Source organism: Hemiscyllium ocellatum, chromosome 29 (genome assembly GCF_020745735.1).
Source record: "Hemiscyllium ocellatum isolate sHemOce1 chromosome 29, sHemOce1.pat.X.cur, whole genome shotgun sequence".
In the NCBI taxonomy this organism is placed as follows: Eukaryota; Metazoa; Chordata; class Chondrichthyes; order Orectolobiformes; family Hemiscylliidae; genus Hemiscyllium; species Hemiscyllium ocellatum.
Genome location: NC_083429.1, coordinates 40,654,835 through 40,726,923, shown reverse-complemented (window position 1 = coordinate 40,726,923; position 72,089 = coordinate 40,654,835). Strand labels below are relative to the sequence as shown.

Sequence of the window (72,089 nt, the reverse complement as noted above, 5' to 3'; positions counted from 1 at the left end):
AACTGTACCTGCATCCTCTGAAGGCTCATACGAACCATGCTCTATATAAAAATACCGCCTCTCATGTCCTTTTTAAAACTTTCTCCTCTCATCTTAAAATAGGCCCCCTAGTTTTGAACTCGCCCACCCTTGGGAAAAGGCCCTTACTATAGACTTTATCTATGTCCCTTATGATCTTATAAATCTCTAAATCTTACCCACATCTAGTGGTTTTATTAAGGCAGCTGACATAAACATTGTTGCATCTGATACAAATACTCTAATAGAGACAAAGTCTATTACACAGTGACAGTTCACTTAAGGAAAACTTAGGATCATACTGTCTGAAACTCACCCACCTTTATTTGTTCAATAGTGACTGCTCCTTTCAGGTCAGTGATGTTCCAAATTTGACCAAACCCATTTGCCAGCTGCATGCCCTATCCATTTTGGCCAGGAAGTTGCACATCAATGAGGCTTACAACTTTATTAAACTGGAGTTCCCTCTGCCAAGCTGAGTAGGTTTGCCTGTTATCTGGTCTCTGCAGTAACCCCCACACCTCACTTTCAGGATTTCCCACATAGTTCCCACTCCTGATTAAAACTGGCCCTGAAGACTTCTACCATGCTGAAGCTTTATGATAAATAGTCAAAGTACAGCTGAACTGCTTCAGGCCACCATCAGCACTTACCAGGAGAAAGAAAAACCTGAGATTATAGGCCTAACATTTTGGATTGATTTCAACTTGAGATTATCCTTATCAAACCATGAACTGGAATGAAAGAAGCACTTACTTTTTTTGAAGAAAGAATTTTAACTTCTTCCATCAGGGGAGTTAAACTATCCCCTTCATTAAGTATTACCTGAAATTTAAGCATTTCATTCAGACATACAGGGCGCTGCAGTGATTGGAATGAGGTCAGCCAGATGGACCTCATAGAGTATACACTCCCTGATTGGGGCTGTTAACCTAATCCAATCAGGGAGTCTTGGCTCACAGATATAAACAGGAGTGTCAAGGGTTCTGATCCCTCTAAGAACTGGCTCTGTGCTAACTGGGTCAGTGTCATGTACTATGCATATGTAAATAAAGGGTGACTTGATGACAGCACATCAGCTTTTATGGAGTTATTTCAGATGCCAGGCAAATGCCATGGTGTTGAGGAAAAGTGGGTTCTTATCAGGAAGTCACATACTCCTCTGAGAACGATACATCATTATGTGGAATCACAGAGTATTGGAAAAGATAGTACAGGAAAAATCCATTTGGTTAATTGGTCCAATGAAGATGCTTCCTCTTCCATTATCATTGAATCTGAGAATGGGCAGAATATAAAAGGAAGCCATTCAGCCCTTTAGGTCAATGCTGATTCTCTGCAAGAGTAACCCCACAAATCTAATCACCCACTTCTTCTTAATTCTAAACATATTTTCAAACACTTTCCTTATTCATTTTACACCCTTTGCAAATGTATATATTTACTTATGTTTTAAATTATGTTATAGTTTATGTCCTAAGAGCTAGTTGGGATGAAGTATTCTATGGCCCAACAACTCAGAAAATATCCAATTACCTCCTTTGTATTTTTGATGATGATACTAGACTGATGCTGCTTGTTATTGATTTGTCCCAGTGGAAGCAATCTTTCATTATTTGTCTTTTCATAACTTTGAAACCTCTATAAAATCTTTATCAAAAGTTTGTAAATTTGACAGAAAGTTCCAACAAACTTTAGTTTTTGTTCATGCATAAAGTCTCTAATTGTATGATTACAATTTCTCACAAGTAGAGCCTTTGTGAATTAATACTCTCCAGCTTTCGGAGAGCAGTGTAATTAATTGGCTCTATTTCGACACTCTTCTTAAAAAAATTTCTTCCGCAGCGGTAAACATCAAAATAATTAACACTCAAGTCCAGGATACGTTTCTAACTCGACAGTTATCTACAAGGTAATGAAATCAGCTAAATCACTTTTAATTGTTACACATCTACATATTTCTCTTTAGCTACAAGTTAGTATCTACACTTCCCTTTTCCGTGTTTCTAGTTGAATTTCACATCACAAGGCTCAATATTTCCCCAAAGCATACACCCAAGTCAAACAAAGTTTTCTGAACAGATTTCCCAGAACTGTACTGAGTTCTCCCAAGTTTATAATAGGCTGGAATTTTTTTGATTTTCAAGGGCTGAGAGAGACCGAATGAAAACTGAGGGCTGAATTTTCCCATCTTCGATTATAAGATATCGGAGAAGAATTAGGTCATTCAATCTACAGGTCTCCTTCCCCATTCAATCATGGCTGTAATACTTCTCAACCCCATTCTCCTGCCTTCTCCCTGTAACCTTAGTTCCCCTTCCTAAACAAGAACCTATTTATCTCTGTCCTCAATACACCCAGTGACCTGGCCTCCACAGCCTTCTGTGGCAATGAATTCCACTTGAGTTTTGTTGAGTGAGATTGATAGAATCCAGTCCACCAGGCACGGAGCAAATTTTCTCAAATAATCGCCCATTCTTCCCCATGTTAGTGATGCATCCATGCTGTGTGATAGCCTTCGCATGGAATCACATGGCAGTACTGATGGTAGGGTTTGCCATTTCCAACTCATTCCAGCATTCATGCTGCTTCTTCCATATTGATGGCTCCACTTCACTTCAGACGCAGCAGGCCAGGACCCAGTCTTTGAAGCAGAATGATCAACAATTCCAATTGAGAGCGTGGCCCAGAAAGGGAAGCTGGAACCCCTCTTCAGCTGGAGGTGCTGTGGATGGGGTGGTGTGGATGGAGTGGTGGAGAGGAGAACAGTGCTTTTTTCCTGCTGACCACCAAAGGGGGCTATGCTAAGAGACACATCCAGACCGGACCAAGATAACAACACAGGGTGATACTGTGTTGTGGGTGATTGGAGAAACTACAAGCAAAATATCTTCTGTGCTCTGCAGAGGAAAATGTCTCTTCTCTCTGCTACCTCACACTCACAGTACAACCACTCATTAACTCTGCCAGTGCACACCCTTGTCACTAAGGCTACTGGGTAACAACTCAACTCTCATTCTTCATGCATCATATCGACTGATTAGTTTTCAACAAACTTCCCAAGCCATTGGTGCAGTCTGCCCTCTGTAAGTCCTAGTCATTTACTGGGTACACTTCACCACTCCCCTGCACCTGTATCAGAACTAACAGTTCTCCCTACCACTTCCATTGAATTCATTCCCTCCCTTCGTCACATTACTGGAAAAATCTGACTACGATTGGGCTAAGAGTGAAAGGGAAGAAGGGAGATTAAGGGGTGGGGGGATTAAACAAAAGGTCCCTCGCTCCATATGAAAAGAAAATTCTCGAGTTGGCTGGAGTAGAGCACAACTGCTTATGTGGAGATTGGGGAGTCTCAATGTCCAACCACTCCAGGTATCTTCATTGTGCTGTGTAATCTCCCATTCACAATGTACTGTCTCAATCTTAATCTGCGCAAGATTTTATTCAATTTACACAATTAATTCCTCTTCTTGTCAGATGTAGAGATTAGCAGCTACTGAATGAATAAACAAAAATTCCTTCAATTGTGAAATGGATAACTGCATCAAAGGCATTGTGCTTTAATGTGGACAACATGGAGGCCACACACATTGTGCAGAGCGTAGCCTGCATGTATTTTTCACACTTACACCTACCTTGTGAGTAAGGGTACAGAATCACTGATTCCCCACTTCATTATAGAGCAGATTTTCAAAGGGATGCCAGGCTGGAAGATTTTCAATTCTCCCTCATTGAGTCTGGCTTGCTGCGAAACCCTGCACAAAGAGTTGCCTTTCATACATTCAAAACTGTCCTGGAGTACAAAGAAGAAATTCAGGACAGTTCAAAGTTTGGGAGAAGATTTGTAGCTCGGGTGCTCGTTGTTGTAGTTCTGTTCACCGAGCTGGGAATTTGTGTTACAGACGTTTCGTCCCCTGTCTCGGTGACATCCTCAGTGCTTGGGAGCTTCCTGTGATCACAATGATCATAGAAGCATTTCACAGGAGGCTCCCAAGCACTGAGAATGTCACCTAGACAGGGGACGAAACGTCTGCAACACAAATTCTCAGGGCAGTTTAGTAGCTTTTGCATGTTCTGAAACATTGAAGACTAACCAATGATAGAAGAGTCAAAAGGAGATGCCCCTGAATTCCCAATAACATGTTGCTTATCATGAGAGACTTTACTGCAAATTATTTGGATATTATATACTGTCTAATGTCTTATCAGCTGCCTAACCTCATAATGTGCAGTGTTAATGCACCGTTTCATTGATTGCTGTTCTTCCCTGACAGTCAGTAGAACTCGTAATGTGTAGATGCTTGAAAGTGGGATCACCTAAAGAAATAGCGTGTCCAATCAGATCTGAAAGGAAACATTTTTTTCTGCAGCAGAAAGGTAATGGACTGCAACAATAACCAGGTCCATGTGTGCTTTGCACTAAGAGGGATTGCTTACCATACTATCAACAGAATGTTAAACAATTATAGGAAGTCAATTATAGGAACTCAGTTCATTCTTTGTGGAAGTAGGCTGTGATGAGCTTTTCTCTGGCAATATTCTATTTCCCTGTTCTCGTCTTCAATCTCAGAAGATTGCTGTTGATCTCCCTTTCTTCTGTGACAAGAACCAACCGCCCCACCCCAAAAATCCCTCAACTTTGTTGGCCCCAGTAATGATGGAGGATGCCTTGTCTGGGCTAAACTGCATGGCCCCACTGCAGAGGTCCAGGCTTGGCCTGTAACAAAACACTTTTACTTTTACTGATAAAGGAATTTTAACTTCTCCCACCAGGTAAAAACTGGAATGAGGGCAATTTAAAATGAAAGAACCTCTTCATTAATTCTGCAGTTTAAACATTTTATTCAGACTAACAGGGCTGTGGGTAAGAGCAGCATTGTATCATCATTTGACTTACTCCTGCGGTTAATCCTTATGGTTTTATGGCTTTAGTCTGAGAATTTCATAGGTCTTCAGCTATGTTTGGAAGAACAGCCCTTGGCTCCCTGTAATTATGAATGGAGCCGAGAACGTTGGAAGGAGGTAGGAATCTGTGAATTCTCCAGTCTGTGCACATCATGCCATTTCCCCGGATATCTAACACAAACCTCCAAAACCTGGCATTGATGGCTACATGCAATTTGAATATGTTTGTAGCAGAAGCCTTTCTGTTGACAAACCCTGAAGGTTTGCTCTCAATAGAACATAGTGGCAGCCTAGAGCACCCTGCACCTAGGGGAAGCCCGTGATAGTGTAGAACCCTACTGCCCAAGCAGTTTGACTCTCTTCGTCACAGGGTTGGACATGAAGAGCTGTGAACTGGCAAAAATGTCTGGCAAAAATGGCATCAGCGGCATCCCAGATATAATTGTAGGTAAGGTTTGGGAGATTCCTGAAGAAGGGCTTATGCCCGAAACATGAATCTCCTGTTCCTTGGATGCTGCCTGACCTGCTGCGCTTTTCCAGCAACACATTTTCAGCTCTGATCTCCAGCATCTGCAGACCTCACTTTCTCCTCGAAGGTTTGGGAGATACCACACAAGGTTTCCAGTTGTTCATTGAAACAAGCAGATGGCTTGAAAATTCATTGCAGCTGAGATGTTAGCAGCCACCAGGATGAAATAGCCACTCAGTCTGCCTCCAGTAGATGACACAGTTCAATGATGATGTCCCTAAATCTGTGTCTGCACTGGCATGCTGAGAATTATAGAAAATGGTAATGAAGCCTTTATAATTAGTCATTCACTTTTATAGTCAAAGTTGTAATTGTTATCTTCTTTTATATTTTCTTTAAATTTAAAGCAATTCAGCAAATGTCCACATGTGAGAGTGGATAATCTGCAGGGAATGTCAGAAAGAGAATACCATTTCATCACGGATTCTGAGGTCCCTCACATTTAACGCAAAGAAGCCTCGCATTACGCCCTGACACTGCGGCACCAAAGTTTCCCAGCTGGTCAATATCATTCCTCCATAATGAGCTCTGAGAGATGTAAACTTATTTTTTTTAAAAGTTGCATTACTGAAGCTTTCATACTACCTCACAGGTATAGAATTCTGGCAGTAAGCCACAGAGACAGCCTTCCCCAGTACCAACCCCACTGCCAAAGAAAAGGTACCTTTGCACATCACAGACTGTGTCATTGCACACTTTTATAGGGTCACAGAGCAGAAACATGGCACAGAAATAGGCCCTTCAGCCCAACTCATCCATACCATGCAGGTTTCCTAAACTAAACTAGTCCCACTGGCCAGCATTTAGCACATGTCTAAACCTTTTCTGTCCATGTACCAGTCCAAATGTGTTTTAATTGTACTTGCTTCTATCACTTCCTCTGGCAGCTCATTCCATATATGTACTTCCATCTGTACGAAAAAGTTGCCCGTCAGGTTCTTTTAAATTTTTCCCCTCTCATCTTAAAGCTATGCCCTCTAGTTTTGGACTCCCCTACCCTAGGAAAAGACCTTGATAATTCACTTTAGCTATGCCTCTCATTATTTTATAAACCTCTATAAGTTTAAAAGACCCAGCCTTTTCAGCTTCTCCTTATAACTCAAACCTTCCAGTTTCAGTAGCATCCTTTTTTTTAATATCCTTTCAAGTTTAATAATATCTTTCTATAGCAGGGCGACTGGAATTGGAACAGTATCCCAAATGTGGCCTTACCAATATCTTATACAGCTGTAACATGACATCTCAACTCTTGTAATCAGTGCTCCAATTGATGAAGGCAAGCATGCCAAATGCCTTCTTCACCACCCAGACCACTTATAATACCACTTTCAAGGAGCTATGTATCTGAACCCATAGGTTTTAAACTCCATCTGCCATTCCTTGGTCTACTCATTGTATCCTCCGTTAAGCTTTCTTCATTGCCCACAGTACCACCAATTTTGGTGTCATCAGCAAACGTACTAACCTCCTATATTCGCATCCAAATTGTTAATATAAATTATGAACAACCGTAGACCTAGCAACAACCTTGTGGCACACTGCTGGACATAGGCCTCCAGACTAAACAAAACCGTCTACCACCACACTCTGTCTTCATCCATCAAGTCAATTTTGTATCCAATTGGCTAGCTTTCTCTGGATCCTATGTGATCTAACCTTACTAATCTGTGTACCATTTTAAACCTTACCGAAGGTCCATATAGACAATGTCTATCACTCTGCTTTCATCTATCTTCTTCGTCACTTCTTCATAAACTCAATCAAATGTGTGAGGCATGATTTCCCAAACATGAAGTCAGGCTGCCTATTGCCAATCAGTCCTTAACTTTCCAAATTCATGTAGATCCTGTTTCTCAGAGTCCATCCAACAACATACCCACCACTGACATTGATTTAGCATGCAAACGTGGGACCTGCAAAGTGCCAAGGATAACTACAAAATTCATTTCAGAAATGCTAAGCCTAGTTGACATTTTTAAGGTTCACCAGATTTCTGACCTTAACAAGAAAAATGTGATCTCACTAATGCTTTGTGCAGTTGTAGCAAAGGTTTTCTATTTTTATATTTTTATACTCTATACCTTTGCAATAAATGCCAAAATTCCATTTGCCTTGATTCTTAGCTGCTGTACCTTCACATGCCATTCCACCAGGGCAGCACACTAGCTGGGACGGCACAATGGCTGGGGTGGCACAGTGGCTCAGTGGTTAGCACTACTGCCTCACAGCGCCAGGGTCCCGGTTTCAATTCCTGCCGCTGGTGACTATATGTGTGGAGTTTACACATTCTCCCCAAGTCTGTATGGATTTCCTTCGGGTGCTCCAGTTTCCTCCCACAATCCAAAGATGTGCAGGTCAGGTGAATGCTAAATTTCCCATAGTGTTAGGTGCATTAATCAGGGGTAAATATGGGGTAAGGGAATGTATTAGTATGGACCTTTTTAGGGCTAAAGAGCCTGTTTCCATACTGTAGGGAATGCAATCTGATTACAACATAAAGATCACAACTGTACACTGTACACCAGATGTGGCCTTGCCCAGACCCTGTAGAACTTCAATTAAATTGTTCCTGACCTTACACCTTGCAGGAGACCACAATTACATCTTCTGCACTAATATTGTTTGGTTATACACTGTTAATATCCCTCTGATATCGTGAGCTTTAAGTTTGCCAGGAAAGGTTTTGCTGTGAAAGTGCATGAGATTAAAGTTCACATTGAAGACAGACCCACTTAATTCTTAATGTCAAAATACTATAAAGACATAACTATGATTTAGAATTAAAGTGATTTATTCAAGATTGGAATTTCATATTATTATTCATAATTCTACATTTTGACAATAGGATCTCACTCATTTTAAGAGCAAAGGTGGATGCAACCTGGGTCAATCTCAGAGATAAAAGCTTAATGTCCAAGTGCATCAGCCCCAATAATGGGATAGTCCATTTTCCAAGCCTCGAAGATATCCACTGAAATTATGTGTTGGACCTTACAAATGCCATTGAGGACATCAAAATTTGTTTTAGGATCCCATACACAAATTGAACATCTCTGTAAAAGAAACATAAAACCTTCTCTCCTCAGATTTTCTGGGGATGAAAGCCAAAGACTTGGGATCTGTTATGGACCAGGCCAGACCCCTTAAAACTTTTCAAGAAAGTAGCCCAGACCTTAACTTTACGAATTGTTTTAAGCAGGTGTAAGTTGGATATTCCAGGAGAGATGCAACTAGTCAAGTCACTTAGTTTTAAATAAAACAGAATTTATTTACAAGATTACAGAATGAAACACAAACGGAACAGAACACAATACTCAATAACATAACCTATATGAAAACCCAACAGATTATCCGAATTTTTTGATGCTGTTCCAAATACTTTGAACAATCCCCATAAACACCCTTTGGCACAGAAGGTAAAATCAAACACAGGGTCTAACAGGAGAGAAGTCAGAGAGAGAGGATCAGCTTAGACCTGTTTCTTTGGGTCCAGCAGCTTCAAAACACTCCTGCTAAAAACCTAACCAAACCAGAGAAAGCTGAGCTGGGAGAACTAGCCACTCCCATTTCATTGTATAAGCATTTTTCTTTCAAAAACTTGAAAGCCTGTTGCTTGTGGCAGTATCCATTAGTTATAATTAAATTAGCCCTAAAACCTTTCAACATAGACTTTTCGGGGTCTGTGTCTTTTACAATCTCTTAAAAAAAACAAGGACACCATAACCTTGTTAAAGTAACAGCTTTTGCCAAAAAAGAATGTTTTGTGGGTTTCATATGGAGCCAGAGGAATCTGGAATACTCTTCCAGCTCAACAGCATTCCCAATGTTTGCTTCTGATCAATCTCTCAACCAGTCAAATTCCTTTTACATCCCCCCACAACTCCTGGCCAGGTCTACCTTTGGGCTATTACAAGCAAGGTAAGTGGTTTAAACTGATCTGTCGAAGTGAAGTGTGGCAGGTGTTGGTGACTCCATCAGACCATGTCAATATTGCCCAAGGACTAATTTCAGGCTGACTTCTTATTGGAGCTCGTGCTTTTCGGTCTGAAAACAGACCGAAGAAAATTTACACATCTGTCTCCCACCTTCTCAACCTTCCGCTCTTCTTGAACTTTTCATACCACATGTGGAGTAATTTTCTTTCTTTTTTTATCAACAATTGTCATAATTCAGATAAATGCGAGGTGCTGCATTTTGGGAAAGCAAATCGTAGCAGGACGTATACACTTAATAGTAAGGTCCTAGGGAGTGTTGCTGAACAAAGACACCTTGGAGTGCAGGTTCATAGCTCCTTGAAAGTGGAGTCGCAGGTAGATAGGATAGTGAAGAAGGCGTTTGGTATGCTTTCCTTTATTGGTCTGAGTATTGAGTACAGGAGTTGGGAGGTCATGTTGCGGCTGTACAGGACATTGGTTAGGACACTGTTGAAATATTGCGTGCAATTCTGGTCCCCTTCCTATTGGAAAGATGTTGTGAAACTTGAAAGGGTTCAGAAAAGATTTACAAGAATGTTGCCAGGGTTGGAGAATTTGAGCTACAGAGGGAGGCTGAACAGGCTGGGGGGCTGAGGGATGACCTTATAGAGGTTTGCAAAATTATGAGGAGCATGGATAGGATAAATAGACAAAGTCTTTTCCCTGGGGTCGGTGAGTTCAGAATTAGAGGGCATAGGTTTAGAATGAGAGGGGAAAGATATAAAAGAGACCTAAGGGGCAACTTTTTCACGCAGAGGGTGGTGCGTGTATGGAATGAACTGCCAGAGGATGTGGTGGAGGCTGGTACAATTGCAATGTTTAAGAGGCATTTGGATGGGTATATGAATAGGAAGGGTTTGGAGGAATATGGGCCGGGTGCTGGCAGGTGGGATGAGATTGGGTTGGGATATCTGGTCGGCATGGACAGGTTGGACCGAAGGGTCTATTTCCATGCTGTACATCTCTATGACTCTATGACTCTATTTGTTAAAATGTTTTAGTGAAGCAAATCTACCATCTGGCCTATTCTACAGCCACAACTTCATTGCCCTCTGACATGACCTCGTAAGCCACTCAACTTGAGAGGAAGTTTGGGATGGGCAGCAAATGTTGGCCTGATCAACAATGTCCATAAAGAAGAAGTCGTATTTCCCATTGATTTCTGTTCCTAAATAGCATTCAGAATTCTGTGAAAAAGTGATGATGTTGTCTTGCCCTGCCAGTTCATTTACAACCAAAACTCTGAGGTGTAAAAGTAAAGTTTCAAGTCGATAGGGTAGTGAAGAAGGCATTTGGTGAGTGATGAATGCCTTTATTGGTCAATGCTTTGAGTATAGAAATTGGGACATCATGTTTTGGCTGTATAAGACACTGGTTAGTCTACTTATGGAACATTGCTTTCAATTCTGTTCTCCCTGCTATAGGAAGGATATTGTGAGACTTGAAAAGTTCAGAAAAGATTTACAGGGATGTTGCCAGGTTTGGAGGGATAGAGCTATAGGGAGAGCTGAATAACATGGGACTATTTTCCTCAGAGCATTGGAGGCTGGTAGTTGACCTTACCGAAGTTTATAAAATCATGAGGGACATAGATAGGGTGAATAGCCAAGGTCTTTTCCCCAGGGTAGCAGAGTCCAAAACTAGAGGACATAAGTTTAAGGTGAAAGGGAAACATTTAAAAGGGACCTGAATGGCAACTTTTCCATGCAGAGGGTGGTGCATGTATGGAATGAACAGCCAGAGGAAGTGGTGGAGGCTGGTACAATAACAACATCTAAAAGGCATCTAGATGGGTATATGAGTAGGAAGGGTTTATAGGGATATGGCCCAAATGCTGGCAAATGGGGAAAGACTAGGTTAGACTGGATCAGCATGGACGAGTTAGACAGAAGAAACTTTCCATTCTCTACAGTTCTATGACTCTATGACTCGATGGTGAAAGACAAATGTTCCAATCATGGTCTATAAAAATGATTAAAGACTCAGATAAAAGAAACCAGTCGAATTTATACTCAAGCATTACCTATCAACTAAATTCAAGCGTTCAATAATCAAATTAAGTTTTGTTTGGAAAGTGCTTTTTTTTTTAAAACCATAGGTACATTCAATGCATTACAATCAAATGGTAGAAAAGAAAATACTCTGCTATGGAGAGGTTTCCCCCCACTTATGAGTAACCCTGTGGCTATTTGACTGCATCTTTTTTCCCTTGTGGGTTAGCAGATCTGACAGTGAGAATCAGTGGGGGAGTGTGAAGGTTTATTCCATTCTTGATTATGAACTGCAACAGCTCAACTCTGAACCGCTTGCTTGTGGGCACAAATTAAGGTCTTCAATGGACAGTGGTTCTCACCACCAACATGTAGGGTAGTTTCAAAATCATTCTGCATGGGCTGTCATTATTTCTGGTGTTTCCAGACCACAGGTACACTATAAGTAACAGTGTGGGAGGTTACTTTGGTCCAGTTTCCATATGTGGGTAATTCAGAAACAGGAGAAAGTGAGGACTGCAGATGCTGGAGATCAGAGCTGAAAATGTGTTGCTGGAAAAGCGCAGGAGGTCAGGCAGCATCCAAGGAGCAGGAGAATAGACGTTTCGGGCATGAGCCCTTCTTCAGGAATGAAGAAGGGCTCATGCCCGAAACGTCAATTCTCCTGCTCCTTGGATGCTGCCTGACCTGCTGCGCTTTTCCAGCAACACATTTTCAGCTCCAAATTCAGCAAACAGTCAACACCCATATTGAGTAACTTCCGATTTTACTTCCTCTGAAAAATGATTTTGCTGCCTACTTTTTTTAAAATAATGAATGTAATGGCCATACATTTAGTGGAGCCCACTGCTCCACCAGCAAGTCAAGGATGAAGCACTGAAATAATATTCTCAGCAAAGAGTCCACAAAGGAAGCAGTTTACTAATTGTGGTCAAAGCAAAATCCTGGCTTTCCTTTCAGCCAAAATTGAAGCAGAACAAACACTCTCTGACGTGACATAGCATAATAGAGTCATACAGCATAGAAACAGACCCTTCGATCCAACTAGTCCATGCCAACCATGTTTCCAAACTAAACTCGTCCCACCTGCCTACATTTTGCCCATATTCCCTCAAATCTTTCCTATTCATGCACTTATCCAAGTATCTTTTAAATATAGTAACTGTACTTGCATCTGACACTTCCACTGGCAGTTCATTCCACATACGAAATGCTGTGAAAAAAAAAGCCCCTCATGTCTTTATTAAAACTTTCTCCTCTGACCTTAAAAATATGCCTCTTAATTTTGAACTCTCCCATTTTAGGGAAAAGGCCTTTGCTATTCACCTTACCTCCGTCTAATAAAATCATCCCTCAACCTCCTACACTCCAATGAAAAACATCCCAGCCTATCCAGTCTCTCCTGATAACTCAAACCTTCCATTCATGGCCACATCCTTGTATATCTTTTCTGAACCCTCTCCAATTTAATAACATCCTTCCTGTAACAGGATGACAAGAACTGCACATCATACTCCAGAAGAGGCCGCACCAATAGCCTGTACAACGTCAACATGATGTCCCAATTCCTATACTCCAAGGTGTGTACAATGAAGGCAAATGTGCTAACCACCTTCTTAAACACCATGTCTGCCTGCAATGCAAATTTCAAAGAATTATGTACCTGAACCCCTCAGTCTCACTGTTCTACAATACTGCCCAGCACCCTAGCATTAATTGTATAAGTCTTGCATTTAAAATAAAGTGAGAACTGCAAATGCTGGAGATCAGAGTTGAAAAGTATGGCTCTGGAAAAGCACAAAAGATCAGGCAGCATCTGAGAAGCAGGAGGATCGATTTTTCAGGCATAAGCCCTTCATCCTGTCTTTGTCTGTTTTACCAAATTGCAATACCTCACATTTACCCAAATTAACTCTATCTGCCACACCTCAGCACACTTACCCATGAAGGAACTAGCAGTAGATCTGATTTTTTTTTCTCTGAGGCCAGAAGAAATATTATTTTTCCAGCATCTTCAGTACTGTGGCTTAAGCTGTTCTATGCCAAAAAACATATTGGGATGAATGATGATGGCATACACTCCATCCATCGGGACCTGAAAATAGTGCTGACATTCCCTGATGTTGATAATCATGCCACTGACTGTCCAGGGGTGATGGTTTGATTCTCTCTTGTTGGAAATGGCCATGAGGAGAATGTAAGGACTGCAGATGCTGGAGATCACAGCCAAAACATGTGGCACTGCAAAAGCACAGCAGGTCAGGCAGCATTTGAGAAGCAGGAGAATCAACTTTTCAGGCATAAGCGCTTCATCAGGAATGGCTATTGCCTGACACTCGTGTGTTTTGAATGTTTCTTGCCACTTGTCAACCCAAGTCTGAATATTGTCCAGGTCTTGTTGCATTTGGGTATGAACTGCTTCAATACCTGAGGAGTCATGAATGGTGGTGAACATTGTGCAATTGTCAGTGAACATCCCACATCTGACCTGATAATGGAGGGAAGGTCAATGGTGAAGCAGCTGAAGATGATTGAGACAAAGACACTATCCTAATGAACTCCTGCAGAAATGTCCTGGTGCTGAGATGGCTCATTTCCAATCACATCCATCTTCCTTTCTGCCGGGTATGACTCCAGCCAGAGGAGAGTTCTCCTCCTGCACTCTAGTCACTGCAGTTTTTATTGCAGCTCCTTGAATAAGTGCAACCTTGACGTCACTTTTACTTCACCTATGGATTTCAGCTCTTTTGTCCATGTTTGAACAAACATGAGGTAAGAAGCTGAGTGACCCTGACGGAATCCAAATTGAAAATCAATGAGTGGGTTCTGGTTGAGTAAGTGCAACTTCATAGCACTTTTGATGAGTCCTTCCATCATTTTATTGATAATCGAAAGTTGACTGATGTGGTTGTAATTGGCCAGGCTTGATTTGTCCTGTTTTTGTTTACAGGACTCACCTGGGCAACTTTTCACATTGTCAAGTAGATACCAGTGCTGTCGCTGTACAGGAGCAGCTTGGTTGGAGCACATTAAGTTTTGCAGCACTTGTCTTCAGTAAAATTGTAAATATATTGACAAGAGAGATGGAGAATCAACTGCTGTCAACCATTTCTTGATATCATGAAGAATGAATCACATTGGCTAAAAATGGATATTGGTGCTTCTGAGAACCTGGGGGGAAAGACTTGCCTTAAGGGCATTACAGAAAATTGTAAAGAGACAATCATAATATTGTGAGCATGAGACCATGTCAGACCATGTTTCTTTACCTAAAGGATGTTTGTGAACAAGATGGGTCTTTACAACAATTGACAATTATTGTTATGGTTATCAAATGCTTTTAATTTCAAATTTTTAAAAATAAAATTCAAATTCCATCGTCTGCTGTGGTAGGATTCAAACCCTGATCCCCAGAATGTGATCGAGGTCTCTGGATTACTAAACGAGTGACAATGGCGTAGAACCATAGAAATGATAAAGCACAGTAGGGGACAATTCAGCCCATCTTATCCATACTGACCCAAAGACCCCCAGATGCCCTTTCTAATCCCATCTTCCTCCAAATGGCCCATATCCCTGTAGATTACAGTACATAAGGTAAAGATCCAGGTTCTTGTTAAAAGTGTTTAGCGCATCTGCCTCCACTACCAACTTCAGCAGCAAATTTCAGACACTCACCGCCCTCTGTGTAAAAATAAATTTCTTCACGTCCCCTCTAATCTGTCTGCCACTTCATTTGAACCAATGACCCCTGGTTTTTGAACCCACTGCTCAGAAAAACAGGTTCCTCCTGTCTACTCTATCTCTACCTCTCATAATATTGTATACAGCAATCATGCCACCACTCAGCTTTCTCAGTTCCAAGGAAAACAACCGCATACTCTCCAATGTCTCTCACAGCTACAATTCTCCAGCCCTGGCAACACTCTCGGAAATCTTCTGTGCACTCTCTCCAGAGCAATTATATCCTTCCCATAATGTGGTGACCAGAGCTGCACACAATACTCCAGTTGCAGCTTCACCAGTGTCCTTTACATTATATCCCTACTTTTATGTTCTCTATCTTTGCCAATGAAGGGAAGCATTCCATATGTTTTCTTTACGACCTTATCCACCTGTATTAGGAACCTGTGCACCTGCATGCCGAAATCTCATATTTCAACTGCCCCTCTCAATATATTCCTATTTATTATTTATTCACATTTACTGTTTGATCTCCAAAAATGCCTTACCTCACACATATCAAAGTTGAACTCCATTTGCCATTTTCATGCCCATTCCATCAACCCATCTATATGACAGACAAGTTATGTGTCATCTGCAAATTTCCCAATTGTACCCCTCCATGTTCAACTCCAAATCATTAATGTATAAAACAAACAGCTGGGGTTGCAACGTTGAGCCCTGTGGAAGACCACTTGAAACAGCTTTCCATTTCAAGGATAGCCATCAACCATTATTCTTTGTTTCCTGTCACGAAGCCAACTTTGGATCGCATTCAACACATTCCCATGTGGAGTTTTTACTCACGTGTAGATTTTGGCATCAGTGGCTAGGTCCAGCATTTATTGCCCATCCTTAGTTGACTCTTTGAGAAGGTGTTGGTGATCTGCCTTCTGAGCTTTTACATTTTGACGAGTCTGTCATTGGGACCTGGTCAAATGCCTTACTAAAATTCATTTGGACAACATCCACTGCACTACCCTCACCAACAGGCGATCACTTCCCATTCAATCCCTCTTTATGAATGAAAAACAAAATATCAAGGCAATTGCATGAACTAGGCATGTTTTCTTTTTAAGAGAACATCTGAAAGCTTTTCCAGTTGTTAATGTAATTCATTCTGAAATCGAATTTAGGTTAGATATTAGATTACCTAAAGTGTGGAAACAGACCCTTCAGCCCAACAAGTCCACACCGACCTGCCGAAGAGCAACCCACCCAGACCAATTCCCCTACATTCACCCCTGACTAATGCACCTAACAGTATGGGCAATTTAGCATGACCTAACCTGAACATCTTTGGACTGTGGGAGGAAACCGGAGCAGACATGGGGAGAATGCACAAACTCCACACAGACAGTTGCCCGAGGTGGGAATTGAGCCCGGGTCCCTGGCCATGGGAAGCAGCAGTGCTAACCACTGAGCCATCATGCCACCCCAAACAGAATTTCACAAACAGAAATATGGCAAGTGTCAGGTTCACTGAGACAAAATTTAAAGTCCTTTAGAAAGATCATCTTAAAACATTAAAAACATGATTTAGACTGCACCTATAATTTTAGCTATACATTTAAATCCTAATCAAAACAAGTACAGGTCAAAGAAAATTTATTCTCTGCTCTATTGCCTTGGGGCATACCTGTGGCAGTAAGAGCAGAGAGAGGTGCATTCAAGGTTTTAGCAAAGATGGAGGTAGCTGATGTATCATGTAAGAAGGGATTTAAATTACATACACCCAAATTTCCTGGATGTTTGAACTGGTTTACTTTGCTGAGCTTGCTCCATGAAAAATTTAAGGAAGTTTAAAAGCTTTTTCTATCAGATTTGGGTAATGAAAAATGCCACATTCTTTTCAAATAAACAATTGCTTTCAAATCTCAATGTTTATTCAGACAGATCTCTGCACTATACATGCACTTGACCCTGGGTGGAAAGTCCATGACCACATATGGTTTTGTGATGTCACGGGAACCCACGTCGTGTTTTGTACGGGGCGGAGGTATTTTACTAGATACAGTAGCAGAGGACGAGACCAGTCAGTGTACACTTGGTGAAAGGTTACCATGGACGTTCCTTCAGTGTTATATTTACTAGCCTTCTTAGGTCTGCAAGGTAAGTCAAAAGATTTATTTTACTTCTCAAAAGTAAAACGAAAATAGTTTTATTTTTAGCTATGCTGGAAAACCACAACATAACACGTATAACGAAGCTTAGGAGTGAATGCTATTAACCAGCATCCTGTTTGTAGAGCTTATGCTTTTTTGCAATAAAAACAATATTTCATTTTAGTCTTAAAAGAAGGTTACATTCAGTGCTAGATGGCTAATATTAACAATTTATGTGTTGCATACTTATATCTATGGTAGTTACTGATAATTGAAAGTCGTGTTTCACTCTTATTAACAATGGGCTAAGTGTTCACATAATCTTGTGTCAAAAAAATTCTCCAGAGAAGTAAAAATATAAACTACTTACCTATATTCTCAGAGAGTATGGTAAGCTTGCAGTGACTGACCCTTTTGTACAAGCAAGTTCAGTATTTAGTCTGTGCTGAGTTGGTTAGTATCAGCTGGAGCAGCATTAATGGTGTTGCAATTGTTGGTGATGCGCAAGTTGGGGCTGAGAAAAATCAGCAAACGATGATTGCTAGTCCCAATTACTAGTCCATGAAATAAAAAAAAACAAAAGAACTGTGGATTCTGTAAATCCCAGAAACAAAAACAGAAATTACTGGAAAGCTCAGCAGGCCTGAGGAAGGGTCACTCGACCCGAAGATGCTAATTCTGATTTCTCTCCACAGATACTGCCAGACCTGCTGAGCTTTTCCAGAAATTCTTGTTTTGTTGCTAGTCTATGAAAAACTATTGCACATATGCACACCAAGTGAGCACAGAATCAAACTCAGGTTCAGATATGGCCCTCCCATGAAAAGAAATTCTACCGTCCCTCAGGATCAGGGATCACCTTGCAATATCGATTTCTTGAGTGAGGTTTCCAAACTAGCCAACTATCCATGGAATAGCATCTCAGGAAGAATGGACATCTTTGGGAAAAGACCAGAAAAAATAATTGAGTTTAAAATCTTATTTCTACTCATCACATAGCATTTGATAGGGCCTTAATTTGTGGGCATTTTTACTAACTACAGAAACATTCTTTCCAACTAGTATTTTCATAAAACAAATTTTTAATGATGGATAGAAATCTGAAATGTACCCTGTGTGTACTGTGAAAACATTGTTATTATTGTTATTATTGCCAACCAGTTCAGAAAACTGAGAGGATGAGGGAGAATCATTCAGTTTACTACAACTTTGTCTCAATTGCGGTAATAATTCATGGTCCACCTCAATTATTTTAAATGCTGTACTTTTAAAGATAATGTAAGAGAAATCCACATTAAACACCGAGTATATTTTACAATTCCTGCTCATACCATAGCATCTTTCTCATATTTTCCCCAACATATTCTTCCAACTGAGTTTCGGTGAGAGATCGACAGTACATTGAAAACATTAATGCACCTATCTCTCATAAGTTTTTCCTGTGTATACTTGGGTCCTACTAGAGAATTTGTCTTTAAAAAAACAATCTGTTTAGAATTATAATGACACACTTCATTGGTAATTGGGACTTGGACTTGAACCCTGACTTTCTGACCTGAAGGTAGGAACATGCAATGCAAATGTGTTCTCTTGTCTGTGTTAAATTAGCTTAATTGGTAGATATACTATAATTGTGCTAAAAAATTTTGAATCCTGTTGAAAACAACCAAATAGAATTTTTATGCATAATTAATATTCTGCAATGGCTAAGGAAATGTGTGAATTGTGGGTGAACTGTCAGGCCTCCTCACATTTAACCAGCCTATTGCACTCATTGTCAAAGCTCATGCAAGAGAAAGATCCTAATATCTGAATGGAAGCAGTGGTTGTGAAGCTGTGACTCAATAAAACATCTCAAAACATTTTATATCCAATAAAGTACTTGTTGTCACTGTTGTACTGCTAACCAATTTGAAAACAGCAAGATTCCAGAAACAGTAGATTAGATTACTTACAGTGTGGAAATAATGAGATAAATAACTGGGTAATCTGTTTTGGTGAATGTAGACTGAAGGATAAATATTTACCAGAACAGCAGAGAGAATTCCACTGCTCTTCTTCAAATTGTGGCTTCAGATCTTATAAGTACACCTGAGAATATTCAGTACAGCATTGAAGTCACAGATTAGGTACCCGTTATCTCTGAAGTTTTTGAATCCAGATTCTACACACCACCACTGTTGATCCAGAGGGTCAAGAAATACAACAAAGGAATAAAGTCTTCTCTCTCCAAAGCAGAAATGGATTCCACAACTAGGTTTACTAGCAGATTAAAACACTTAACAGGTGAAATCCAACTTCGGGGGATAGCAAAATGGAAGGTAGCAAATTGAGAAAATAAACAATCAGTCAGATTGTATAACAGATGTTCAATTTGCTTTCTCCTGTTAATGCACAGTTGAAGGTGAATTTCACTTACAAAGGCCTCTACATAAGGAACTAATATTAATCTGCTGAACTATTGCTATAAATATAAGGACTTAAAGTGCATAAATAATAAAGAAGTAACAGTGCAGTGTGTTTATATACACAATTGAGGCAATTTTTATAAACAGTACAATTTACATGAATTTAATTATAATTACGAAAAATATTAACTGATGAATCTACTTGAATCAACAATGATTTATTTAATTAAACATGTTCGTCAGGACAAAGTATATAAATAAATCATGTCTGGTTTCCATGAAGTAACAACGTGTACCACCACTCTCTGGACATTCAATTGAGTGTCCAAAGTGAAATGCATAGATAGGTCGTACTGAACTCCTAGCTTTAATTTCCGTCACTGAATTAACTAAACACATTTGGATGTGAAGCGTCCCAGGTCAGAAAAGCCTTTTAACACTCATTTTCCCTTGCTATTTTACTTTGCAAATGGTAAACTTAAAATTAAATTTGAAGATTTTGTGGAAATGACTGATGGTTATAAATCATTTAAAATGCATTATTCATAATTTATGCACTAGCATATAGCAATCTAAAGAACTCTTTAATATGTCCCATGTATTCTTATAAACATAAGTATTTACAATGCCATTGATACTGTGCTAAATGCTATAGTTTTAATGTAAGAACAGCATAAAATGTGAACATATTTATGACAGTACATCATTTCTCTGCTGATTTATGATAGTTATAGTGGCCATAAAGTTTTTAAAATGATTAAACAGTCTAGATGCTGAAATGAATTGCAATAATTTACTAAAGTAATTTAAATCTTAGACATTTACTGCAATTTTGAACCAAACTGTGACAAACTAGATATTATCTATTGCAGGAAAAATAGTCAATTCAAGTTTTCATACTGTAGAATTTCTCCTATCTAGATTTTGATCCTTATCTTGTCTCAATTCATGTTTTTCTACGTCTATTCACATTAATGCAGCAAAGCATGACAGGAAGAGAGGACACAGCATGCGTTTTTACTTCCCTTCCTGTAACAGAAAGTAATCTCACCACACCTGTTAAATTGCTGCCTCTCACCTATTCAATTATCAATCTTGATAGAGCCTTCCTTACAAAAACAACACATCTCCAAATATTTCGAACAGCCCCACCTTAAGGTTAATATATCATACTCAAGCGCATTCTAATGCAACAATCTATTAATGTGTGTAGGAATAAAATACTTGCCTCACAGGAAGTTAGTGTTGAATTTGAAAGTGAATCAGTCAATTTTTGGAAAAAAAAATGATCAGTTTTGTGATGATCACACTTACATCCAGCTCTCTACATTCTCTCATGCATTTCCCAAGTGCAATTTCTGTTCAGGCAACCAAATTGCACACACGTTCCTACAGCAAAAATAGATGATATTGCTGGTTAATGTGTATCTGATGGTGTTAGTTTTAAATCTAGTTCAAAAATGCAGTTATAATTTGCACAGTGTTAAAATCAAATGAGTTTAAGTCTGCCTTCCAGTAGACCAAAATGGAAAAATAATTATACCCTAAAAATTCCGTAAACAATTGATAGAAACATTCTACAGCAGCAATTTCATTTGCATTAATGGACCTCAGCTGTAATCCACAAACACCAAATATGTACTCCAAACAGTTGTATCATGTAGATTAATAAAACTGAACTGAAAGGTAGGAGGCAACGTTGGTGGCAGTCCTCAGTTCGTTAGCAGAAAAGGCTTCAGATTTCCATCCAAAACCATCTATATTTTCTTCACAATGTCAAGATTTTGATGTGAAGTTTTAGCACCTGGTCCAACTTCAAGTATGAGCCTTGATTCTATTTCCCTACAGTTGAATTCGTTCAGAAAATTTGGACAAACTCAACAACTCAAATCCCCCAGCATGCAACTGGGTATTGCATTTTAGTAAAATAAACAAAGGTAGGACTTGTACAATTAAAAGTAGGGCCCTGGGTAATATTGTAGAACGGAGACACCTGGGAGTTCAAATACATAATTCTTTGAAGTATGCATCACATGTAGACATGGTGGTTAAGAAAGCATTTAACACTCTTGCCTTCATTGGTCAGACCTTGGAGCATAGAATTGATACATTATGTTGAGGTTGTAGAGAACATGTGTGACACCTCTTCTGGAGTATTGTGTTCAGTTCTGGTCACCCTGTTATAGGAAGGATATTATTAAGCTGGAGAGGGTTCAGAAAAGATTTACCAAGATGTTGCTAGGAATGGAGGGTTTGACTTATAAGGAGAGGCTGGATAGGCTGGGACTTTTTTCACTGGAGTGTACGAGGTTGAGGGGTGACCTTACAGAGGTTTATAAAATTATAAGAGGTATAGATATGGTGAATGACAGGTGTCCTTTCCTTGAGGTGGGGGATTTCAACATTAGGGAGTATAGTTTTCTGGTGGGATAACATGTGGTTAACTGATATAACCACTAATGCATTTAGAGTAATAAATATTGCTTCAGTGAAATTGGGAATTTGTAACTTGAGTTTTGCATACCAGTTGTTCACTACATGAAGTTACAGTATGGCTTGTGGTTAAACCTGCATAATTGACACAGTTGTGTGTAGAATGAACTTCCAGAGGAAGTGATGGATGCTGGTACAGTTACAATGTTTAAAAGCCATTTGGAAAAGAACATGAATAAGAAATGTTTGGATGGATATGGGTCAAGTGCAGGCAAGTTGGACTATTTAGTTTAGGACTATGGTCAGCATGGACTGGTTAGATCGAAGGGTCTGTTTCCATGCTGTATGACTCTATATTCTGTGACTCTAAGTAATTTCCTCCCATTTCTCAATTCATGAAATTGTTCTTGGGATAATTTTCATGTGATTACATTCAGGGCTATGAGCTGGCGCTCTGTGGATTCAAAGGTTATGTCTCCTCCTGTGATATTAGCAATCATGGCTAATGTCATGTTCTGTCTCTAAGTGACTGGTAAATGTTTCCAAAATTCTACAAAGAACAGTAACATGATTCTATAGGGTCTTATTTTTCTATTTCCCAACATTTGAGGAAGTCAATAGGAAGTTTTTATTTGACCATGTATTGGGGATACAGCTCCTGCCAGTAAAACCACCATTTGGGATAACGTGAGGTTAGCTGATATAACCACTAATACGTTTAGAGTAATAAATATTGCTTCAGTGAAATTGGGAATTTGTAACTTGAGCTTTGCATATCAGTTGTTCACTACATGAAGTTACAGTATGGCTTGTGGTTAAACCTACATAATTGACACAGTTGTCTTTAACTCAGCATGAATCATTACAAAATGAAAATAGTTTGCCTCCTGATGTGTTTAAAATAGAAAAGTGAATAACCGAAGTGTTGCAGATGACATAGCTTTACAAGCTCAAAGAGTAACATCTAAATAACTTTCCAGAGGGGGCTTTTTAAGTGTTAGCGATGACTCACATCTTGTTGTAGTCGCCTTTACACGAGAAAGGCCACTGTGGTCAGCGGCGCAGGATGGTAAGGTCGGGTTGGGGGAGGGAACATTATACTAATTTCATTTTAGAAAGTACCAAAGTTTAGATGTCGGAATCTTCAAATTATTTAACATTTCTTCTTCTTTCCATGTTTTGTCATATTGATTCATACTTTACAAGCCAAAGTTCTTCTTAATTGTCATTTTACAAACTTTCCACACATGTGACCTCTGCTGTACTTGCATTACCATAACAGGCAACTTTTGCTCTCACTTCCTTTCATTATGCTCCACAGTTTGTATTTCAGTTGTGAAATTGTAAGTTCTGTGCTCTTCTGCTTTCACAGAATTTTAATGCTTCACATAAACCCGGGACAATTTGAGATCTTCAAAATATCCAATAAGAGTCTTTGACTTAATTGTTTCTCACATGGAAACAGATTGCATAGGTTTACCAAAAATATTGATTTTTCAAGCAAATTGCGCAACTCCTTTCTTGTCTGATAACAATGCAACTAATCGCAGATATAATAGTTGTGTTATTTTCCCAATGGTTTAGTTGTATAGGTAAGGAAGATTCTGAAGTTCAATTCCCTGTGTAGCTGTTTAGGTAGGAATGGGCTCTAGATTCAATTACCTGTGTCAAGGGGATTAATTCATTTTTCCTTCACTCTTTCATGGGACAAAGGCATCTTTTCTTTTTGTCCTTGACTCAGTGGGTTGTTCAATCACATCAGAGGGCAGTGGGTCTGGAGTTACACATAGGGAGAATCAGGAAAGTCAATAGATAGGGTTTTTACAACAATTATGGCAGCTATCAAGGTTAGCATTACTGAAAGTAACTTCTGATCCTACATTTTATTAAAATAAATTGGAGTTGATGCCCCCATTATGTCAGTCTAAATTTCTTGATTATAAGCCCAGTAACATTACCATTATACAACCATCTCGCTATGGTGAGCTTTATTTGTCAAATTAATCAATGTCACTCATGTAGAATGGCCACTTGGGAAACATGTGGCACTGTGGGTTCAAGAGGGGACAGAAAAACATTGATTGAAAGTTGAAAAACCATAGTCATGTAAATGTGGCGTGTATCTGGATGTTACCCTGCAACTCCACATAGCATAAGGTTATTGAATAGGCTGCCTTGAAATTTTTGCCCAGTCCCAACCATCATTCCCTGATGGCAATGGTGTTCCCATGTTTCATTTCCAGTTAAAGAATAGTAAAGTATGTCTATCATAATCTCCTTGGAACATGGAAAGTGATCAAACATGATTTTCATCAATGTTTGGAACTACCTCAAGTACTTCAGGGAAAAAAAATATTGAGCACATTTTGCAATCCTTCATAATATGAAGATTTGCTGACTCTTCATGGAAGTTTCATGGTTAGAATGCACAGGGGAAAATAGAGCTATTATGTTCAGTACATATGGTAAAATCAAAAACCACTTGGGACTATTGTTAAAGGGATATTACCGACTGTGATATATGGTTGTAACCAGAAGTTCTTGAAATCACGATTAATTCGAAATAGTTTAGTGAGTCAACGACTTATACAGAGATGGAATTTCATGTTTTGGCAGAATTTATTATACAGGAATGTTATCTTTTCGCAATGTACATTAAACTATTTAAAATGCACAACACCATATTAAATCAATTGTTCATTAAAAAACCTCACTTGATTTGCATTTCTATTGAACTCAATATTTTTGAAGAATCTTCAAAGAACAGATAAATACAATATTTTGATTAGTTCTCTGGCTCACAAGTCAGATAAAGGATGTTGGAATAGTAAGTTGGGATGTTAAGATATTACACTTCTAGTGAAATGCATGGATCTCAAGTGCTTGTTTGAAATATAATGTATTACTCTTTCAGCAAGCTCAGCCACCCTGAAAAGAGAGAACATCACAGTACTGGAGGGGGAGTCCGTAGTTCTCAATTGTACGATGGATAGAATTGAAAATTCATCTATTGAGTGGACAAATCCAAAGCGGCACGTTCTATACTTCAACAATATCCGAGGTAAGTTGAAATGTAATTATTCAGAAAGGCATGAGTAGACTATTCAGCCCCTTGAGCTATTCCACTACTTATCAGCATCTATACCTATCCTTTGATATCCTTGCCTTTCAAAAGTACATCGACTTTTGTCTTGAAAATTTCAATAGACCAAACAATTGCAGCCTTTTGGGAATAATTTTCACAAGGCTCTATACTGTAGAGCAATCTGTTATGAAACATCTTATCAAAGGCTTTCTCAAAGTCCAGGTAGACAATGACTGTTCTGGGCTTTCATTACCTGTTCATTCTCAACATGCCATCAAACATATGTGATAAATCTTTACTTTCCAAGAAGCATGTTGGTTATCCAGCTGATTACTTCTCTGACTAGTTTGTCATCAATAACATGTCTAGTGATCTGTCTGAGCATTTTACTCTTTATTACAATCAAATTAATAGTTCTGTGTTTCCCTGAGAGATTTACAAAGACTCTTCACTAAAGAAGAGAAATTGGAAAACTGGAAGCTCCTTTCAACAGAGCAGAGGTAGAAGTGTTAAAGATTGTAAAGGATTTTGATTAAGCAATGGGGAAAAATTCCTTCGTTCGTAAATAAAAGTTAGAGGCAAAACAATGAAGGAAGCTATTTGGAGTTTGATCTTAACACAGAAGATTATTAGAACATGAAACTACTGAACAGAAACAGTCTTGGGAATGAAATATACAGAAAGTGAGAAATTTCTGGGTTCAGTCCTTGGTCTGTGTTGAATTTATTAATCAAATTACCCAACAGTAAATATCAGCATTTAAATTGTATCTTCAGCACAGCCAAGCGTCACAAGATAGAAGCATTAACAGATACAAGTCAACACCAAACCACATTTGGGATATATTACGACTGGTGGCCACTTATTTGAGTAAAAAGTGAGATCTGCAGATGCTGGAGATCAGAGCTGAAAATGTGTTGCTGGTTAAAGCGCAGCAGGTCAGGCAGCATCCAAGGAACAGGAAATTCGACGTTTCAAGCAGAAGCCCTTCATCATTTGACAAAAGATGTAGGGTTTTAGGTCAAGATTACTTGGAAATGTTTCTCAAGTTACATTAGATTGCTTTTTTTGGTGCAACCAAGATCTTACTTTGCATAGATACAGTGAATGCAATGGTTTGGTTAAGCTATTTCTGTCCGACAGTCTGTGAAACAAATGTCTGAACTGTACAGACACGGTTGTGGTCTGGCACAATCTAGTTTTTCTCAACATAGTTAAATGAGCATCTACTTAACCCGTTACACTCAAATCACCATTTCCCCTTTAACTATCGCACGTGTCTTCTCCTTTATATTACAGACTAATGGCAAGGAAATTTTAGCTACAAAGTTTGTGTTTAACAAGAGGCATGAATATAAACCTGATATTGAGTTCTTTTTATTTTTAAAACTTACAAACATTTAAATTGATAATTTTATGAATCAACACTAAATCGTTGAGATCGACATGGGCTTTACCTGATTTCTGAATTATTCTTCTCTCAATGTTTATTTATGTTATACATTTCTAGTTTTGATCCAGTAAAATAAAGTGGCAGCTTGAAATCACATTGCTACAATAAAAAAACTGACCAAGTCAGATGATTTAGAAGTCACTTACTTATTAATGTTACATAGAGTGCACAGTCAGTAATAAATGCTTTTTTGTCTTTAAAGCATCATTGTAGAAATGTATAACATAATTAATTACATTACTTTGATTTGATTTTTTTATGAAATATAATTCATAATGTTCAAAATATTGATAAGATGTGCTAAACTCTTTTCTAGAATAAATATACTATGGAAAAAACAGACAATGCTAGAAATAACTGAACAGGTCATCCAATACTTTTCAAGGAAATGGACAAAGTTAATTTCAGCTGTTGACCCTTCATTGTTCAGAAAAAGGCTGTTGATCTGAAATGTCACAACTTGACTTTTCCGTCTACTGATGCTGACTAAGCTGCTGAGTGTTTTCAGCATGTATGATTTTCTTCAGACTTCCAGATTTGTTTTATTATTTCAACAACAATTGTTCTTCAATTGTTGCAAAAATAATAGTTGCTGGTTTTGACAAATCAAAAATACATGATTTAAATCTTTCTGTTGTTATGTCTCATAATGTTGCAGACAAACCTAAATCTAGCACCATTTCTAAGTTATCAGGCAGCTAGCTGGTAGCCATAGAACGATGAAGAAGGTGGCAGCGAGACGAGATCACAATTCAAGAGGCCCAGATGAATTCTCTGGACATAAGTTCAAATCCTGACAATGCCTTTGGTAGATTTTAAACTTCAATTAAGAATTCTGATGACTATGACAACAATCAACATTTATGGTAAAATAAAACGTCCAGTGCATTTATTCTTTCTGAGAAAAGAATTTTGCTGACCTACCTGGTTTGGCCGACATGTGACTGTGGACCCACCTCAATATGATTGAATCTTAACTGACTTCTGAAGTGGTTGAGCAGTCACCCACTTTAAGGAGCATTTAGGATTGCCTTGCTGGTAATGCCTAATGAAAATATCAATAATAAAACTTATACGAGTTGATGTTGAAGTAAGAGTAGACTACAACTAAGAGTGTTTATCAATATGGTACAAAGTTACACTTAAAGAAAACTAGATTACCACCAGTTATTTAAATCTGGATTTTTTTTATTTATATATTGGATGTGGGCATCACTGGCTGGGTCTGGATTTATTGTCCAGTCCTTATTGTCCTTGAACCAAGTGGCTTACTGCAGCATGTTATTACTGGGACAGTTAGGAGTCAACTAATTGCTGAGAGTCTAGATTCAGATATAGGCCAGATCACATGGCAAGATAGTAAGTTCCTGTGGATAAGGAGAAAGATGAATAAATTTCACACAAAAGCAATAAAATGTTTAACAGAAATACATTTCTTCCTCTTTACAATCTTGAAGTTTCAACTTTCAATGAGGGCAGGTTGTTCTCATTTTTGGATATATGTATGATTGTTTGAATGTTAATAACAATAATTATGATGAAGAAATTATTTTTCCAACAGGCATAAGGGACAGAAGATATAATTTAGTGCATTACTCAAAAGCAAAATTATTTATCACACTGGTGAATACAACAGTGGAAGATGATGGAGTGTATACCTGTTTATATTATAACCATCCGGTGATATCCAAAGAAGTGTATCTCACTGTTTTAGGTATGTATATTTTAGCAATAAGACTTTGATAGTATTGGTTAATTATTTGATTGAAAGAAATAAAAGCCAGTGTTGAGGAAGCTAATTAGTTTTTCACTTTGCATGACGTCTAGTTTATATGAAAACATTTCACAATTAATTGTACATGCTATTTCCCTCCCCAGCACCCCCATCTCCGCCTGTACTGAACATTACTACACGTTTACTGAAGGGAAAAGAGGAGAAGGTGGTTAGCTGCATTACCACAGGAAGCAAGCCAAAACCTCAAATAACCTGGCTCTTAAACAACAGACTGGAGTTGCGTGGTAAGGAAGTTTTTAGTTTCCTTTCAGTATATATTTGCTTTTATTTCCTGATTTCCCTTTCCTTCAATCCCAACATTCTTACAGAAAGACCATCTTGTCATCAGCAGTTGTAGTAATGTGGCAGCCTCCATCACAGCTATACATTCTCTGTCTTAATCTTAACGACACTGTTTACGTAGCAATTCAACTTATTTGAATTGAGTCAATTTTGTTTCAGAACTGCATGTACAGGAAATCTGAACTGAAAATAGAAAATAAAGAGTTAAAATATGGTCAGCATATGTAAGAAGATACATTCACAGGTTCCAGCAGACTTTTCACTTCCATACCCTAACCCCCACACCACACACCAAATTTCACAATTTGAAAGACTCTAACCCAATTTCTTCTTATTCTTTTATTATCCATACAAGAGGACCCTGGAGTGCTCCATATTCCCTGACAGTTCCTTCTGACTCAGAGAATTGAATGCCATCACTGATCCCAGTGATCTCAAACTCAGTTGTTAGAGTAATTCAAAAAGCATGTTTTCAAATAGTTTCAGAGATATCATTTTTGTTTGGCCATGTTTTGACTGCTCACAAATGTGCTATGCGCTTTAAAAGCAGCTGCTATTTTATATCCCTGCCTGCAACTTTCTTTTTCCAACTGATGCAAACCACAAATTCTTGTTCATAACACTAACAAACATATAAAAAATATAACACTAGGTGGTGCTGGAGGTCTGGCATAAATGCTACAAAAGAATCTTAAAATGCAGTATTGAAATTTCTCAGAATTCACTAAACCTTTTTTTTAAATATGCAGGACACACGGAATATAATCCAGAAAATAAAGGGACAAAGTTTACAACAATCAGTATGTTGAATATAAAAGCACATGATCAAGAATCCAGAGTTGACTGTTTGGTTCGGCATGAAAGCCTGATGAACAAGGTTCTTCGGGTGACCTACAGATTTGACAATCACTGTGAGCAGAATCTTCACACTCATTATCTTAACAGTGCTTAGTTTTGTATTTATTAACACATAAAAATAGATTATCTTACCAACTGATGCAAGTAAATGGAGCAATTCGTGAGGGAGCAGATTCACTCTTTGTACTGTTGTAGCCCATGTTTAAACCTTATCTCTGACAGCAACATATACCAATATCCTGAAGTGGGAGCAATTTGCAGAAGTATTGTGAGACTCAAGAAACTGTTTTCAATAGTTAAATAAACCAACACCAAAGAAAACATCAGCTCCATGTCGTGACTTAAATATTCACTAAATACATAATTCAAAAGGTCATCGAGCCTTTGGATCTCCATCACCAATATATAATCAATATTTTGTTTTATAACAGATAATTCTCTTGGGCTAACTGAAATATACAGTCAAACTACAAACGGTGAGTTCTTGCTTCAAGTTCTATAGCACAAAGACTTTCTCCACCACCATCCCCCACTCATGTCAATGTGAGCAATTTACACATCTCCTCCTCCACCACCTGTGGTAATGTGGGTGCAGATTGAAGATACATGTCTGCACACTGTCTGACTGCATCCAGCCTACTCTGAACTCATTTGCTTAGTGGCACAGGTTGCAAGGGTGACGCATGGGAAATGTTGATTGAGACAATTGCAATCCTTCCAAAACCCACATCAGCTTCAAAACAAGTTCAAACATTTGCTGAAGACTGAAGTTTTTTTTTCAAATACTAGGTAATCTCTTGATAAAGACCAAGTGCATTTCAGGACAAACCAAAGTTATCTGGACCCAGACATGATGGGAGGGGTAAATGAAAGAGATTTGGAGAAAGTTTGAGGGGCAGGAGAATGGAGATGTGGACAGGACAGGAGACAGAGAAAAACATAAGAGGAAAAAAGGGGAAATAATCAGAGAAGGAAGGAGATCTTCAATAAGAGCAAAAAATATGTCAGGATGGTGGATGTGGAGACAAAGAGAAAAGGGTTTTCGAAAGTTTAATGAGGAAAACTATTTTTGCTGGTTTGTGAATGAATAAGTGAAAAGTGTAAATTTAAGATTATGACCGTAAAAAGAAAAATTTGAGAATTTCTACAGCTGTGTTGTTAAATATAAAATGGCCCATTAGTCCTCAAACCAGAATCCATAACACATTTTTAAAAATAATTTGAATAACCATTTTTGGAAAAGCCAAGATTGAAATCAGAATAAGGAAAGAATTTCAATGAAACAAGCTTCATCAGAGTCATAGAGATGTCACGTCATAGAGTCATTTGGCATGGAAGCAGAATCTTCAATCCAATTTGTCCATACTGACCAAATTTCCCAAACCAAAACTACTGCCATGTACTACCTACATTTGGCCCATATACCTCCAAACCTTTCTTATTCATGTATCTATCCAAATGTCTTTTAAATGCTGTAACTGTAACCTGCATCTAACACTTCCTCTGGCAGATCATTTCCATAAACTCACCACCCTCTTGTGAAAAGTTGTCCCTCATGTCTTTCTCCTCTCACATTAAACCTATGCCCCATAGTTTTGAACTCCCCACCCTCAGGAAAAGACCCTTGATATTTACTTTATCTATGATCCATTCATGATTTTATAAATGTTTATAAGGTCACACCTCAATCTCCTACCCTCCAGTGAAAAAAATGCCCTAGCCTATCCAAACTCTCCTGATAACTCAACCCTCTATTCCTGGCAATATTCCAATAATTCTTTTCTGAACCCTTCCCATAGCAGGGCAACTAGAACGACACACAATGCACCAAAAGTCATGTCACCAATGTCCTGTACAACCTCAATATGACATCCCAACTCTACACCCAATGGTCTGAGCAATGAAGGCAAGCATGCTAAATACCTTCTTAACCACCCTGTCTACCTGTGATATGACTTCAAAGATCTATGTTCCTGAACCCCTACATCTCTCTGTTCAACAACACTACTCATGGCCCTATTATTAACTATATAAGTCCTACCCTTGTTTACCAAAATACAATGATCCAAATTAAACTTCATCTGCTATTTCTCAGCCCATTGGCCCAATTGATCAAGATTCCTTTATAATCTTAGATAACCTTCCTCACTGGCAATCATACCAACAATTTTGGTGTCAGCTGCACATTTATGAACCATTTCTCCGAAATTCTCATTCAAATAATTTATATCAATGACAAACAACAGTGGACCCTGCACTGATTCTTGCAGAATACTTCTGGTCACAGGCCTTCAGCTTGAAAAAAACCCTCCATCATTATCCTCTGACTCCTAACATCAAACCAATTTTGATTCCAGTTGACAACCTCTCTCTGAATCCCATGGAATCTAACTTAAGTAATCAGTCTGCCATGCAGAACATTGTCAAAGGCTGAACTAAAGTCTACATAGACAACGTCTACTGCTCTCCCCACATCAATCATTTTGGTTACATCCTCAGAAAACGCAATCAAATTTGTCAGACATGATGACCCGCATACATAATCATGCTGACTATCCCTAATCCTTGCTTCTACAAATGCATGTAAATCCCATCCCTCAGAATACACTCCAACAATTTACACACCACTTATGCCAGACACACTGAGGGGTAGTTCCAGGTTTATCCTTGCAGCCTTTCCTAAATAAAGGCACAACATTAGCCATGCTCCAGTCCTCTGGCACTTCACCCATGGCTACAGATGATACAAATATCTCTGGTAGGGAATGTACAATTTCACCCCTAACTTCCCACAACGTCCTGGGATGCACTTGATCAGGTCCTGGAGATTAATCCACCTTTATGTTTTTTAAGACCGACAGCACATCATCTTTTGTAATGTTTGCCTTATTTCCTGAGAGAATGTCAAATTTTGCTCCTCTCTAGTAGGTATATATACATATTGATAAAGAAAATTTTCTTGAACACATTTAAGAAGTTCCTCATCATCTAAGCCCTTAATACTATGGCAGGCCCAGTCTATGTTTGGAAAGTTAAAATCTCCTATTATTAACAACCCTATTATTCTTACATGTATCTGAGATTTCTCTATATATTTTCTCCTCAGTTTCCTGCTGATTACTGGGGGGGAAGGGGGTGTGGGGCCACATGATAATCCTGTCAAGGTGATCATCCACTTCTTATCTCTGAGTTTCACCCATATAGCTTCACTGGACAATCCCTCAACAATACCTTTTCTAAGTACAGCAATAAGGCTTTCGTAATCAAAAATGCCACTGTCCGTCCTCTTTTGCCTCCCTTTCTATCGTTCCTTTAGCATCTGAACCCCAGAATATTGAGCTGCCAGATGTGTCCCTCCCTCAGCCAAGTTTCTGTAATCGCTATCTGTCCCAGTCCCATGTTTTCATACATGCCCTGAGTTCATTCACCTTACCTGTAAGACCCCTTGCAATGAAATAAATGCAGTTTAATTCTTCAGCTGCTTCATTCTCTGACTTGCTCCTGCCTGCCTTTTCTAATTAAGTTGCTCTCTTTAACTTCGGGACCATTCTTATCTGTCGCTCTATTCCCACTATTACATAGGTACATCTGTTTGAGAGAGGAATAGCCACAAGAGACTTAGGTGAATTTTTGTGTTGTTTCTGTATTGTTAAATTTTGATTGTGTCAGCATGAAGCATATGAATATAATTCTTGGAACAGAAAACCTGATAGCAGGGAAAACTGAGACACAATTTGTAATATAACCTGAATTCTCCAGATCTTCTGGATTTAATTTGCACTGAAGAACATCTAAGCACTTAAACCTACTCAATGACATTGCACGTACTTCAGTTTCTGTTGTGTTCCAAGTATCTTAGTTACTTCACTCAGCTTGTTCTACTGGCACCAGTTTTCCCCCAATTTGTTCCTTGGTTGTGGGCAGCACTGACCTATTGCCAATCCCTAGTCACCCTTCGGGGACTGAATAAACCAGATGGTGGAAGAATGTGTAATTCACAGCATTCCACTTCAGGAGGTTATGACTTCAAAACTATTCCCAAAAGGGAAGTCAATAAAAATGAAGGGTTTGATCTTTGAAAACTGTGCTGATATTCAACAGTATAAAGGCATAGAATGGGACTGGCATGGTGGTGATTCACCTCACCCCACATCCCCTATAGCGAGGTTTCTTGGTTGATAAGAGTCAAGCTAATGTGTTTAAAGCAACAGAAGAAATGTGTTATCTCCCTAGGCATGGAAGAGACAAATGATAAGACAATGTAGTACAGGAGTAAAGTCAAACTTGTTCATCAAAAGTGTGGCACTGGAAAAGCACAGCTGGTCAGGCAGCATCCGAGGAGCAGGAGAGTCGACGTTTCAGGCATAAGCCCTTCATCAGGGCTGACAGATAAATGGGAGCGGGGTGGGGCTGGGACAAAGGTATCGAGGAATGTGACACGTAGATGAAGTTGGGTGTGATGTTGATAGGTTGGAGTGTAGGTGGAGCAGATAGGTAGGGAGGAGGATGGACAGGTAGACAGTTCAAGAGGGTGGTGTCAAGTTGGAGGGTTGGATCTGGGATAAGATGGAGGGAGGAGAGAGAAGGTAAATGGTGAAATCAACATTGATTCCGCATGGTTGGAGGGACTCAAGGTGGAAGATAAGGTGTTCTTCCTCCAGTTGTTGGGTGGCTAGGATTTGGCAGTGGAGGCGGCCACCCACTTTATCCCAGATCCAACTCAGCAACAAGCATGGAGAGAGAAATAAAGTTAGCTTTTCAAGTCCAATATGATGATTCCAAACGTCTGTTCGATTTCTCTCTGCACAGATGTTGCAGGGCCTGCTGAATTTCTCCAACATTTTCTGTTTTTATTTCACATTTTCAGCATTCACTCTATTTTCCTTCTATCAAAGTGCAAATATGCTGCCTTTCTGTTGTGTATTCAAAGGCCGGTGGAGTATGTAGATCCATGTCCTTTTAAGCTATAGTATTGACAAAAGAAATCATCATGAGCTACTGAACACAGTGAATGATTTTGAACTCATCACTGTGGTAGTAGAGGAAGGAGAAATTTAGGATAACTACTTAACACTAACACTTAAGATGCATCTAAGTGATTTAATGTTAATGAGTATGAAATCGTAACAATGTGCTATATTTTATTCAGCTCAAAACAAACTATGCCAGACCTGACAGGAATCAAGAAATACTAAATCTAAGCATAATATATCTTCAGCATAAATTTAAAAAGTGTGGTCGTGTAGTTTACACTTATTTTGTTTACTCTTTTGCAGTAAAGATGGCAAAATGCTTCATAAAATATATAATTCCAACAGTTTAGCTATTATGTTCATCAGTTAAGTTAAAGGAATAGAATATTATGTTGGTGTATTTTGTTCCTCCAGGTTTTACTTTCTGGTTACAGTTAACTTTCGTGATGGAAATCTTTACATTAATTTCTTCTCTTTCCATTTTGTTTTTGTGATCAGAAATTAACCCAACCTCCACAACAGAATCAGCAACCACCAGTGAATTGTTTGAATCAGTCACTCTGGAAAACAGCACAGAAAATATTTCTACAGTTAACTGTGAGTTCCCAGTTTTGTAAAAGCAAATTTAGAGTGGATAGTTTGACTTGAGTTCCCAATGGACATGGCACCAGGAGAAACTTCTTCAGTCAGAGAGTGGTAAATCTATGGAATTCAGTGCCACAGAAGGGTGTGGAGGCCAGGTCATTGAGCATATCTAAGACAGAGATGGATAGTTCTTGATTGTAAAGGCGATCAAGAGTTACAGGGAGAAAGTAGGAGAATGGGGTTTAGAAACTTATCAGCCATGATAGAATGGCAGAGCAGACTCGATGGGTTGAATGGCCTAATTTCTGCTCCTGTGTCTTATGGTCTTATATCTTACTTGGCATCAATGGCAACCTCGCTCAGAGACATTTACTGCCATCTGACCTTTCTGCATATGGTGTACAAGTTTATGAGGGCCATGGGCAGGATGGATAGGAATAGCTATTCCCCTTAGCTGAAGGAACAACAAAGCAGGGACATCATTTTAAACTGAATGGCAGGAGGTTTAGAGAGGATTTAAGGGGGAAAAAAAATCACCCAGAGATGATGGAAATAATTGGCATGCACTGCCTGGAAGGTTAGTAGAGGTGGGAAACCTTGTAACAGTTTAAAAAGGGAGGAGATGAAGTATCATAAAATTCAAGACTATGGCCAAGAGCAGGAAAGTTTGATTTGTGTAGATAGGTCAGCCCTTCTATGCTGTATGACTCTATGACATGCTTAAAACTGATGCATGATAACAAAGTGGAAATTGTCCCAGTTTACTGGTGTCACTTCGAATATAAAATTCACAAAAAGTAGTAAAAGGGACAGGCATTCTTCTTTTTAAAAATGTTGATGCAAGTATTACTGTCTTGCTTTTGATTTTACAATAGCCATATTATTTCATTGTCTCATTTGAAACTTGTTAATGAACATGGACTGACAGCTTTTCTGCATAGTGTTTCAAAATAGAAAGAGAACTAATCTGTAAATCCAGCTATCTAGCAATACAATTTAATCCATTGCTACCAAAGCCAGTGTCAGAAATAGTGCAGAAAACAATACTGTATCTCATCTTTGCAAAAATATTCTATCATGGCAGCAACCTAGTGATTATCGTCCTTTCTGCTCAGAAAATGAGAGAATGGCAGAGCCTGCTCCCAGTCTCAGCGTAAATAAACGCACAGTTGCTTAGCTACCGTTGCCACATTTTTGAGTTGAGACATTTGCCTCACATATTCCATCTCATGGCTGAGGAATGAGAAATTTGATACCAGCTGATGCTTGCTAAAAGCAATGGGAGATCAGATTCAATCTGTTTCGATGTGCAATTTGATACCATCACCTTTTCCTTCAGACATTTGTATTTCTTTATAAACGAGCAGGTGGTTGAAAACGTCACTAGTTTAGTTGTGAATATAGTTACATGATTATCATTAAACTAAATTATGACACTTCAGCTGCAAAGTATTTCCTTGGACTGACTGAATGACTAATATCACTTTTTTTAAAAAAGCACATATTTTCCATTGTGTCAAATGTGGCTACATTGCAAGTCGCCCTGGCCATTCCTTGGGTAGAGAGTTAATGGGTCTTGTATTCTCATTTCTATAGCACACATCCCACTCTGGACTTCTTAGTGTTTGCATGAGTGACGTAGGTAAAACAAGATGTCCTATACTAACAGGAAATGAAGTTTCGTTCTCACCCTCCTAAACTACATTTACCTGAACTGAAGTCAATGCTGCTCCTAAGGTGCTCCACCTAGTGGCCAAACTGATTTAAGCACCATCATGACAGTTATGACAAGAAAGAACCATCAACTTCCTGCCCATTCATTGCCAAGCCGTTGTCTAAGAATCGGCAGACTGTGTTTCAGGCAACTGGGTGCTGCAGCATGTTGAACAATCAGTCAATGAAGAACTGCAGACCAGCGCCTACAGGAAAGCAACAACACACAGACGAGATACTCAACTACAGGAGTAATCATCCCAACACCCAAAAATGGAGCTACATCAAAACATTATTTAAACAGGCCACAACACACTGCAGCACCCAGGAACTATGAGCAGCAGAAGATAAGTACATATACAGCGTATTCAAGAACAACAGGTACCTGATAAAAACAGTCCACTGATTCTAAAATAACAAACCCAAACAAGAGATGCAACACATCCAGACACTCCAGCCACCCTGCCATATATCAAAAACATCTCAGAGATGATTACCAGACAACTCCAACCCCTTGGCATCATGGTAACCTATAAACCTACCAACACACTGAAACAGCTACTGATGAACATAAAGGACCCTGAACCAAAAACCAGCAAAATGAATGTAATTTACAAATACCATGCAAGAACTGTAACAAGCACTATATCAGACAGACAGGCAGAAAACTAACCGCCAGGATACATGAGCACCAAGTAGTCACCAAAAGACATGACTAGCTATCCCTAGTATCCTTACATTTAGACGAAGAAGGACATCACTTTGATTGGGACAACACATCCATCCTAGGATAGGCTAAACAGAGACATGCACAGGAATTCCTAAAGGCCTGGCATTCAAACCAGAACTCCATCAATAAATACATTGATTTGGACCACCATTACCAACCTCTGAGAAAAAGAACCAGAAATGATATCACCTATCTTAACAGACCAAGACACATAAATGGACAGCAGGACAGAATACCAGCGTTTCAATGGAGACTCACCTAGCACAGTGACAAAACATCTGAGAACAAACCTACCAGCTCAGCGAGCAAAGTTACAAGCTAAGGATGCTTTCTATGGTGCGTCTATAAAAATTGCTAAAAGTCTTTTTGGACATGCCACGTAGAGGCATTGGTATGCTTTCTTCACCATAGCGTCGACATGGATAAACAATGTGTGACCACATGAAAATGCTTTTAACAGGTGTGAGATTGCTACATGAAGCAGAAGTATGACTTGCTGATGAGTTGAGAAAGAATGCAATATAGGAAGGTTGTGAGGAGCGTTTTCATGGACCCAATGGACAAATGACAGTTCCAGACAATTTGATGTAATTTTATGTATTGAGCACATTAAATTATTTGGACCAATTGAAAAAATACTTACTTATATTTAACAATTTAAAAAGCTCTGCTAATTTCAGGTTTAATAAGCCTCTGACCAGTATTAGCTATTTGCACCTCTTTATATTATGACTATCTTGGACATGAGATTGTAACTACTAACAACTTGGAAAGGCAGTTACTAAATGGAAATCACTTAGCAACTGGTTTACCTGTATATAGAAAAAAGTGGACAAATCTGCTAACACCCGTTTTAAGCAGTGTGCCACTGTATGTACATGTAAATAATTTTATGAATATGTTGTTTGAGTGTCGACAAGTTCAAGAATTCTGTTCTTGAGTCTTGAACATAATTCACAAAAGCAGATTTGATTCACTGTAAATGTTTCCTTTTGTCACACAAGTGCGTTTAACATTTATGTACTTTGACAAGTCAAATTATTTGAAATCAGTTCGTTGATGTCGGGACCATGGTCAGGGCAAGAATAACAACAATTATACAATCCGGAAAGGAATACACACATGAATAAATGTGAAATATATAAGTTTCACGACTTGCTTGTAAAAGGAAGCATAAAGTGCATGTCTAGTATGTAATACAAAATTTAAGCAGAAATAGACATTTGTTGAAAAACTATGTGAGCTTATTAATTTATTTTCTTTAATTTAACAGATGATTTCCTCACATCAACAGAAGATTCAATGCTGTTTACAAATGGTAATTTTTTTTAAGTTTAAGCAGTTAGTAGTCATTGTGTATGGAACATTTTAAAAAGTATTTCCAGTTAAGAATGTTTCTTTCATTCATAGAATATAAGCATCACCAGCAAGATTTAGCTCACCCCTTACTGCCCTTCAGAAGGTGCTGATGAACTGCCTTCTTGAACCATTGCTGCTCTTGTACTGTATGTACACCACTATTAAATTAGGAGTTTTGAGATTTTGACCCAGCAATAATTAAGTAACAGTGATACATTTCTGCGTGGGATAGTTTTGTTTGTGACTTGGATGGAAACATACAGTGTCATTCCCTTGTGTCTTCGGGCTTCTTCAAGGTGGTAGAGGCCAAGGGTTTGGAGACTTTTGTCAAAGAAGCCTGGGAAAGTTACTTCAGTGCCTGTATTTATCTTGATTATTTATTCTTTCCACACTAAAGAGGGATTAGCTTGTATCTTTCCTGATGAAGGGCTTATGCTCGAAACGTCGAATTCTCTATTCCTGAGATGCTGCCTGGCCTGCTGTGCTTTGACCAGCAACACATTTTCAGCTGGCCTCAGATCCAACCCAGCAATGCAAAATGTTGCCTGGTGGAGTGAGGTCACAGATCATCCTTGATCTCATTGAATGGTAGCCCACAACTTAGCAGCTAATTGTTCATGGTGTCAGAAACTATTTTTATTCAACAAGCCTTCTAAAATCATTAGAAACATCTTTCAATTTTTAGTAGCCTTATTTTTGTCTGAACTTATTCTAAATTACACAATAATAAATTTGACTTAGAAGTGAATGTTAAGTCCAAAAGATGCTTTATAACTAACATAATTAAGGAAAAACCATTTCTACCAAAACATTCATTTAATTATTTCTTACTCACCTGTGGGATGTGGGTTTGCTGGCTGTCCAGCATTTATTACCCATCCTTAGCTGTCATTGAAAAGGCAGTGGTGAGCTGCCTCCTTGAACAGCTGCAGTCTACATGCTGTAGGTTGACCCACAATGCATTTGGGGAGAGAATTCCAGCATTTTGACCCAGCGACAGTGAGGGTTGGCAATATGTTTCCAAATCAGGATGGTGAGTGGCCTGAAGGGGAACCTACACGTAGTTGTGTCTCTACTTATCTGCTGCCCTTGTGCTTTTAAGTTGAAGTAGTCATGAGTTTGGAAGGTTTGTCTAATGAGCTTTGGAGAATTTCTGCATCTCATAGATAGTACACACTACTGCTACTGAACGTCAGTGGTGGAAGGAGTAGGTATTGTGGATTGATGCCACTCAAGGGGGCTGCTTTGGCCTGGATAGTCATACTATTTGAGTGTTGAGGAAAATGGGGAGTATTCAATCACACTCCTGACTTGTACCTTGTAGATTGTGGACATGTTCTGGGGAGCCAGGAGGTGAGTTACTTGCTCCAGTATTCTTAGAACTGACCTGATCTTGTAGCCGTTGTGTTTATGTGCCAATTCTAGTTAATGGTAATCCCAAAGATGTTGATAGTGTGGGATAGTGATGGTAACACTACTGAATGTTAAGGAGCAGTAGTTAGGTTGACTGCTTTTAGAGTTGGTCATTACCTGGCATTTGTGTGGCACAAATGTTACTCATCACTTGTCAGCCAAAGTCTGGATATTGTCCAGATCTTGTTGCATTTGAACATGGACAACTTCAGAATTTTCACGACATTTACATCATTCTAAATATTCTGTGAAAATAACCTCTCTGTTCTAATATTATAATATAGTATTTTCTCTCTAATATCTCCAAGGGATGTGAGCATCACTGAAATTGTCCATTATCCAACCCTAATTGCCTTTGAGAAAGTGCTGGTATGCCATCTTCCTGAAATGCTGAAATTCAGTATAAATTATATTAATTTGCTTTTGGTCTGAACTTAATATTCAATCTGAAGTATGGTGTATATTTAAGTTAAATGCAAAAACGTATCACTTATAAAAATTGTTTTATCCCATGAGTTCTACAAATATAATTTTACAAACCTATTATCATAAAATAGAATTATTGTAAAATGGAATTTAAATTGATCTTAATGTTTCTTTGTTTATCTAAACCTTATTTGATCAAAGGGATTTTTTGAAAATCAGTTTATCTTGCAAATTATTAACTATTTTCTATTCTGTTTGATTTTGGACAGTTGGCCAGATTTTCCTGTGGCCAAGTGATTATTATTCCAGCATAGACAGGAATTGCACTGGGGAGATTGCAGAATCCCCATTGTTGCAGGCTTGGAGGGAGTTGCACGGCAAATTAAAGATTCCATTGGACAATTCCTCCATATCATTGGAATGCTCCAAAAGTATTCATTTAAATTGGAGAATGCAGAGGAATTTTTTTAATTAATTAATTGTTCAGGAAGAGTTATACTATTAAATGCAAGTTCTCACTCCTAAGTAACTATTCAACTGACGCAATCCACAATTCACATATACTCCCAACTCCAACTGATTCAGACCACCACACGGTCCCCATAAACTGACAGCCAAGGGACTTGATACCCTTTTCTCCTGTCACTGGACTCCGCATTTGCACTACTCCAGACCCAACACCAGCTTCCCTCAACCTGCACCTAAACTCCTCCAGAATCTGATTTCAACCTGATCTACCACAAACACTTCATCACTTACATAGTTCACTTGTCACTTTGCACTGTACCCATTTGGCATCCTACCCCTACTCAACTGGCACTCCACTCATCCGATGCCCTAATTATTGGGCACCCTACCTATCTGGTACCCTACCCTCTTGGAACCCTAACATCATACTTGTGTGTACATACCATGCGACAACAGTTGTTTAAAGGGCCTTTGCAACCTTTACATTTCAAAATAAGGCAGCTGTGGGAAAGGAATATTGTTTGCCTTCCTGTAAGAGTTCTGCATTCTGAAGAAACTGTCAAACTGCAGGTGCAATTCAGGATTTCTGAAGGTGACCCGATTCAGAAATGTGGAGCGCTTTCTCCTTTCATAAGAATGACCAGGGATTCAATCTGCATGAAAATGTCACTCCTCAGAAGCTCTGGCTCAACAACTGTATTTATATCCAATCTTATTATGTCAAATGACTCAACATACTGCATAAATTGCCAGAATAACTCAGCTCTTGCAAAATTACACAAACTGGCAGAGATGAATATCCTTTCATCCTGTTTCCTAACAGTTTAGATGAAGTAACAGTTTAGACTGATTGAAATCTCTAATTAAAGGAACAAAGGTTTGTTGCTTGAAAACGCTGCTGCTTTCCAAACCATGCCAATCAGTATTTAGCATTTATCTGAACTAAAGGGCAGGACCTCACTTTCATAGTTCATTTGAAAATTAATTCCTCTGACAATGAAGGACTGACTGATTAGGCTAGATACCAAGCATCAAACTACAACTTTCAGATCAAGTGTTATGAGTACTAGCAACTAAACCAAGCGACTAGATAAGATGTTTGTACAAAATAAAGTTATTATTTGTTAAAAGAATGGAAGGTTCCTTTAATTGACTTCTAACACTGAATTTTTTTACATCAACAGGAACAGAGTCCAGTCTAAATTCAACATCCAGCACAGAAATACTAATAGCAACGACAGGACAAAGCACTTTCCAGATTAAAGAAGAGTCATCTACTTGTAAGTAAAAAATATTTTGTTTGGGAAGAAATACAATTGGTTCAATACTCTGATGTCACTTTATTCTGCTTTTTAAAAACATCTTTGATAAAATCAATCCCCACAATTCGATTGAAAGTACTATAGAGAATGAGATGTTATGTCATTCCTTGAATCTTCATGTTAACAAAACATGATCTCCTGTTCTTTAACAAGGCAAACATTTTTTTTGGAAAGGCTGCTGAATGTTAACACAATCTAAGTAACACGTTCTTAGGTTTTAGCATCTAGGTGACAGAAAATTTAACATCTCCTTAGTCACTTAAACGTGTACCTGTTAAATATATTATTTATAGAAATAACCATTATGCTCACCCATTTCTATTGAGCTGTTGCTTTAGCATTTGTATTCATCTAAGACTGTTACATCTTTTTGCTTTTATTTAGCATGAATTACTCTATCTGGGAAAAAAAAAGCCTCTTTGTGTTTCTCTTGTCCTCTTATTTTTAATACACTGATTTGGGTCATAATGGATTCCTCTGCAATGTAATGGCTTACCCATTATATCAATGACAATTCAAAGAATTAGCAAGCTCAGTGTAATGAAACATCTCTAGACTCCCAATATTGATTGTGGGGTGCCTTTGTATGATTAAACGAAACTTGCACATCTTAAAGCACATGGACTCATTATATAAAAATCACCTAACCGTACTATCAAGGAAAACAGAACTCCAGTCCTCCTCTAGAAAACATTAGCCCACATGTTGTCATTGCAATGATGGTGAAACTATACCTTGTCTACACTCACTATCATTAAAATTATGAAACTGAGAGCAATTTCCCAAATCTGCGCCTCAGTTAAATGCAGAAATCCATCAGTTGTTGTCAATTGATCTCTGCTTCTCTGCAAGGTGCACTTTAGAAGACATGCAAATTGAAGCCTTCTGAAATCACATGGCTTGATGTGAACTTCACTCACTGAAAATCCTTAAAGAAGCTATGCCTTGTTGAACGAGGTGTAACTCTGATCAGTGTCACAGGTGTCATCGCTACTTAAAATTGGTGCGGTCCATGCCAATGTAAGAGTGGCAGAGTTAATGGAAAACCAGTAGATTTAGTGCAGGTTATTTATAGTTCAAACCATTGTCTTCAATAGATGCTTTATATAACCTGCACACATTGTGTATATGTGCTTCACAAATAAAAACAAATACATTAATAACCTATTCCGACACAGATTATTATTGAATATTAACAGCATATTGAGTACTTTATTACTGGTGTAAACCTACTCAGGCCCTGAAAAACTAAGTTTGTATTCTATAATGTAAAAGAATGCCCTTGGTTTTCAATTTTACTTTAACGTTTGTTTATCTGTTACCTTCATCTTTAATTCCATGTGTTTGTTGTAATCTTTTCTTCATTGTCTGTCAAATAATTTAAAAACGGAAAGCCAATCAGCATATTTTAATGTCTTGGCTTGCTGATTGTGAGAATTCTTTACTAATATTGCCTGTTTAACATGCTTGATAGCACCACTGTTGCCAGATACAAGAAATCCCCTATATCAGAACAAAATAAACCTTGGGAAAGATTAAACACATAGATTGCTAGATTTTTATGGGCAGTTTTCCTCGAGCTCAGAGGTGAGTGCACTGCTTCCCAGACATCTGTTAAATCTTAGTAAAACAGAAGTATCACATAAAATAGATTTTATACATGGAAAGACATATCTTTATCCACTCTGTTCTTAGTTGGTGTTATTCAATAGTAGTCTGCATCAGATTCTGTTATTAATGTATTTGTTATTACTGTGGAACACATATACACACTGTGTGCTGGTTATAAAAAGCAACTATAAAAGACAGTGATTTGAACTGTAGATAACCTGCACTACATCTCCCACTGGTTTTTCATTAACTCTGCTACTCTTACATTGGCATGAACTAAACCAATTGTAAATGAACCAGTAGAGGTGACACCAGCAACTCTGTGACACCGATCAGAAATCAATAATGCAAATATCTCTGAAATGCAACACAATAAAAGAAAACACTAACTGATGTATTCAGTGGGGAGCCTACTCTTGTCAAGATAAAGACCAATACTTGAATAGACTCAAAGAAAATGGATCAATCCAAACTCATTTGACATTGTCCAGAAATAGATACAGCACTTGCCTGAAACTATGTAATCAAAGATCTGTAGAAATATTCCAAAAACATATTTACTAAAATTTTATTATTAGAATGTATATTCAATAAATACATTATTCTCTTGAGTATTTATGAGAAACATGAATCACAGATTTAAAATTAAGTAGAGGAAATGCTCACAATTGATGTTCCATTAGAGTTTAATGATTTTCTGAAACAATGCAGCAGATAGTGGCCATTCAGCTCACCTGCCTGTGCCAGTTCTTTCACGGTGCAGCCCTGTAAACTTCTCATTTTCAAGCATATGTCAAATTCTTTTTGAAAGTTATAACTGAATCTGTTTCCACTACCCTTTCAGGCAGCACATTCCAGATTGTAAAATAAACTCAATGTCTTTGCACATAAAATTTAGCCAGTTATTTTAAAACAGTTTCTCCTTGTCTACTTTGTCAAGGCATATCAGACTTTAGAGCATCTCTTTTAAATCATCCCCCTATTTTCTGGACTCAAATAACAATCCCAAACTCCATGCTCTCATACCTAGCTATTTTTCTTTCCACAAATTCCTTGTTTTTTGTACTTTGTACTGCACTGTACCTCTATTTAACGAGCCTTTTAAAAATTGCACCATCTAATTGATATTGTCTCTCCTATATTTTCAATTCCAAAGTGTATCATTTCTTGTGTTAAAGTTGTTTGTCACATGTCTGCTCATTTGACAATTTTCTATACGTCTGAGGAAGTCTACTACAATTCTCCTCATTATTTACTGAATTTCCAGGTTTGAGTTATCCACAAACTTTGAAGTTTTTTGCTTGATAGAGTAAATCATAAATAGCAGGGGCCATAAACAGTGCCGCTAAGGGCCTCTGGTCTGATAAGTACTGATAAAAAAGCTCTCTGCTTTCTCTTAGCTAATTTTGTATCATTGCTGCCAGTGTCCCTTTAATGCTTGTTTTGTTTATTTTCTGACCCATTCCATTGGCAGAAAGAGTCAACCCTTTACAAAGGTTCTACTCAACAACTTACCACTAGGTGGTGCATGAGTAGTGACTACCCTCCCATTATTGCTATTTGCAAAGGCTACTGAATTTTTCATACTGCCTCTTCCTGACAGCAAGTGAATTACTGTGTGAAAAAAGATAAGAGTATACACCATGCCTCATTGCAATGTGGCATTGTACCATCTGATCATTTTAAATCAGTTCTGATAATCCGAAATTGATTCCTAAACTCTCATTAATGATAAAGTGTATGTGTGGATTGAATTATACTTAGAGTGGAAAATTCACTTAAAGTGATACAGCTATCAAATGATTCTGACTGAATCAAGAAAGCTGTGACATCAGTCAAACATAAATCAAACCAATATCAATATCAGATGTGTCAGTATCAATACCAGATGTGTCATTTTATCTTGTATGTAAAACAATTAAAAGAAGAACAAGATTTATTTCTATAGAATAATTCTCATTCAGGTTTCGGAATGAAAGTGTTCTTACATTAATTTGCGTTAATTTACCATTTAATTAGTAACAAGTTATAAAATACGGAATGAATTAAATGTTTTATTCAGTCTTGTTGTGTGTGTCACTCATCCATAGTTTCTTTCAAGAAGGTGATGGTGAGCTACCATCATGATTCATTGCAAGAAGCTTTCTTTAGCAATAGTGACTTGCTAGACTTTTTCAAAAGGCAATTAAGAATCAGCCACATTTCTGATGGTAAGGTAGCAGGTTTCCAACTTACAAATACAATAGCTATTCTGTACTTTCAATTTATTATCAATTATTACTGGTTTTTATTCCAGATTTAATTAACTGGATTTAAACTGCCCAGCTTGAGTGGTTTAAATTTATGTCTCTAGTTAGTTAGTCCAATCTTCCAGATTACTAGCACTGTAACATGAACACTATGCTATGATACTCCCAGACATATTGAAATACATATGGCATTAGGAGTGCAGAGACTGTAATTTATTTGTTCCTGTTTGATTACAGTCTTCATGTCTAAGCTGGAGTTCATGTCAGCCAGCATATGGTACAATTTGTATCATTTGCAAACTCTAGGAATGTCCAAGTTATAATGACCTACACAGAAAGCTTAAATCTTAAATGCAGAATAACATATTTTTTCATGTTATCTCCATGAAAGAAACACAACGACCTTTTAATTCCCTGTTGTTAAAAAAAACTGCTTTTTTTTCAATTATTCCAGGAATTTACTAATTTTGAAATAGAAGATTTGCTTGAGGTTGGAAGGAGATGTCTGGCTGTTTATTTCTTTAGTGATAATCATCTTAGTTTGGATTTGCTTGTAGCTGTTCCGTGTTGTATTTATCCGTTCAATGCACTTCTGTCAAAGTAATGAATTAGTGTTCCAGTTAGCAGTATCATGGAATGCCTCTTTTCATTGTAGTGGATTGTCGCTGAAACAAAAACAATTTTATATTGTTACACAATAATAATGTTTACATTTCTACTTAAACACCTCAAATCATTTTGCACATTCAAACCCTTTTGAAATATGATAACTGTTATTATGTAGGCCATTTTGCATAAGGATGGTTCATGAATATTAATAAGAAAAACTCAAATATATTTTTTTTTGGTGCTGTTAGTTGAGGGATGAATGCTGTAAAAATAGTATGCATAGTTTTGAAGAGAAAATGAGATCTTAACAGCCCCCACACAGAATTTCCAGAATAACGGTTATCTGGTCCAAAGGACAGTAGTTCTAACATTGCAATATTTCCTCAGCAATGCATTGAAGAATCAACAAAAATATGGGCAAGAAATATTCGCATTTACATAGTATCGCATATCTTTAAGAGACCCAGAATAGTCCAATGGAAAATTAATGACATTTGAAATGTAGATGCTGTTGTTTAGTCAAAATCCAGTTAACACATAATAAATTAAATGAATGGCAAACAATCTGTTCTTAGCATGAACTTAGGGCTTAGTATTAGGTGGCCTACAAGAAGAAGTCATACTCTTTTTTGGAAAAGTGCAATAAAATCTCTTAAGTCAATCTTATCAGACAAATATTAGGTTTAACATCCAGAGGATGTTACATGAGTTATATGAGCTAAAACCTGATATCAGGTGTGAATCTACAACACCTATTCTCTGAATGATTTATTAAAAATGATATGTCCTACTTCCTTTTGAAATGAACTTTGTTTTTCTCATTTCCCCCACCAGCAGTAAGTGAGATGGAATCAAGCCTGACCTCAACACCCAGCATGGAATTATCTGTCACGGAGAGTGAACAGAACATCTCCCAGGATAAAATTGACTTATTCAATTGTACGTTATCTATTTATATTTAAAAAATTGTTAAATGCATAATTTTTATGGTCATACCTTAATTGAATTTTCTAATTTTTCAGCAAGTTACAGCAAACCCTACAATTCAAGTGAAAACAACACAGAGGCGAATGGTATGTTGATAAAATATATTTTGTCTATATTCATAACTGTGAATAAGTACCTCAAACTAATTTTGAATGTTACATGACTCCAAACTTAATTGCCTCTTAAACATCTAACATGTGACCATGTGAATGCAGAGCCTCAGTCAGCCATTCAGCCTCTCAAAAGGTCTCCTCTGCTATTCAATAGGATCATGGTGGATTTGGTTGTAACCTCAATTCCACATTCCCACCTAGGCATGATCACCTTGAAAGCTGTTGCTTCAAACTGTGCCCTCTCTTTGCTGACTTTTCAATCATCAGAATCAATGCATCCTTATCTATAGTATATAAACCCTTCATGCTTATATGCACATCTATGAAAACTCCTTTTAACCTTACTTCTCTGCTTGAAGGAAAGCTGTCAAACTCACTTCCAACTTTCATTTGTCTTTCAACCTTTATCCCTGGAACCACTGTAATAAATTTCTTCCGTATCTTCTCTAAAACATTCAAATTGTTCCTAAAGTGCAATGTCAGGACTGTGCACCATATTCGAGCTCGGCTGCAGCTGATTGAGGTACTAGATGAGAACTTTGTATTCAAGGAAGAGGAGTTTGACAAATGAGGAGATTGGGGTAATTAGATGAAAAAAAAAGCATTAAAACAGCTTCCAGTTCATGAATTGGTTAAGTCACCCTGGCTGGATTGCATCTGCACCAGGTTACTGAAAGACGTGGTAGAAATTGCAGAAGCGCAGACCACAATCTTCAATCCTCCTTAGATACAACGGTCATATCAGAGACTGAGGAACTGCAAATTTTACATATCATGTTTTAAAAAAACTGAAGAAATCTAAACTGGCAAACATAGGCCAACCCAGTTTAATCTTAATGGTCGGGAAAATTTTTAAAACAATAATCAAGGTGAAAATTGACAGCCATATGGATTAACAAAGGAAACTAAAATGTGTATCTTGGTCATGAAATTCTACAGAATTCTTCTAGTCTCATTTCAGAATTTTCACAGAAAATCAGTATCCAATCTGCTTCCTCCAGATCTTTTGGGAAAAGGCCAGATGCTCTTGTGCCCAGTGCAACACCCCCTCAGTTAGATGGATCTTTCTGTTGAAGGCAGAAGCAAATTCAATTATTTTACAGTTTTCCTTGTCGAATTTTCATTTTCCACTCTGCTGCTTTTGCTTATCTCACACCACAACCCATACATTCACCATCCCTGTCAGTGATGACCAACATTGGTTATCCATTCACTCCTTCCTCACCCTATTACAATCTAAAGCTTTATTCTATCATGTCTTGCCTCTCTTATAAATCTCCTTGTTCTCTGACTGAACCCCTGTGTACTGTATTACTCACTCTTTCAGCTCCATCACTGACAAATGTTCAATCAATTAAGTCCTATGTTCTATAATTCCCTTCCTTCAAAGGAACCAAAGATGTAAAGGTTAAATACCTTTTAAAAACTCACTTCTTTGGCCTGCTTCTCCCAATCTTTGTTTCTGCAAACATTTTTTTCATTATGAATTGCTTCCAACATTATGAATTGCTTCGAGATCAAGATGTAATGTGCAAGTCGTTCTTGTATTCCAACTACTAGTCCGAGATTGGTACCTTTTCTGCAAAGATTTTACTGTCTTTCTTTGAGTAGCTGATATTATCTTGCACAGATCAATAGTGTGTCAAATTTTCATGGAATCTTACACACACAAAACTTTGAAAACTATTACATACGGTTTTATTGTATCTGGCTTTGAACAGACTGATTCCTCAAATAATCAGCGATAAAATTTAAAGAGTTGCAGTTTGTTTCAGAAAAATTCTTAACTTTATCTACTGAAATTTACTGATAATTAGCTGCTAACCATCAGGAAATTGAGAATAAGAAGTCACATTTGCAAGAATCATATATTGGCTGTTGCATGTTATATAAATATTGCCTGACAATTTCATGTAACACATTTAATTTTACTCGTAAAACTTGAGTTTCTTTAATTAAAAAATCTTTTACCTAAACCAAAATTTTGCAAATGTGTCTCCTGTGCTGGTTTATAAATTCAAAATCATTCAAACTTATGGATAACTGACTAAACCAAAGAACACTAAATTAACTAATAGAGACTGTAGCATAAAAGAAATTTTTAAAAGTTGCATTTATGGAAAACTTTCTGGAGTGATAGTTTAATCTTGCATACCAGATCATGATTGCATATAACATGAATACTTCTGACTCAGCAGAGTCCCTCCATAACTATTCTAATTACCTTTCATTGAATAGTTCTCTTATTTTGTTGTCTTTATTAATGAAAAGTATACGCTGCATTTATTTTTCAGAATGGGCCATCAACTCTACAACTGTGTGGAATTTAACAACAAATTCATCATTAGAACAAGAAAATCCAAATGACACAGTAAAATGCGAAAATAATCAAAGCAGTAAGTCAAACTGCAAACTATTTTAAAAATAATTATAAAATGTCCAATCCTGAGTGTGAAATTGGCAAAGCCGTACAGCAAGTAAGAAATAATCAATAAAAAGCTATTAATTACAATGAGTAATAGTTGGAACAGTACGTTGTCTCTACAAACAGATAGGAATTCTATTTTCAAAGGAGTTTAAAGTTACAGTAGTATCTTTAAGTCATACTGAGTGTTGCATTGGATTTAGTTGATAGCACAAAATGCACAATAGATTTTCAGCCATCTGTTTTACAGCCAGTGCAATTTTCTTTTCCATTGACTTTAACAAAATTGAGATATAAACATACTGTTTACTTGCTACCATCCATGACCAACTTTGTCCTCATTCAGTCTTGACTTTCAGCACAGCTCACAAAGTCTCCAAGGCAAAGCCTGGATTCACTAGTCCACTGGATAGATTTGGGAAGTAAAGCTTTTCAGCACATCTTAACTTTTCCATCCGAAAAAATCTTCTCACAACAGATATTATGACTCTGGAGAAGACTGCAAAATCTATGTTCTAGTCTAGTAGTGCCCATAACTTTTTTGAATAGACAACATTTGAGATCCCAAGTACTTACTGACAGAAAAGACACAAGCTGCCACAATTTTCAACAAACAAATTAAACTTTATTATACAAAGATTAAAAATGAAACAATCTACTACATAAAATTTATATTCTAACATTCAGGGTAAGCATAAGTACGAGCTACATTTAAACTATGGTTAGCACCCCAGAGACTGCATCTTAAGTGGTCAGTGTGGTCAAGACGTATCCCATCCAAACATTAGTGACACTGGTAGTCACCATATCTCATTTAAATTCTGAAGAAAAATAAAGATCTAGCCATCATGGCCTGTCAACATAAACTGTCTCAACAACTGGTGATTGCTTGGTAATTCAGCCTCTTCTCCCAAGACTGAGTGCTCCCAAGGACTAGAAATAGTGCAATTTCAGTTTTTAGCAAAAACCAACTTTCATTAAGATGCCATTTAATTTCTCTAAACTCTATTCTTTCTCAGCTTCATCAAGCAAATACTGCTTAGGTGCTTCCTTCACCCCATCGTCAGCTACACTGAACTATCAATAGCATCCAGTATCTTCTGCCCTAATTGTCTGGTGGCTGCAAAAAACAGTATTCTGCCAGCTTCAAGCTGCAATCAACTTGTCCAAACAAACTCACAGATTCACTGAAACAAAGAACCTGATGAAGATTCAGCTCTCTGAATGACATTGTCACCTCTGAGCTATTGAATTTAATTGCATTTCAGAGTTCACTAAATGCTTTTAAGCTAATTTAGCTCTAACCTCCAAACAAGAAAAATCTCTTCTGATCATGTTAAATAATTATGAGTAACCTTTTTACTCAACGTGAATCCAAATTTTTCGGTATGAAAGACATCCATGTGCTTCAGTTACATTTATCACATTTTCCAGTTAATTATTAATTCCTAAAATGAACAATTGTTCAATACAAACACATAAAATATTCTCAACACACTGTTGAACTGTAGCTGGAGCTCCTTTTCCATTAATTTTAAGGATGTGCCGAGTCTGTCAATCCCAATGACTGTCTGACTCAGCTACTTGTTAGCAGCAACATATCCACCACAATGAACGCAATATAAAACAGTATTTTTTTGGTCTGGCCTATTTTGTTTAGAATTCCCTTTCTCACATTGATTGGTATTTTCACATTCTGTGTGGAAAAAAAATCTTGCAGTCTTTCATGTTGGAGAACATCCTTGATCAATCAGAGAAAGAATATTTGTGGGAATCTTGTCCACCACAATTAGTTTCATATTTTGTCAACAATGCTGAAAAATATAGGGCCATGAACACTAATAAAACTTAGGTAAATGTTTCAGGGAAAACCCTCACCAAACTGAAAACTGAAAGTTAAAAGAAATTCTTAGCAAAGTTTGAAAAAAAAATGGTTAATGTTGCTAGATCAGCTGGAGACCTTGCTTTTCCTCACTATTATGTGTTTTGCTCTGTACAAGAACATGCTTGTGACTATTTGCCAAATGAATCAAGTATAGTTCTAAATGAAATCAAAATGTCCAAACAAAACCGGATTTTTAACCTAAATTTTGGTAATATAGAGTGTCTGAATTGTTTTAAAAATAATTTCATACAGCTGCCTGAATACAAATCTATTGCCTCCATGCTCACAAAAGGATAAAATAACCCAATGGTTTATTGAATCCTTTGCAGTAATGTTCATAACCAAAACATCAGGCAAAATAGATGTTTGTACATCTTCTACTTGCAACTAGACATTATTAACTTATATCTTGTTTGTATCCATTACAGTAGAAAATAATGAAAAACCAGAGAAGCTACGAATGAAACGGAGTAGTGCTCTATTACTGATACTCATAGCTTTCCTGATCTGTGGTTTACTCATTGTGTTCCAACTATTTGTGCTAAAAATAAGAAAGGAGCACTTAAAGTGGAGGAAACGTAAGTATGCTTTTTATAAATTTTTAATCTTTTAAGATTATTGTTGTTCCCCACTCTCAAAAGTACTGACCTATTTACTGAAAAACAAATCAACCTTCAGTTGCCTCTAATTCCTCAGGCAGGCTCTGATTATGCAGGTGTGAACTTTGACAATGAGGATGGCAAACTCTCCAACTGCTGAGTTCACTGTCAAAGATAAATATAATTGATATGAACAAATTTACAGATCCTGCACTGATAGGAGGGAATCATATTCAAAGGGCCTAACATCCTGCACTTCTGCAGCTTTTACTCCCTCTTCCTTTTCAAATGTGATCCCCAATCAGAGTACAGATGAATTTACTCTTTCAGGACTAATGCATGCCGATACAAAAATAGCACTAAAGACTGTCACTGATTACAACTTTTTTCACTTTTTTTCAGAAAAAGATGACTCTGATTTGACAGTGGAAAGTAATAAATCAAATAGATCAAGTAATGAAGAAAATGTTCGACCTGAAAATAATAATCGAGGTAAGTTAGTAAGATTATTGCCTGAGAATTTTGATAGCATTTCAAATGTATTACAATATGGAATTTATTACATAAATACTATGAATGAACTCTCTTGTTCTGAATCATTATGCTTTGAAATTCTTCAGAAATTAGTAATAAAAAAAATTAGATTTGTTCAATTCACACTTAATTACTTTTAAATTGATGGAATAGGAAGAAAATCAAAGCCTATAGTATGAAACATCACCAAGATTTGAAAGGTATTAAAAAGCAAAGACAAGGTGAAGCAAGGAACAGTGACTTGATGATGAAGAGATGAAACACAAGGCCTGAATATCAGCAAATATAACATTGGTTAGTAGACAATAAGGAGAGATGGCAAGGGAAAGGAAATAAGAACGAGACTTATCATCTTTGAGGGTTTCTAGTCACCTGATACAGTCAATATATTTCAGTATGTAAATACTGGAACATAACACGCACACACAATTGAGAAAAATTCCATAAATTTCAAATCCTGAACTAAATCAGAATCAGCTTTATTTGTATTGAGGAAGACTGAAGTCAATTTGTAGTGACCCTACCTCTGAGCCAGAAGATCAAGGTTCCCAACTTTTCCAGAGCTGTGGAATAACATCTCTTAACCAGTTTGATTAAAAACAAATCTTCAAAATTGGTAGACAATGAAAGTTGTAAATGGTATTAGTTATTTGTTACTTTGAGTACTTCCATCTAAAAAGTAATTTCAGTAGTGGTGCTTCACATCTTTATTAATTATTTTTGCAAGACTAATCACAACTGTAGGATATTTGTGGAGTAAATGAACAGATTACAATAGTCATTCCTCTAGACAATTATTTCCCAGCTTGTAATAAATTTCTCACCCACATCCAGAATTCCTTCTCAACTTATAGAAATTTCACTTGCTGTTTCTCCAAATACAATTTTGTATTTGTAATTATCTTTACTAATGGCGTTGGGACACAAGTGAAATTTCAAAGCCTTATTCCCTACAATCTTTAAATGAAAGGACTTCTATTCCTGTGCTGTGCTGTTCTATGTTCTATTTGTTCAAGTCACCATCTTTCACAGGAAAGAACCTCAGTTTGAATTTTTTCAACTATTACTATTTCTCTGTTTTGTGCTGAACAGTTTGTCAACAAAACTGATTGGTGGATTTGTCAAACATTGCAGTTTTAAACATTGTGTGTTTCCAAAGACAGCTTCTTGAGTTTGCAATACTGCAGTAATTTGAGAACTGGCATAATGATAGTAATGGAGCCAAGCTGAAATGTTGAATTAAAATTATCATGAGGAGTACCACAATATTAAAGCTTGAAGGCCTAAATGAGGGTCTGAATCTTAGCAGAATCTATCACATTGTAAATTTTGGCAAACGTCATGGAGGGTTTCTCTTCTGATAAGTTTCGTTGCACTATGTTCCCAGACTTGTTTCATTATCTAGGCACCATGCACCTATTAGCCACAGGCAGCAGTACCTGTCACTGCAAAACATTCCTGTAACTAGTGCAATGTTTAAAACCTAGATATGCACCTGGTCAAGTGCTGGTAGTTTAAAATTGCCCTGCCTGGTTCCTGTCAATTCCCCCCAGACATATCAGAGAGGGGGATATTGGTATCTCACTTTCCCAACAGAGACCTGTAGATCCTGGTGAACAGATGATGTGCATGGATGCTGTCCATGGGTGTGCCCTGAGGTGAAGGTGACTGATGGGAGGTCCATAATAGCAATTTAAATAAAAGTACAACTGGACTTGTCAGGTTGCCGCTCTTTCATGTTGGGAATTGTCACCGGGTTTCTTTCTAGTGGTTGGGAGAATTGGAAACTACACACTAGTAAGGTGTGATGATGCAGTAATGAGGATTCTACTGTTATGGACCAGGCCAGATATACTCTAAACATTTCAAGAAAGTAGCCCAGACCCTAACTTTGCTAGTTGTTTTAAACTGGTGGAATGCGAATATTCCAGGAAGGATGCAGCCGGTCAAACCACTTAGTTTTAAATACAACTGAATTTATTTACAAGATTACTGAATGAAATACAAACAGAAGAGAACAGAATACCGAATAATAACCGATCTGAAACCCAACAGCTAATACCAATTGATTTATGCTGTTCCAAATACTTGCAATAATCCCCCCAAATACCCCTTGGCACAAAAGATAAAATCAAACAGGGTGTAACTGGAGAGAAATCAGAGAGAGGATCGGCATGGATCTGCTTCTTTGAATCCAGCAGCTTCACAACTGCTGCCTCACAGCTCCAGGGTCCCAGGTTGATTCCAGCCTTGGTTGACTGTCTGTGTGAAGTTTGCACATTCTCTCCATGTCTGCGTGGGTTTCCTTCGGGTGCTCCGGTTTCATCCCACAGTCCAAAGATGTGCAGGTCAGGTGAATTGGCCATGCTGAATTGCCTATAGTGTTAGGTGCATTAGTTAGAGGGTCAGTGTGGACTATTGGGCCGAAGGGCCTGTTTCCTCGCTATAGGGAATCTAATCTAATCTAACTGCCTGACTGCTTTGAATAGCCAAAACCAAATTAAACCAGAGAAAAGCTGAGCTGGAAGAACTGGCCACTTCCCGTTCATTGTACAAGTGTATTTTTTTAACTGAAAAGCCTTTTGTTTGAGGCAGTATCTGTTAGCTATAATCAAATTGTCCCTAAAACCCACTGAAACCCAGACTTTTCAGAACCTGTGTTTTTACGACCTCCTGAAAAGAAGACTATGGACAACATAACCTTGTTAAAAGTGCAGTATCATCACACAACAGTATTCATGCAAATAAACCTTTCACTGCACATTTGCAAGAATCTCATTCACTATTCAACACTTGTTTGGAAATAGGACATTTTGCTCTTTACATCAGGAAGCTCTTTGTTAGTCATCTCAAATAAATTTCTCAACTTTCTCACCAATATTATTGACGGACTGGGAAGATTCTAAGAGGTTTTTGTTTCTGTTTACATGTCTCAATATTCTCAATATGTTTGGTAAAAGCACTGCACTAAATTTGGGAATTTGCAAATGTCTACATAGAAATGCTTGATAAGAGTGATGAGTATTGACATTTTTGTAATTGTTAAATGTGAGTTAAGTTTTGCAACTTCGAAATTAAACTATTTGTTTTTGTCCCAATACAGAGCCAAATTTTGCAAATCATTACACAGTTCAAGTACATTCAGAGGGACAAATGAAGCAATATATGAACAGCATCACTGAAGATCAAATAAATACATTGGACAAGGAGAGCACAGTATAAGTTGTAACAACAACATCATATATTTGCATTAGATTTTAATGCAAACTTGCCTTGATTTTTAAATTTTTTTGAAAGACATTTCATAAAACAGTTGCCTTTGTGGCACTTATTTCAAAATATAATGTTCGTAGAAAATTTTACAACTGTTTACCAAATGTGAATAATCTCTTTTTTAAGTTTTGTTTCCAAATTTAAAAATGTGAAGTTTTTAAAAATGTTTTTGTAATATACTTAACAGTTGCACTTATATTTATTGCTATTTGCACATTAAATACAATTTTTAAAATACTTTAAAAAATATATTTACTTTGCATTTTTCTCACTTGAGTGTTAGATATCAGTGCTGGGGAAAAATAACTTCTTGATTCTTTATGAGTAATTTATTAAATACCACAGCCATCTTGTTGATAGAAATACACATTAGAGAGCTGGGTTTCCCACATGCCAGCAACAGTCCTTTCTTGTTAGTGCTGGCAGGCTCTCTGTCCACTGCATTTCAGTTGATACTTCACTCACATCTTAGAGGGTCAGTCTAAGCTCTTCCAGTATTCTAACAACGCTGTCATATTTTGGATTCCTCCTTTTCCTCCTCATTGATATAGTCAAGTGCATGTTTTCAGAATCGATTTCTTCTACCGTTGGACAATTTTTACCTCACTGCTTGCACTAATGGATAGGAGCAGTAAGCTTTCCCTCAGTGTTTTTGCTGGTGGAAGATGCATTGCATCTTTGACGATCGCTCCTCATCTTGCAAGAATTCACGCATGCAACTGACAGAAATTAGAAAATCTTTTATTAGCAACAGCTATGGCAAGTGTAGAAGCAAATCTGATCAAAGCATACTGAGTCAATCTATTAGCAGCACAAAGTAAAAAATAATCACACAACGCCAGGTTATAGTCCAACAGGTTTATTTGGAAGCACTAGGTTTCGAAGCATTGATTCTTCATCAGGTGGTTGCGGAGCAGAATCATAATACACAGAATTTATAGCAACAGGATTGCAGTGTCATGGAACTTAATATTAAACAAATATAGCTTAAGTCTTTCATCTTTTAGAATGATCATGTTAGTTTCAGTTCCTTCATATGTAAATCTCAAAATTTCTTTAAAGTTACATTCTCAAGACAGCTTTAACAATAGATGCCATCTCAGCTAAGATAATGCATTAAAGTGTGAGGTTAAAGCCTGTCTGCGTCCCAATGTTAGGTCAGACTGATTCTACTTCTAAAGTGGGGTTTACAGAGAATGTTGCTGAACAAAGAGACCTTGGAGTGTAGGTTCATAGCTCCAAGTTTGGTATCCATGGAAATGGCCTCAACCGGGACTTTGGGTTTATGTCACACTACAGGTGACTCCACTGCACTCTCACACACACGCATACAAGTGCACATACCTCACACATATATATGCACTCCTATAGATCCACACACTCGTGTAGACCCTCTCTCAAGCTCTCTCATATGCTCACACATATACCCCCCACACTCACACCGACACACGCATCCTCTCACAGACTTATACCCCATTACACTCACATACATACACACACTCTCTCACAGACACACACATTCCCACAATCGCACACTCACTCAGTCTCCCCTGCACACACACACACACACGTAGGTTTGTGGTGTGAATTTGTTCCTGCAGAATTACACTTTATTTTTCTCAAAAACTGCATAAATCCATGTAAGATTCTGTAAATCCCAGATGAAGCCTGAATGAAAACCTGAAGAGGCACTGCTTCAAAAGCTAGTACTTCCAAATAATCTGATGGACTAACACTTGGTGTTGTATGATTTTTAACTTTGCCCACCCCAACACCAGCACCTCTCAATCATTCTAACAGCACAACACTCAGGTATGGTGCTAAAGAGAGAATGTCCCACCACATTCAGGGCTGTTTTTGTTATGGAAGTAAAAATAGGTATGCATAGCCAGTTTCTGGGTATATGCATGGATATGGGTATAATACTTGCATTTGAACTTTGCTGAATATTGCAAGCATTTTTTGTTTCTATTTCAAATTTCTAGCATTTGGTAGTATTCTTCATTTCAATAATGTTAACATAACTGAATTGAATTTTGGAACAAGTTCAAGTGGATGATATCTTAAGCTTCTTGTAGATAGTAAATATCTTATTTTCACATACTTGACAGTTGTAAAGTGAGGCCTACACATCTTTGAAAGCTTTTGGTTCCTTGATTGCCATTAACAAAGGAATTTTAAAAATCAGAGATAGAAGTCAAACAGGTTTCTAAAAGAGATAGTTACAAGACTTTTTGTTGAACCCAAGTTTTGTTGGAAGTTAGCATCATCTTGCATGGCATGTTCTTTATTTTGCATTATTACACAATATGAAGATGTACTGATCAAGTTATCTTAGTCGGATCAAACCTGGTGTTCCATATGTTCAGTTTTCCATGAATTAAAACAGTAAAGCTATTTTCGTTCGGCCTTCTCTCACCAAGTGATGAATATACTTGAACTACCTTCGAAGATTATAGAACTATATAATCGAAAAACATCAGTGCTCCGTTCAGGTAACAAAATGGATGTCATTTTTATACAAAAACAAAAACAGAAATTCCTACAAAATCTCTGCAGGTCTGGCAGTATTTGTGGAGAAAAATCAGAGTTAATGTTTCAGGTCCAGTTACCTTTCATTTTTATACATCTGGATTATACTATTTTCAAGCAAATAAAAGATAGTAAAAGTTAGATATTGGGGTACTTGAGAGAGCAATTGTTGCCACTGAACTGAAATTTTGACTATGAGAAAGGCAAGAAAAAAAATCATTGGTTTATCAGTTTTACGATGTGAAATAAATCTTATAAAAGTACATAAACTGATTTTAACAAATAATTATTGGAATCTCTTTTGGGGCAGAAGTGACAAGAAGGACGGTGTGCACCTAAATTGGAAGGGGACTAAATAAACTGGCAGGGAGATGTGCTAGAGCTGCTTGGGAGGATTTAAATTAGTAAGGTGGGGGAGGGGTGGTGGTGGGACCCAGGGAGATAGTGAGGAAAGAGATTAATCTGAGACTGGTACAGTTGAGAACAGAAGCGAGTCAAACAGTCAGGGCAGGCAGATACAAAGTAGGACTAATAAATTAAACTGTATTTATTTCAATGCAAGGGGCCTAACAGGGAAGGCATGGTTAGAAACACGGGACTGGGATATCATAGCAGTTACAGAAACATGGCTCAGGGATGGGCAGGAGTGACAGCTTAATGTTCCGGATATAAATGCTTCAGGAAGGATAGAAAGGGAGGCAAGAGTCATAGAGATGTACAGCATGGAGGAGGGGGAAGTGGAGATTCTGATAAGGGATAGAATTACGGCTGTGCTGAGGGAGGATATTCCTGGAAATACATCCAGGGAAGTTATTTGGGTGGAACTGAGAAATAAGAAAGGGATGATCACCTTGTTGGGATTGTATTATAGACTCCCCAAAAGTCAGAGGGAAATTGAGAAACAAACTTGTAAGGAGATCTCAGCTATCTGCAAGAATAATAGGATAGTTATGGTAGGGGATTTTAACTTTCCAACATAGACTGGGACTGCATAGTGTTAAGGGCTTAGATAGGGAGAAATTTGTGAAAGGTGTACAAGAACATTTTCTGATTTGGTATGTGGATGTACCTACTAAAGAAGGTGCAAAACTTGACCTACTCTTGGGAAATAAGACAGGGCAGGTGACTGAGGTGTCAGTGGGGGAGCACTTTGGGGCCAGCGACCATAATTCTATTAGATTTAAAATAGTGATGGAAAAGGATAGACCAGATCGATAAGTTGAAGTTCTAAATTGGAGAAAGGCCAATTTTTAAGGTATTAGGCAAGAACTTTCAAAAGCTAATTGGGGGCAGATGTTCGCAGGTAAAGGGACAGCTGGAAAATGGGAAGCCTTCAGAAATGAGATAATGAGAATCCAAAGAAAGTATATTCCTGTTGGGTGAAAGGAAAGCCTGGTAGGTATAGGGAATGCTGGATGACTAAACAGATTGAGGGTTTGGTTGAGAAAAAGGAGGAAGCCTATGTAAGATATAGACAGGATAGGGTTCTGGATCAGTGGTTCATCAGGAATAAAGAAGGGCTTTTGCCCGAAACGTCGATTTCGCTGCTCGTTGGATGCTGCCTGAACTGCTGTGCTCTTCCAGCACCACTGATCCAGAGTCTGGTTTTCAGCATCTGCAGTCATTGTTTTTACCTTATAGACAGGATAGATCGAGTGAATCCTTCGAAGGGTATAAAAGAAGTAGGAGTATACTTAAGAGGGAAATCAGGAGGGCAAAAAGGGGACGTGAGATAGCTTTGGCAAATACTATTAAGGAGAATCCAAAGAGTTTTTACAAATACATTAAGGACAAAAGTGTAACTAGGGAGAGAATAGGGCCCCTCAAAGATCAGCAAGGCAGCCTTTGTGTGAAGCCTCAGAAAATGGGGGAGACACTAAACGAGTATTTTGCATCAGTATTTACTGTGGAAAAGGATATGGAAGACATAGAATGTAGGGAAATAGATGGTGACATCTTGAAAAATGTCCATATTACAGAGGAGGAAGTGTTGGATGTCTTGAAACACATAAAGGTGGATAAATCCCCAGAACTCTGTGGGAAGCTAGAGAAGTGATTGCTGGGCCTCTTGCTGAGATATTTGTATCATCGATAGTCACAGGTGAGGTGCCGCAAGACTGGAGGTTGGCTAATGTGGTGTCAATCTTTAAGAAGGGTAGTAAGGACAAGCATGGGAACTATAGACTTCAGTGGTGGGCAAGTTGTTGTAGGGAATCCTGAGGGACAGGATGTACATGTATTTGTAAAGGCTAAGGACTGATTAGGGATCATCAACATGGCTTTGTTCGCGGGAAATCATGAAGAAATAACAAAGAGGTTTGATCAGGGCAGAGCAGTAGATGTGATCTATACGGACTTCAGTAAGGCGTTCGACAAGGTTCCCCATGTGAGACTGGTTAGCAAGGGTTGATCTCATGGAACACAGGGAGAACTAGTCACTTGGATACAGAACTGGCTCAAAGGTCAAAGACAGAGGGGTGGTGTTGAAGGCTGTTTTTCAGACTGGAGGCCTGTGACCAGTGGAGTGCCACAAGGATCAGTGCTCTACTTTTTGTCATTTACATAAACGATTTGGATGCAAGCATAAGAGGTACACTTATTAAGTTTGCAGATGATACCAAAATTGGAGGTGTAGTGGACAGCGAAGAGGGTTACCTCAGATTACAACAGGATCTTGATCAGATGGGCCGATGGGCCGAGAAGTGGCAGATGGAGTGCAATTCAGATAAAATCTTCGGGTAAAAAATGAGGTCTGCAGATGCTGGAGATCACAGCTGAAAATGTGTTGCTGGTTAAAGCACAGCAGGTTAGGCAGCATCCAAGGAATAGGAAATTCGACGTTTCGGGCATAAGGGCTGATGAAGGGCTTATGCCCGAAACGTCGAATTTCCTATTCCTTGGATGCTGCCTAACCTGCTGTGCTTTAACCAGCAACACATTTTCAGCTGCAATTCAGATAAATGCAAGGTGCTGCATTTTGGGAAAGCAAATCTTAGCAGGACTTATACATTTAATGGTAAGGTCCAAGAGAGTGTTGCTGAACAAAGACACCTTGGAGTGCAGGTTTATAGCTCCTTGAAAGTGGAGTCGCAGGTAGATAGGATAGTGAAGAAGGTGTTTGGTATGCTTTCTTTTATTGGTCAGAGTATTGAGTACAGGAGTTGGGAGGCCATGTTGCGGCTGTACAGGGCATTGATTGGGTCACTGTTGGAATATTGCGTGCAATTCTGGTCTCCTTCCTATCGCAAAGATGTTGCGAAACGTGAAAGGGTTCAGAAAAGATTTACAAGGATGTTGCCAGGGTTGGAGGATTTGAGCTATGGGGAGAGGCTGAACAGGCTGGGGATGTTTTCCCTGGAGCGTCGGAGGCTGAGGGGTGACCTTCTAGAGGTTTACAAAATTATGAGGTGCATGGATAGGATAAATAGACAAAGTCCTTTCCCTGGGTCGGGGAGTCCAGAACTGGAGGGCATAGATTCAGGGAGAGAGAGGAAAGATATAAAAGGGACCTTAGGGGCAACTTTTTCACACAGACGGTGGTATGTTTATGGAATGAGCTGCCAGAAGAAGTGGTGGAGGCTGGTACAATTGCAACATTTAAAAGGCATTTGGATGGGTATATGAATAGGAAGGGCTTGGGGGGATATGGGCTGGTTGCTGGCAGGTGGGACTAGATTGGGTTGGGATATCTGGTCGGCATGGACTGGTTAGACCGAAGGGTCTGTTTCCATGTTGTACATTTCTATGACCCTATATGCGATATTGAGTGAGAGCTGCACTGGCTGAACAGTAATCTGCTCAATCGTTGAATGTCTGGTTCCGCTTGAAGTAAATATTCAGTGCCAAAATATTCATACTGTGGTGAGATGCTGTAGATGGAACTGAATGCCAGACTTTAATAGGCCCATTTTTGGAATTAAAAGAACTGGATAGAAGCAAGGGAAAAAAAACAAATAAATTAAGAACAACATTGTTTGAGAGTCTTAAGTTGGAACATTGAATCTGCTATTTGGCATTGGCAAGACAGGTGATTCGTCATTTCAGCAGGGGAGAAGCAGCAGCTACCTATATCAGAATCCAAGACAAGTAAAATCGTTTTAGTCCACATGGTCTGATGACTGAAGCCTACTGGCTGCTGTAGGTACACACATTTTCTGGTATCAGTTTCAGTTCAATCTAGATGGTGGTACTGGCAATCATTGCATTTCTATTAAGACAAGGCATCCCATTTTTGTATTATATTCTCCATGTGAAAGATCAGTCTGCGTTTGCCAGTCGACTTTGAAGAGAGTGCACCTTAGGCTTCACTTGTTAATCACATATCACAGGCTCTGAAACTGCAAACGTAATCTCACATTCAATCCTATTAACGACGCCCTGGTCTAATGTCATCACCTTGAACTGTAGTCCACCTCGATTTTCATTCTGTCTTGGAAACGGCAGAGTTGTGAGACACTTTTAAAATGAGTGTCATGCAGCTACAAAAGCTAAACGTGAGGACAAAACCAGAATGACTTCAAAGCTAAGCATTAAAATGTGAGACTGCTCAAGATGGAGCTGGTAAAGTTTCGAAATATAACACATATAGAATTAAAGTCGTCAATAATTGCACCATTTAAAGTCTGGCACTGGTCAGAGCTGGTGGAGCATACCTTAAAATGGTACAATTATTATATGAAATTTCCTTGATTTCGGAGGCAACTAAAAATCCAATCCGGCAAACATGTGTTTTGCTTGCCAACATAAAAAATCAGAAATTAATGGAAAATGTTTTTGCTCTTGATTCAGATTCCAACATCAGCGTTACTTCATTCTATTTAGATAAGGTTTTGCTTATCTCATTCCTTCGAATGAGGAGGGAGGTAGATGAGAAACCTCTCCAATATAATTTATTTTTGCAGAAGAAATATTTGGGTTAGCTCAAGCTCCTTTTCTTTGTTCCCACTCAGCTAATTGAGGCGAAAGTTCTGGATCTTTCCAGACGGTTCGATGGGGATAACCCGCGGAACCCGCTCAGCACCAAGAACGGGGGGGGGGGAAAGAGGGCGGGCGCTCCCTCCTATTGGCCATTGGGTGCCAATTAGGGGCGGGATCTTGTGACGCCGTGGCCGGAGAGCGCGCTCCTGATTGGTTGGAAGGTTCCGGTTCTTTCCAGAAGCTTCTGCGGTGATTGGCAAAAGAAAAAACGCTATGAGCTGCAGTGTGAGCCGGTAGAGCAGTGGTAGCATTTATTTGTTCACTTGAAGAAGCTGAGTTGTAGTTTGTTGCTTTTTCTTAATTGTTTTTCCAACGAGAGTAAGTATTGTTTCTTGCTGGCTCATCTCCAAATGGGGTGCGTCAATAATGGGGCTGTTAAATAATTTTTTTCTCTAGATAACGGTCCTTTGACTTTTCCTGCGCGTACATATGTTATTCTTATAAATAATCAATTGACAAAGAACTGGTTTCTTTCGCCCGTGACGGTTTAAATTATTTAGTTATAGCTGTTGCGGACTTGTGAAGGTGAGGAGGTGACTTTGCTGTGGAAAAAATAATCCTGATGTCAGCAGCATCTTGCATCCTGCAGCATCTTTCAATGAGCCAGACTTTTATTCTTAGCCACACTGATGTGAATTTGTGTAATACTTTTTGTTTTAAAACGTTTAATTAAGCTTTAAGGATCCTCGCAGTTTGATAAGTTGGTTACGGGTTTTTAAGCACTTTGTTTGATCTTTCAGTGATCAGCCTTTTTTTGTCATCGACAGTTTAGATCTAATACGCGGTATGCTTTTTGTTCTAATAAAACAATTCGTTCGCGAAACTTGTGATAACGAATCACCACTTTTCATCCAAATATTGTCGATCTCCGAACGCTTTCACTTTATTCGTCCGTTAAGTAAATGGGTTTTGTTACAGCTAACTTGTTCACAAAACAACATTTAAGCGTGTCTCTTTAACGTCACCAAAAATGATTCTTAATCGTTTCAACCCAGCCTTGTGTGAAATATTCTAAGTATATCATAGATTTGGAATCGCTTTTTAAAATTCACATAAAGATTATAACCCGAAGTAGTGGGGGGGAGAGAGCTGTAATTAATGCCTGTCTCACTTTGGAACGTTTTAAGCAGCGCATTCTGTCTTTGACTTACCCTCCAAATCAATATAATCCAATTTAAAAACTGCAAACGAGCAGCATGTTAATGTGCATTATCTGCATAGATGTTCCGATATGTTACATGTACATTTAGATGATACTGAACAAGAACCACAGGAGTTAAGCCCCATTCAGCAATTAATTGTCACTTGTTCAATGACTTAAGACTATTCAAAATGTATTCCTCTGCTTTTAATTTTACCAAACAAATCCCACACTTATATTCCAATTACTTTTATGAGTTTTTTTTTAAAAAGTCACTGATTAGAAAACTTAGTTTATCACCACCAATTGGAAATCTAGTTCTGGAAAAATTATTTAATGTATAATACTATACTAATAGGAAATCAAGGTCTTGTTCACTGATTTCATCTTGGTAAATCATTCAGTTGTACAATGGTTGGATGAGGCTGATATGGATAGGTCTGCAGACTTGGTTTTTCTTAAAGCAGGGTAGAGTGTGAAACTAATATGTAATCTCTTAAGTATGTCATTAATTAAGATTAGTGATATTTGATTCCTGTTAGCTATTAACTTTTTTAATGAACTTAAATCAAAATTACTGCAGCACAGAGAACCTTTTAGTTTGAATTTGTGCCAGCTCTAAGTAGCAAATCATGGGGTATTCACCTTGTTTTTGTTTATCCCTTTTCAGTGTCTGATCAATCTTGCATTCTAAATCATCCTTGTTCTGCTCTGTCCAGATCCCTAATGATCTTGAATACCTTTTATCAAATCAAAACTGAAGAAACAGCAACAATTGTTCAAACTTTCTTTTTACAGACAAAATGTCTAAGGGACCAGCTGTTGGTATTGATCTTGGGACAACCTACTCCTGCGTAGGTGTTTTCCAGCATGGCAAAGTTGAGATTATTGCCAATGACCAAGGCAATAGAACCACACCAAGCTATGTTGCCTTCACTGATTCTGAAAGACTCATTGGTGATGCAGCTAAGAACCAGGTGGCAATGAACCCAACCAATACAATCTTTGGTGAGTTCTATAAAAGAAGTGACATTGATACCAGGAAGAAGTCTTTCCTATTTTGTGTTGATTCTGCAATACAAGATGCATCTTGTTTCTGATATAAAATTATAGTTTAGTCTGTCTCTAACCTTTCCAAGTATTGGATTTAACTTGGAGTTAACAATCAAGCTAATGGGTAGACATCACTCTTTTAAAACAATGCAGTCTGGGTAACACCATCCATTCTTTGATTCAACACTTGCTACTTTTAACTCCATCTATTAGGGCATTAGCGCAAGTGTTCATCTCCCTGATTTGAGAGAAGGGTGTCATGTGGGTGGGATTAAAGATTGGTTTATTATTAGACCCCACGTTGTGCCACCTATGTCAGCCATTATTTGATGTTTAGTACTGCTGCCTCTCGAGTCCAGGGATCCAGGCTTGATTCCAGCCTTGGCTGACTGTGCCTGTATTGAGTTTGCGCACATTCCATGTCTGCATGGATTTCTTACAGATGCTGTGGTTTCCTGCCATGCTCAAAAAAAATGTGCACATTAGATGTATTGGTTGTGCTAAAAATTGCCCTGTAGTGTACAGGGATGTGCAAATTCAGTGGGTTAGCCATGGTTTTAGGTAGCCATGGAGGATTATAGGTATGGGGTGGGTGGGATACTATGAAAGGGCCAGTGCATGTTGAATGGTCTCTTTCTGCACTGCAGGGGTTCGATGATTAATGCATTGCTGCCCAAGCTATTATCAAGAATCCTGATATGATTTATTGCTGTGTGGGAAGAATGGTTATTTTATGTGGTTAGCACTCCTGTCTTACAGCGCCAGAGACCTGGGTTCAATTCCCACCTTGGGCAACTGTCTGTGTGGAGTTTGCACGTTTTCAGTGTCTGCGTCGGTTTCTTCCCACAGTCCAAAAATGTGCAGGTTAGGTGAATTGGCCGTGCTAAGTTGCCCCATAGTGTTAGGTGAAGGGGTAAATGTAGGGGGATAGATTTGAGTGGGTTGCTCTTCAAAGGATCCATGTAGACTTGTTGGGCCCAAGGGCCTGTTTCCACACTAAGTGATCTATTATAATTTTGTTTTAATCTGGCTAATGTGATTTGAATTTAATAGATGCCAAGCGCCTGATTGGACGCAGATTTGAAGACACTGTAGTTCAGGCTGATTTGAAGCACTGGCCTTTTGATGTAGTAAATGATGGAGGTCGTCCCAAGGTTAAAGTGGAATACAAGGGAGAAAACAAATCTTTTTACCCTGAAGAAATTTCTTCAATGGTGCTCACAAAAATGAAAGAAATTGCAGAAGCTTACCTTGGAAAGGTGTGTAACAACTTGTGATAAACCCTACCTTGGTATTGCTTTTCCTGGCCACTTCTGAACCTAACTTTTAAAAATATTTGCTTTGTTTCATATGGTTGAATTGAGGACTAATGATTGGTTGGAAGCAGGTGAGCAGTTAAAGTGGACTTGCAATTTATAATGAATAATGTCTTTTAAAAATGGGATTGAGTTACATCCATACACTGATCAGTAAATCCGAGAGTTTCTATTTTGGTCACCTATAGATACTTGCCATAACATGCAATGTTAGTTTTGATGATTCAGACAAATTTTATTTAGACTTACTAAAATTGCCTTTTCTTAATGTTATATTTAAAAGCATTTTGTTCTGGTCAAAGTGGAAGTTAAAAGGGAATGCTTTGAAATCTGGCCATTCAGCTGGCAAAGAGCATATTAATGGTATTTGGGAATTGAGGTCAAGAGTTCATGAACATTGCTACTATCTCTCTGAGCCAGAGGGTATAGGTTTGAGTCCCATAATATATCTGACGTGTAAAAACATGTCTCCCATGTCTAGATTCTAGACTGGGAACAGTAGGGCAAGCAGTCAGTTGAGGGCTGGTTTGTCAGGAGAAAGAGATCTAGTGTGGAAAGTGACATGAAAGAAGCTGAAGTTTTCTGTTTCGGGTAACAGAATGTGAAGGATTTAAAATATGAAGGATGAATAACTTTTTAAAGCAAAGAGGAGTCATTCTTAATCAGTGTCTATTATAGCTGTTAATATATAAATAGAACACTTAACTGTACTCAAAGGTGGGAAATTCAAGTTTTTAAACATTGGATTTGTTAAAATTTATACTTCATCAAGTAATCAATAAAGGAGTACTTTAGGGAAACTAGGAACAGCTAGTAGGTTGGGTGTAACTTGAGGTAGAAAATGAACATCAATAAATAGGCTGTGTAGAAAGCAGTTGGTAATTGAATAGGGATGCAAGGTTCCACAATGTTTGTGCTCATGAAAGTGCTTTCATTACACAAATGAACCAACCTTAAGTTATGAATGGCAATACTTTAAAGAATTAGTTTGTCCTGTACAGAAGTACATGTGTACAATGTTGCCATTCCTAGACCCATCTTGGGAACAAAGATATTTGGGTTTAAAAAAAAATCTTGGGTACAATGTGGGAAAATAAAGCAAATTAACTTCCTACTTTTAGGATAGTACAGGCTAAAGATTAATTCAAGCATTTAAACTGAAGCAAACTTCCCAAATGAGAGAATGTCATTGATAAAGTATTCTCACTCTTGCAGACTATCACCAATGCTGTTATTACTGTACCTGCTTACTTCAATGATTCTCAACGCCAAGCAACTAAGGATGCTGGAACAATTTCTGGTCTTAATGTTCTCCGTATTATTAATGAACCAACAGCTGCTGCCATTGCTTATGGCTTGGATAAAAAGGTATGGTCTGTTACATTACATAATGTACAGGTTTTGGGGTTCTTTCTGCTCTGTAGCATGTTGTAACAGCTTTAGATCCATCTGTCAACAGGAGCTTATTTGACATGAAATACTTGGTAATGCTGAGCTTGAATCAGTGTTCTTATGCCCACAGAATCAGGCTTGCCTTTTAAGCTCTCCAAATCAGTGCTGAGGGAGTGATGCACAGTAGATGCTGTCTTTCAAGTGAAATAATACTAGGAAATGTCTTACTTTTCACATGGAACTGAAAAATCCCATTGTACATTTTGAGAAGCAGATTAATCTTTATCACACTAATCGTAGTACTATCATTGTTGTGGGAACAAATACAAATTTAACTTGTCCTGTCCATTCAAGCACTGAATTCCAAATCCACTTCCAAATTGTTTTAACTTGGTATCCAACTGGTTGTCTAAAAAGTAAGTGTTCCAAGAAGCTCCGACAACCGACGTATAGCTGACTTTGTTTATGCTACTGATACTATTATCTCTAACACCTTCTTGCCAGAAGGCACAATTGCGATCCTTCAGACAAAACTAATTGATCTATCAATACTCCAGAGTGTCAAATTTGAAGGCACTTCTGAAGAGTAGAATTTGAGGTAGCTAAAAGATACACTTATCGCTTTGTCTGCCCCACCTCCATGTTGATGGCTAGAATCCAAGTCTGAAGTAGATGAGAAGGGATAAAGATTCTAAAGTGGGATGGAGGAAGAATGAATTGCAGGTCAAATTTTAACTTTCAATCTACCCAAGTAGATTTTGGGAGAAGCTGAGACTTGTTATGTGATGAGTCAAGCCAATTAAATTAGAATCTGGAGGTCAGTTGGATGGGAAATTGCAGTGAACTCCTGTTTTATGCTCTCAATAAACAAGGTATCTGGATAAAGGCTAAGATAGAGAATGTTAATGTCTGAATTGAGGCAGTGGCATGGAGGTGGGGTTTGAAGAAATGCCTTGGTTTATGATCAGTCACTTCGTTCAAAGTTGATGTATTCTGCCTGACAAACATGGGTGTCACTGTCTGTCCAGCACCATGAATAGGTAACATTGTCTCTTGCTGGTCATAAGACTTTATTCTAACTAACTAGTTGTGGAATTCAGCTGTACAAGGAATGGCTTTTTAAAATTTAATTCATGGGATGTTGGAGACTAAGCTCTGAAAGCAAATTTTTTTGCTCATAGGTTGGTGCTGAAAGAAATGTTCTGATTTTTGACCTTGGTGGTGGTACTTTTGATGTCTCTATCTTGACCATTGAAGATGGCATTTTTGAAGTCAAATCTACAGCTGGTGACACCCATCTTGGCGGTGAGGATTTTGACAACCGTATGGTCAACCATTTTATCGCTGAATTCAAGCGCAAGTACAAGAAAGACATCACTGACAACAAGAGAGCTGTTCGCCGTCTCCGCACCGCATGTGAACGTGCCAAGCGTACCCTGTCATCCAGTACGCAAGCTAGCATTGAAATTGACTCCCTGTACGAGGGTGTTGACTTCTACACCTCCATCACTCGGGCACGATTTGAAGAGCTCAATGCTGACCTCTTCCGTGGCACGCTTGACCCTGTAGAGAAATCCTTGCGAGATGCCAAGCTTGACAAGGCTCAAATCCACGACATTGTTCTGGTTGGCGGATCCACCCGTATTCCCAAAATCCAGAAGTTGCTGCAAGATTTCTTCAATGGCAAAGAACTGAACAAGAGCATTAACCCTGATGAAGCTGTTGCATATGGTGCAGGTAACCTAATTAGTATCCTCTTTGGGAAATATTTACTAAAGTTTCGATTTAGGTGCTTGAATTACTTCTAGCCTGCAACGTTGTACTTTACAGTCCTAAGTACAATAAGAAAATGTTTAATTTTTTTTCATGTTTCTTTGCCATTTTATGTCTAGATACCTTTGCCATACCTAGCACTAAGTACACTTTTCACTGTACTGGTGTGTGACTGTACTTTAGTACAGGTGACAATAAAATCTAATTACAAGATAATTGTAGGGGAAAGTTCATTAGCTTTGTAACTTAATCTAGATGGAGTCATACTTTTTGGATATAATGGAGTGACCCATAAATGGGATCTCCCTCAATAGAACAAAGCATTTGGGTATTTCTGTAATCATAATCATGAAGCAATATTCTTGTCTAGAGCATCTACTTTTGAGCTAATTAGTGCCATATAGTTATTTACATTAAAATGTTTTCAGCTGTGCAGGCTGCTATCTTAGCTGGTGATAAATCGGAGAATGTACAGGACCTGCTCTTACTGGATGTAACACCCCTGTCACTGGGCATTGAGACAGCTGGTGGTGTAATGACTATCCTAATCAAACGGAATACCACTATTCCAACCAAGCAAACACAGACCTTCACCACCTACTCTGACAACCAGCCTGGTGTGCTCATCCAGGTAAGAATGCAATATTTTAAGGGTTGCTGTGATAATTTAAAAACTGTATACTTGTGCATACATGTCTATGAATACCAACAATTAATACTTTCAATACAAAGTATGTTAGTAGAATATGATAGATGAATGAAATGGAGACAACTGACGGATGGATGAAAACTCACCTTAACCAGGAGTTTGAAGAGGTAGGTGAAGCAACAAGTATTGGAGCAGAACTTGAAACCCGGATGGGTTTAAGACACATGTTGAGGGAAAGTATCAGTTCTGAGATGTGGCAGTGCTCTGGGTTGATGCCAATAGAATTTGGATACATTTACTGAATAATTTGTGAATATACATGACATCAAAATAGGTGTAGTGGACAACTAAGAAGGTGACCTTGTTAAGGACAATGGAACATTGATCTGATGAGCTGAGGAGTGGAAGATGGAGTTTAAA

General features: G+C 38.1%; 2 protein-coding genes across 3 annotated transcripts in view; both read left to right on the top strand.

The window, feature by feature from the left end:
• The first annotated feature begins 17,176 nt into the window (after positions 1-17,176).
• LOC132829651 (cytotoxic and regulatory T-cell molecule) lies at positions 17,177-56,832 on the top strand. 2 transcript variants are annotated; one of them, XM_060846987.1, is made up of 15 exons: positions 17,177-17,255; positions 25,004-25,150; positions 28,189-28,341; positions 28,506-28,646; positions 29,454-29,615; positions 29,994-30,038; positions 35,034-35,132; positions 38,837-38,881; positions 42,414-42,509; positions 47,858-47,959; positions 48,043-48,093; positions 50,415-50,516; positions 52,859-53,008; positions 53,432-53,521; positions 56,667-56,832. In XM_060846987.1, exons 1-15 carry the CDS (start codon positions 17,207-17,209, stop codon positions 56,783-56,785), a joined length of 1,551 nt encoding a protein of 516 aa, XP_060702970.1. In that variant the 5' UTR covers positions 17,177-17,206; the 3' UTR covers positions 56,786-56,832. The 2 variants fall into 2 exon arrangements, with proteins under 2 accessions (XP_060702970.1, XP_060702969.1); XM_060846986.1 differs by having other exon boundaries at positions 47,855-47,959.
• A 9,452-nt stretch (positions 56,833-66,284) lies between these two features.
• LOC132829657 (heat shock cognate 71 kDa protein) overlaps positions 66,285-72,089 on the top strand; it is a 10,761-nt gene continuing 4,956 nt past the window's right edge. Inside the window, exons 1-5 of the mRNA XM_060846997.1 lie at positions 66,285-66,494; positions 67,593-67,798; positions 69,071-69,223; positions 70,429-70,984; positions 71,449-71,651. Of these exons, the coding sequence (XP_060702980.1) occupies positions 66,290-66,494; positions 67,593-67,798; positions 69,071-69,223; positions 70,429-70,984; positions 71,449-71,651 (1,323 nt within the window). The 5' untranslated portion in view covers positions 66,285-66,289. The remainder of the gene's footprint in view (positions 66,495-67,592; positions 67,799-69,070; positions 69,224-70,428; positions 70,985-71,448; positions 71,652-72,089) is intronic.

What these genes read in the sequence shown, in the direction of transcription:
- LOC132829651 (XM_060846986.1), top strand. Translation starts at nt 17,207, where the DNA reads ATGGACGTTCCTTCAGTGTTATATTTACTAGCCTTCTTAGGTCTGCAA. An exon ending in TAAAGAAGAGTCATCTACTT is followed by an intron (nt 42,510 to 47,854) that starts GTAAGTAAAAAA and finishes TTCCCCCACCAG; the next exon opens with CAGTAAGTGAGATGGAATCA. An exon ending in TAAAATTGACTTATTCAATT is followed by an intron (nt 47,960 to 48,042) that starts GTACGTTATCTA and finishes CTAATTTTTCAG; the next exon opens with CAAGTTACAGCAAACCCTAC.